At 49.8% G+C, this 70222-nt stretch overlaps 2 protein-coding genes and 2 pseudogenes across 2 annotated transcripts; 1 reads left to right on the top strand and 3 right to left on the bottom strand.

Moving 5' to 3' along the window:
- Positions 1-17161: 17161 nt before the first annotated feature.
- On the bottom strand, positions 17162-18600 carry LOC101769635 (annotated as a pseudogene).
- Positions 18601-25070: 6470 nt separating this feature from the next.
- On the bottom strand, positions 25071-28315 carry LOC101769231 (annotated as a pseudogene).
- Positions 28316-29985: 1670 nt separating this feature from the next.
- On the top strand, positions 29986-37327 carry LOC101768560 (zinc finger CCCH domain-containing protein 8). The gene is made up of 12 exons (XM_004969114.3): positions 29986-30477; positions 31687-31928; positions 34284-34337; positions 34409-34507; positions 34597-34656; positions 34741-34950; positions 35349-35386; positions 35495-35541; positions 36200-36333; positions 36466-36516; positions 36625-36768; positions 36916-37327. The coding sequence occupies exons 1-12, from the start codon at positions 30117-30119 to the stop codon at positions 37084-37086; spliced, it is 1611 nt and encodes a 536-aa protein (XP_004969171.1). The 5' UTR covers positions 29986-30116; the 3' UTR covers positions 37087-37327.
- Positions 37328-38538: 1211 nt separating this feature from the next.
- LOC101768151 (vacuolar protein sorting-associated protein 32 homolog 2) lies at positions 38539-42144 on the bottom strand. The gene is made up of 8 exons (XM_004969112.4): positions 41919-42144; positions 41461-41574; positions 41009-41108; positions 40408-40493; positions 40238-40329; positions 40038-40152; positions 39755-39947; positions 38539-38901 (listed from the first exon to the last, which is right to left on the bottom strand). The coding sequence occupies exons 2-7, from the start codon at positions 41542-41544 to the stop codon at positions 39759-39761; spliced, it is 666 nt and encodes a 221-aa protein (XP_004969169.1). The 5' UTR covers positions 41545-41574; positions 41919-42144; the 3' UTR covers positions 38539-38901; positions 39755-39758.
- Between the last annotated feature and the right edge of the window lie 28078 nt (positions 42145-70222).

Raw genomic sequence — 70222 nt, 5'->3', positions numbered from 1 at the left:
TGATCCCAAAAAAGGAGGGAGTTCGCCCTGCCGATGACTTCCGGCCTATTTCCCTGCAAAACTGCCCCCATGAAGCTCTTCTCCAAAGCTATGTCCAACCGCCTGCGCACGGCGATCCCCCTCCTTATTGATCACAACCAAACTTGTTTCATTCATGGGCGCACCATCGTTGAGAACTTCGTTTACGCTGCTGACCTTCTAAGCTGCTGCCACAAGAGAGGACTCCCCACTGCCGTGCTGGATTTCAAGAAAGCATTTGACTCTGTCGCCTGGGACAGTCTCGACTGCATTCTGGCTGCTCGGGGCTTCGACACTAGATGGAGGACATGGGTTTCAAACATCCTTTCCAGTGGGAAAACTGCTGTTATGCTCAATGGCGGTTGTCCTGGGAGATGGATCACCTGCCGTCGCGGGCTCCGCCAGGGCTTATCTATTCATCATTGTTCCTGATGTTCTCCAGCGACTCATCCAGAGAGAGGCGTCACATGGCCGGCTGGCACATCCTCTTGATCCCACCCTTCCTTGCCCTGTTCTCCAATGCGCGAACAACACCTTAATTCTTGTCCGAGGAGATCTCCAGTCTGTGACTAACCTAAAGAACATCCTTGACAACTTCTCACTCGCCACTGGCCTCCACATAAATTTTCACAAATCCACTTTCGTCCCTATGCACATCACTGATGACGTTGCTAACAGTATGGCCTCGGTTCTGGGATGCCCTTTAGCTTCCTTCCCTCAAACTTATCTTGGGCTCCTGCTCTCCCCTCACAAGCTTCGACCATATGATTACCAACCTCTGATTGATTCCTTTGACCGCTACCGAGTCTCGGGTTGGAAGGCGCGGCTACTCAGTACTGGAGGCAGAATCACCCTAGTCAATGCAGTTCTCAGTAGTCTGCCTTTTAACCTGCTAGCTAAAACTGTTAGAGAAATCCTTGATGCTAGACGCCGTTCCTTTCTTTGGACCGGAACCGACTCTAGCACTGGCTGTCAATGCCTCCTCGCTAGGCAACGCGTCTGCCGCTCGAAAGAGCAAGGCGGTCTGGGTGTGAAGAATATGGAAGAACAAAACCATTGTCTGCTCCTTAAACTCATCCACAAACTTCACGACGCCACCTCTCTCCCTTGGAAAAACCGGTACCTTTCTCACTCGTCCGGTGGCCTCAGCAACATCCTTGATGGATCTTTCCTTGATCGTCTCGTTCAGGTAGAACTCCCTCGGTACCGTGCCCTGACGAAAGTGATTGTTGGTGACGGACACCGTACTGCCATTTGGCTTGACCGCTGGATTTTCAATGATACTCTAGCGGAAACTTTTCTAGCTCTTTTCTCTCACTGTATCCGCCCTCACGCCACTGTCTCTACTGTTTTGAGCGCGCCCCTTGCTACCCAATTGCGCCCTCACCTCTCAACGGTCGCTGCTTCTGAACACCGCATTCTTTCTGATTGCCTCCTCGCGATCACCCTCCATGCCACTCCTGACTGCCGCCTTCTTTCCAATGATAAAGCTTTCTCTGGTAGTGGCGCCTACCAACTACTCCACCAAAACAACCCAGCGGCCCCTGATGCTTATCGCCTGTGGAAAACCAAGCTTCCCACGAAAGTCAAGTTCTTCGGTTGGCTACTTCACCTTGGTAGATTAAATACCAGAGCTCTCCTTCTCCACAAAAATATTAGGACATTGGAAGAATTGTACTGTGAACTTTGCCATGGTGTGCCTGAAACAGCTGAGCATATTTTCTCAGCTTGCCCTGTCGCGAATGAAGTATGGTGTAGGATCATCATCTTGGTCCACGCTGAGAACCTAGCAATTCCATGGGTTATGGGAGTGGAGCTTCCCCTCCCTGATCAGGTTCGCATGGATGTGATGGTGCTTCTTCTTCAGCAACTTTGAAAGGCTCGGAACACCCTCATCTTCAACCAGTAGACGTCAACTTCAGCCGATGTTATTAGAACTTGTTGTGATCTAGATTACTGGGCATGTCACTGCGGACACCTTGTTGGTGGTTACAAAATGCCCAAATAGTAGAGGGTGGCTATAGAACACGGCACTTGTCCAAAGAGCTTCTAGGGGACTGAGTGGCTAGAATGTTGTGTCTTAGACAAGCCTAGGGCTCGCCCATTTATAGCCTTGGGAAACCAAACCTTTTTGGGTAGAAAACTCTTCTACCCCCAGTACGGCCCCTCCCACCCATGGCACCCTTTTTTAGGGGCACTCTGGTCTTATACCTTTGCTCTCTGCGGTACGGAGGGTTTCCGTACCTAGGGTGGACGTGGTGGTCTTGTATGGGGACCTTCCGTACTGGAGGTGGGGTCGGTACAACAAACCCGCCCTTAGGGCTAACGCACGCCTAGCCCAACTGTACCCGTGAGCCTTGCGGAAGCTGATGGTGGGGTCTCGTCCACCTCGCCAATCGTTTCCGGGTAGGGGGACCTCCGACCCTCTCGGGAGTGCTCTGGCATCTTGCGTGTACCTTCCCTGTGTATGCGCCCTTGCCTGCTATCTGGGACTTTCGGGTAGAGAGAGATGGGAGGGGGGGGAGGGAGAGAGCCCCATCTGTCCGCATCCGGATGAGCCCTAGTAGATTCGGGATTCTTTCGGATCACACGGTCCCTTGGGCTTGTGACCCGTGGCGATTCCCCAACAACAGCCCTTTCCCGGTGAGCGCCGAGAGTTAGCTCGCGGTGGTCACCAGGACCTCTCCGGCCAGGCGTCTCCAGGCTGGATTCCTAGGCCACTGGGGAGGAAAGGTCCAAGGAAAAGAAAGGTATGGGAACGAGTCCTTGCTATCTCGAGACCTGTGATCTTGGGGTGCGGGTTTGGACCTTCACGGTGAGGTGGGAGAAACTTCTTAGGTCCAAGGCGGGCAACACGGACACCAAAGTGGGAGTCGAGGGGCTGCTCGTACTGCGAGCCCGAGGGGTCGTGGCGTGTGAGGCATTCATTGTGGCGTAGGGAGATGTATGTCCCCCTCTTGTTGGCTACTTGAGAACGTGGTCTGGCTCGGCTGCCTTGCGGGCCGCGCCCGTCCCACCCCGCCCTCTTAGCTATAAATTTGACCCTCCCCTTTTTCTTACCGGGTCCTTAGACTTTTGACCGCACTCGCATTTCCCTCTGTTGCCGCTAGTTTTCAGGACAGTCTCTGTAACACCTGGTGTTTTGATAATCAAAGATGACAAAGGAAGGTTGAGGGTGAAATGTGGAGAAAAGGAAAGAGATTGACTGGAAGTCAAATTCAAGTCGAATTTGACCAACAAATTGAATTTTGGAATTTAAATTTGGAAAAATTAGGCAAAAATATGAAATGGAGGCTTGAGAGTGTTTAGAACTTCAGGGATTAAAATTGGAGACTAATCCTAGGCCTAAACCCCTCAAGAAAAGCAATTGAAAAACAAAAATCAGGTAAGTAGTGTTCACTATCCGAAAATAGGAATTTCAGAAAAACAATGCAAGTATCCAACTTGGAAGTTGATTTCTGCCAAACTTTCCAAGTAAGTGGACAAAGGCAACTACACAGCAATAGAGTATGATCTTTGGACAAGTATGATAGGGTGTTGTTGATCAGTAATAGTGAAGGAATCAAATTCAAATTGAGGCTCAAAGTCAGCACTCTGGCAATATCGGCTTAACTACTGAAACTGCATTTTTCTCTAAGTCTGAAACAGCAGCAAGTGGCTATGTTTGGAGCAAGATTCAGAGAGATGTAGTGCGAGAGGTATAGGTGTTTATGAGCAAAATGGAACCCCTGTTAGTTGTAGAGCATGAATGGTTAGTGTTTGGGCTATGTGGAATGAGTTTAAGCCACTGAAAACGAATCAAAAGAAGGGCAAATGGCCATGAATAGGGCCTGTCGAACTGAATCAGAAGTTCAGAGCATTTTAGTTGCCCGAGAGAAAAATTCAAAATTGTCAACCTTGGGATGTTTATCTCGGGTAGAAGTTTATATATGAATTAAAGAACTCGAGTTTATCTCCAACTTTGCTTAAGAGGCCCTTGGACCATCCGATACAAAATCTACCGTGCTGGAGGACTGAAGTTCTGGAGTAATAGAAAGAAAGAGGGAAAGAAAAACAAAGCGGCAGAAACGTGTCACCGCCGGCAGCTTCGCCCGTCAGCCAGCTCAACGCCTAAGGCCACCTCCTCACAAGGCAAGCCTACGACTAGGCCATGGTGTCGTTCATGCGCACGGTGAAAACTTCATATATTTACTCCTCCCGCCGCCGCGCTCATCTGTTTCACTGCGCCGCCATTTTTACCGCAGCAAGCACGCTCCTGCCGCCAGGCGAAATTCCACCGCCACCCCGCCTCCCACGTCGATTCCTTTCGCCCACACCTCTGCTAACACCTTGCCAACAGCCGTGCCTACTTGTTGCCCCACTTCTCCGCCGGCGAGCTCCTAGCTATCGCCGTTTCCACCCGGCGCCGCCAAACCTCCTGCTCACGGTGAGCTTCTCCTTGCCACCTATCTTTCTTCGGGTGTTCTGTCCTAAGTAGGTTCGTAGGTCACTAGGAAGCTGTAGGGGTAGTTGGAGGACCGAGTTGTGCCGTTGCCGTGCTTGGCCACAGCCGGCCGTCGGTCAAGCCGCCCGCCGCCGTGGAGAGGGTAGCTCCGGCCGTCTCTTGAGAAGCCGCTGCCGCCTACGGGTGCGCTGTGGCTTGGGGATGCTTCCCCAGCCCGGCCCCGTTGCCGGTGGGGCACCGGCCGTCGAGCCGCGCCGCCCCCTGCCGCGCTCTTTTTTGGCGCAAGGAAAGAGAAGGTGCTGGTGCCAGGGGCCTCGCACGTCAGAGGTAGAGGGGGAAAAAGAAGGAGGGCGTGCGGCTGAGTTTGGGCCGTAGAGAGATCACGGGCCGAGGCGCAGCGGAAGCCCAGGGAAAGTTGGGCCGGTTCAACAAGCCGAGCGTCGGTGGGAGAAAAGAAAAAGAAAAAGTGGGCCGTTGGGCTGGCAGAAGAATAGGAGAGAAGGGAAGGGAGGTAGCGTCGGCCCAGTAGGCCGGTAGTGTTAGGAGTAGGCCGACGAGTAAGGAGAAAACGCGAGTGAGAGAGGGTAGAGTGGGAGCGAGTAAGAAAAGTTGGGCCGGGGGTTTTTGGATAAAATTTAGGTTTTCCTTTATTAGATTAATAGATTAAATTCGTGTATCACCATTTAAATCATAGAAATTTCTAGGAGTATCCAAAATTAGTGAAACCAATTTTGTTAGGATTGTTTTATTTTCCTTTATGCATTAAAATTCTTATACCTTAGGGAAAATAATAAAAACTTAGGTATTTTTTTAATGCCTTTTCATTAAGGTATTTAAATAAATACTTAACCTTTATGAAATGCATAAAATATGGAATAATGTTTTCATATTCAGAAATTATTATTAACCCATAGGAGTTAGGACTAGAAAATATTTATAATATTTTTTAAAAATAAAAGAAAAAGCCTAAGGTAGAATTAGTAAAGAAAATAAAAATGATGGGTTAATCTTTTCAGGTTTTTGTGTGTTGGCTTGCAACTTTATCATGATAAATTGTGTAGTCACTTGTTGGTTTGCAATTTTATCATGAAGGAAAGTTGTATAGTCTTGTATTCAAAAAGTTGCATCACTAACCCATGCATATGTTATATCGTAGACATCGAAGCACCTGAAGAGGAATTCTTGGATTTATCAGAAGGACCTTCGGAGTTTGAGGAGATCATTGAATTGATCCCCTGTGAAGCCAGCCCATCAGATAGTGCTAACATTTTTATAGATCAAGGCAAGCCCCGGTGCATTTATACCTATCTACTTTGGAGTTATTATTTCATGTGTCCAATTAATGGTTAGTTCCTATATGAATGCATTAAGCCTAGGAATTGATTGAAACCCATTCTTGTGCATGATCTTACCTTGTTTTAAGGACATCTTTTCCACTTGTTCAATAATTAGTAAGTAACCCAAGCTTAGCTATGCTTAGATGCTCAAAGTAACTTGGTTACCGAACCTTAAGGTAAAATGTTGGGTCATACATGCTAGATATGGAAAGATAGCTTGGAATCTTGAAAGTCGACAGAAGCTAGAGATGTTAGTTCTGTCTGCTAGATTAATTTGGTTAAGGCTCGATCGTTGTCTTAACCTTTGATCAAGTGATTGTCACCTGTTTGCTTACTGGGTATGGGACCAGTAAAGCCTGGTAGGTTAGTAGACTCTCTGATCGGGAATATTTCGTACCCGAGCTTGACGTGCTGGAGATTAGCAGGGGCGTAGCCTGAAACTCACATGGAGATCGGGCCAGACGTGGGGTCCCATGTGGGGGTGCATCCCTGGGTTCAGGTAGTCTTATTCCCAATCTTTGGGTATGCTAATCAAAAGGTCGTTATGTACGACCCGGACAGTTGTACATAGTTGGTAATCAGGGTGGTCTCCTGCAGGATGTAAATTGATCCGGATCGCCGCGATTCTCGGTTATGAATGCACTTGATCACTGTTGAGCATCGTAGTATAAATCTCATAAATGCAATATCTTTTCGATATAATTCGTTGTATGACTTAATTTTTCCTACTGTTTGCAAAAGTATCTCTTTGTCATCATCTAGATTGGTTAGGTAATAACTTAATTGAATTAAAAGATAAAGTTAAGGTCTCACTTTTAGTAAGCTCTTTTGACAAAAGGTGAGTCAGCCAGTACACTAAGCAGCTATCATGTAGTTGAGAAAAGCTATTATATTGGTTAGTCGGGTAAGCCTTGCTGAGTACCCCGTACTCAGGGTTATCCCTTGTTGCTGTTTCAGAGCCACAGCAGGAGTCCGCAGAGGAGGAAGCCCCGAAAAACTAGGGTATTGTTACGAGTCTCGTAATACCCTAGAAGTAAAACTTAAATGTTTATCTCTCACCTGGACTAGTTTATGTTTTAAACTCCTAGAACCCCTCTAACCTACACTGTTAAGTTTATTTCAAACTATGTTCTGTAATAATTTGTACCCTTGTATATATGTAAAAATGTAATATTTGTTGATGCTTTCCCATCGTGGAAGCGATCCTGGTATATGGCTATGAGACATGACGCGGATCTTTCGAGGAGTCCTAGGGACACTCGACGGACTACTGGGCTTATGCTGTTTTAAGTGCATTTCGGATAATTGCTGTTCCGACAGGGATTTGGCGCATTTAAACCAGTTTAAGTTGGACGGTTCCGCCACAGTCTCTTCCCCGTTTCCCGACATGACTCCCCCTTCAGAGGCTGAGGCTCCAAAGACGAAGAAAACGAAGACGGAGCGCCTGATGACCTAAGAGCTCCCTTGAAGCCTGGTTGACAACGATCTTCTCGATGTCATGGTGGAGCGGGGGCTCGTTTCGGACTGGAGGCTTGTTTGCCCTCTCGGATCAGAGAGGGTCCACACCCTGAAGCCTAATGAGATGGTGGTGTTCATTGAGAAGTACGAGTGCGGGTTTCGTTTCCCGTGTTCGGACATCTTCTCTTCCGTGCTGGCCCACTACAAACTTGAGATCCAGCACATCTCCCTCCACTCCTTGGTGCACCTCAGCATCTTCGAGTAGGCGTTCTGGGTGGAAGGCGCTATCCCCTCCACCCGTACCTTCACCCACCTTCACGCCGCCTTCGTCTGTCGGAAGTTCCACATCTTCAAAGGTGTGAAGAAAGAGGTGTGCTGTGGCCAGGTCTTCTTCCATCCCCGAGACCAAGCTGTAGCCCTGGTCAAGGCGTAAATGGACCGATGGAAGACCACTTGGTTGTCCTGATGGTTCTACTAGGAGGTCACGTCCTCTTCTCAAATGAGGTCCACCTGCCAGAAATCGAAGTTCGTGTCCCTTCCCTCCTTCACCATTGATGACAGCCTCCGCACTCGAATTGCGAGATGTTTCACGTTGCGGGACCTTGCCAAGGAATTTCTCGTGGGAGGGATTTGGCCCTTGGCCAGAGGATGGAAGTTTCCTGCGGTCGGCGATGGCCAAATTACCTTCGTAGTGGGCTGGGACCCGTAGGTGAATTCTTACTTTCGGAAGAGGTTTAAGTGGACCCTTCCTGGTGAGTGCCCGTCTTTTGTGCTCCAGGAGTTGCTGCAGCTCTACGTTGACCCCCAAGTGCTCATCCCTGCAGACCTGACTCTAGAGGAGGTGGAGGAAAAAGTGATTGAGATACTGGGCCCCTACCTACTTTTGGAGCACAACGCCTAGGCCTCGCTGGTGTTGGGCCCGCGGGTGAACCAGATCCTCACCATTAGGGGCATGGCGACTCCGGAGAAGCCTCTGAAGGGGCAGAGGGGTTGCCCGAGGTGCGAGCACAGTGTCGCACGATCAGGTTGGGGGCATGGTTCCTTCCTCTCACTGCACGGAAGAGGTGCGGGGCGAAGAGGGGGAGTCAGAAGAGGAGGCGCACGCCGAGGAGTCCTCCCGCGGCACTCCTTCTCCTAGACCTACGGGGATGGACCCCCGGCTCCAGGCTGCCCCCCTTCGCACCACTCCTCCGGTATCGCATGCAAGCGGATAGGGCTCCACCTCCCGTGAGCCCCATCCTTCGTTCCGAGTCCCGAGGCAAAGCCCCGAGTTTAGCAGTGATGATGAGGAGGAGGAGTTCTGTAAGCTGTTTGATTCCCCAATGCTGGCTATGCTGTCTCCGCTTCTTCAATGGATGGTTGAATGGGTACTCTCGCTGTCACCTGCAGGGGATGCTGATCCATCTGCCGTGGAGGAGGAGAGGGCAATCGGCTCCGACGAGGAGACGGGCGGTGACGATGGGGAGGGAAGAAGCCCCGTTCCTAAAGATGTTTCGGCCCCCTGCCCGGGCTGGGGGAAGGATCTGTTCTACGCTCCATCCACGGGGTAGGGCTGGTCATTTTGGAGGATCTGATGGGACACCCAGGTCCTCGAAAAGGGTTGGCCTCCATGGCATCGGGGCTTTGACTTCACACCCTCCAGGGACTGACCCGGGACCTCTCGGTCGAGGAGGTGCATGAGGTGTTGGCTGCCTTAGGCGTGCAGGTATGATCTTTTGCCACCTCTTCTCTCTTCAGTGCTCATCCCCCCTCTTTTCCTTACCTCCTCGGATACACGCTCCTTTCAGGTGTCCGTATTGGTGCAGGTGGCCTTCGCAGCCTCCTCTGCTTCCCAAGAGAGTGCCGTCGAGACCCGCGTGCGGGAGTTGGAGGTGACACTGGTAGAGGCCCATGAGGTGAAGAAAAAGGCCGCGGAGAAGGCTTCATTAGCTGAGGCGGCTCAAGGTGCGGCCCTCCAGGACTTAGTTGCAGACAAGTCCACTCGAGAGGAGGCGGACCGGAGAGCAGCGACGGTCTTGGAGCAACTCCGCCAGGGGGCTCTGGGGGCTTGGTCTGCTGTGAAGGGGATGAGCGAGGCTCTTCCCTCAATCGGCATCAACGTCGGTCCTCTATTGCACGACCGGGGGGATCTCGCGGAGAGCATTGGCTAGCTCTACCGCGCAATCAAGAGCATCGTCCCCGGAGCCACCGGTTTCACCAACATTTGCGCCCAGACCTCTTGGCGGGTGGCCGTCCTGGCGATTCACAAAGCCGGGTGCGAACATCTCCGAGCCGCGAAGGAGAGGATATGAGACCTGCCCGATGATGCGGTAGCCTTCCTCGAGCAGATCCGGGCCGTGAAGTCCCTACCAAAGGCCCTCGGGGAGTACTGGCTGAGCCGTGGGAGCGAACTAGCCCGCGTCCTAACCATGACGGAGGCCCAGGCCATTTCCATGGCCGTCGTAGGGGTGAGCCCCAGCCGATATGCGTGCATAGCAGGGAGTGAGGGCCTTCGGAGCGATCCCTCGGTTTGAACTCTTCCCTAGCCAGCCCCTTGGTGCCCGAGGCTCTCTCCGGGTGTTTATTTTTGTTGGCCTGGGCTTCTTTTGATGGTTTCCCTTAGCTTTTGTGCGAGCTCCCGCTTTGTAAAAAATTATCGGAAAACCCAGCCTCCGGCCCGGCACCCTTTCAGGGTTAATGAATGAAAGAAGGTTGGCATCTTCCTTACCATTATTCTTCATGATTTTGTTTTGTCCTTCCACCAAGGTGTTGTCAGAAGGTTCCTTCCATGAGGGGGCTTCCTCCCACCCCTGAGAAACACCACGCTCCAAGAAAGGATTCCCCAATCATTCAGAAATCCGGGCAGCAGCCATTCCGAATGTTTTCCCGGAGGCTTTCCTTCACCGCGGGGTGTTGGTTAGGGGCTCCTTCTTGTGGGATTGGTCGGAGTGGTTGGAGAGGCAGACGTTTCAACCTAATCGCAAGCATCACCCCGAAGAAGACTTTTCCAAATTTGTCAAAGAATGCGGCCACCTTTCAGACCAGTTGAAGCCTGACTGGCTTCCACGCTTATGGCCCCCTTTGGGGGGCCTGGATTCTTCCGGATCCATTGTTGGAGGTATGCCCTAGAGGCAATCATAGAGATGATGATATTCCATTTGTATCTATGATTTGTATATTGTGTTCATTGAATATCCATTAAAGGCTACTTGAATTGATTTGCAATTATGTGAATTGTATGTGAAACTCTTTACTTGTATGGTTATTCTAAAGTTATCCCTAGTCGGAGTTCATGTGAGGACACACATGAATATTAGACTAGCACATGTATTAGTTGATGACTATGTTTCACAAGTCATGGACATGGAGATGTTGAACTAATAATGTGGACACATGTGGAGACATGTGCTAGGACTGACCTAACACAAGAAGTAGTTCTCTCTTTAAACAACATATACGCTTTGTCCTTAGACCTGAGATTGTCGCATGTATTCTAGATGTGGATCGACCTACTTAGGGGCTATCAAACGCTACGCCGTAACAGGGTAGTTATAAAGGTAGCTTTCGAGTTTGTCAAGAAGCATGCTATGAGACATGGTCAATCAAGATGGGATTTGGCCCTCTCTAATTGAGAGTGATATCTCTGGGCCCCTCGAGTGATCGGATCCGAAAATGCATGACCATGCTACGTACGGTTAAAATTTAACCTACAAAGGGATTCCGAATCACAGGATCGAGAAAGAGCGGTCGGCTTGAAGCTAGACCAAATATCGTGAGGCAAAGGGAATAGCATGTATATTATGTTGTGATGGTTCGTCTGATATGATCTTCGTGTGCGTATAGGAGTTGGCACGTCTTGCTAGAGGCCGCTACCGACTATTGGGCCGAGTAGGAGTACTCGGGCCATGTCTATACGTATCCGAACCCATAGGGTGACACACTTAAGGGGCTGGAAGCCCAATTCAGATCTGATCCGAGTTGGATTAGGTTTAGAAGTACTAATGGGCCTCGGACCCAGAGGCCCGTTAGGAACCTCTATAAATAGAGGGGTGGGGGCGCCCTAGGGTTTACACCTTTTTGGCAAAACACACCTGCCGCGCCTCCCACGCCCTCGCCTGTTGCAACTCGCGGATCTAGCAGTCCGGCTTGCGACGCTTCCTCCCTACACGTGTGGATACCTTGGAGGTGTTGCGCCTGCAGCACTTGGACGAGCCGCCGACGAGCCACGACGAGCCGACGACGAGCCGCGGCACCGGGGGCGATCTTGCTGCACGTGGACGAGCTGCTGAGGAGCTGCTGAACGTTGACGTGATCGACTACGTTGATCGACTACGTACGACTACGTGATCGTCTTCACTGCACTGACGCATATCTACATCTTCCGCACCAGTAGTGCGTCGAGTGGTAATCCCGTGATCCTTATACGGCAGTTCTTCCTGATTTTACGCGGTAGAAATTTTGATTTGCGCTAGTGTAGCCTACCTCGTATCCCAACATCCATTCCCGCGGCTTCCCCGGTAGGAGATGTTAGATGGGGTGCGTCTGTTAGTGGGGGCCACGACGGGCCCTCCTCGTCCCCTTCGTTAAGAGCAGAGAGTCTTTCCGCCAGGGATTCTTCCGATCGGGAGGTGTAATTCTTTTCCCTTCTTACTGTGATCAGTAAAGAATAGCTATGTATATTTTCCACCTTGCAAAACTCTTCGGCTCCATTCCGAGTCTATGTTGTGTTCAGATGTGGAGCCCGGAGTAGGGGTGTGTCCTCCTAGTCCTCCCCCTCCCTTAGAGTCGGGAGGGAGCCGAAAAAAATGTATTTGCCCTTATACAACAGTTACCTTACAACTGCTGCTCCTGTCCAAGCTAGGTGTGGTTTCTCCATTTCGGAGGGGCACCGTGCGACTCAGCCCTCAGTCGCTCCGTGCGACTCATCAGAAAGCATCACTTCTGGAAATCGAGAGGGCATGCAGTGCTACACCGGCGCTCGAGGGCCTCAGCCCTTAGCTGCTCTGTCCGACTCGTTGGAATGCATCACTTCTAGAGAGGAACGGCGAGGATGAGCCAAAGGAAGTATTTCTGGTTCTTCGGATCAGCACACTGGAGCTGGTACATGTTGGGGGCTCCCGGCAGCCTAGCGGTGAGCCAAAAGACACCGCTAGTACACCGCGAGCGCCTCGGAGACGTAGTACACTAGGGCCATGCTCCTCCCTCCCATTACAGGAGACCTGTTCCACCATGACCGCGCTGTGTAGAGCAGGAGCGGGGCCTCTGGGGTGGGACTCGTGAGCATCTTCGGATGTTCCAGGTATACCTTGAGCTCGTGGAAGGCTTGCAGCTGCTCCTCTGTCCAGCGGAAAGGGTCAGAGCCTCTCAGCACCTTGAAGAAGGGGAGGCTCCTTTCTGCTGAGCTTGCGATGAAATGGCTCAGGGTCGCGAGCCATCCCGCCATGTGCTGTGCTTCTCACACATTGCTCAGGGGCACCATCTCCCCGGATGGCTCGAATCTTATGGGGTTCGCTTCAATCCTCCGTTGGGAGATGAGGTAGCCCATAAGCTTTCCGGAGCGCACCCCAAATGTGCACTTCTCCGGGTTGAGTCGGAGGCTCGTCCTTTGTAGGTTGGTGAAGGTCTCCCATAGGTCGGGGAGGTGGTCTTGCTCATTCTTGCTTTTGACGACGATGTCGTCAATGTAGGCCTCCAGATTCCTTCCTACCTGGGCATCGAACACCAGCTGCACCAGGCGCGCGAAGTTTGCCCTGGCATTCTGGAGACCGAAAGGCATCCGCACAAAAATAATATATCCCTAACAGGGTGATGCAGCCGATCCCAGGCTCATCGTCTTCCGCCATCCATACCTGATGGTAACCGAAGCAAACGTCTAGGAAACTGAGCCTCTCATTTCCAGAGGTGGAGTCCACGATTTGGTTGATGCGAGATAGTGGGAAATCATCCTTCGGGCACATCTTGTTGAGGTTGGTGTAAGTCCACACACATTTACCATTTGTCATTATTGTTCTTCACCAGAACCGGGTTGGCAAGCCATTCTATGTGGATGACTTCCAGGATCACGTTCGCATCGAGTAGCTTGTGCACCTTCACGCGTGCCGCCTCCTTCCACTCCATCGACATCTTTTGCGCCTTCTGTTTGCGGGGTTTCTTCTTCGGGTCAATGTTCAGGTGGTGCTCTATGAGATTCTGGTCGACGCCTTGGAGATCGGAGGGGGTCCAGGCGAACACGTCCTCATTCTCCCGGAGGAAAGGGAGGAGGGCGAACTCCATCTGCTCCGGGAGGTCAGCTGCCAGCTGCACCATCTTCTCCAGCTGTTCAGAGCGGAGCGCCACGGTCTTTGTTTTCCCCTCAGAGCAGGCCCTCAGGACGTAGCGGGTGGACGAGCCCCCCCCCCTCGCTATCTTCCGGTCGCGCCATGGCCAATTCATTAACCTCCCGCTGCCCTAGGGCACACCCGATCTAAATGAACTGGGCCAACTTTTGGTCTCCCAGCACTTTGATGGTCCCTCTTGGCCCAAGCATTTTCAAGCATAGGAAACCGTGATGTGGAACGGCGTAGGAGGCGTTGAGCAGGTGCCTCCCGAATATGGCGTTGTACTGGTATGGCACGTCCACCACGTCGAAAGAAATGTCCTCCGTGCGGGCGTAGTCACCATGGCCAAAGGACACCGGTAGCTGGATCTGGCCCAGGGCCTCGATCGCCTGTCCCCCGAAACCACACAGAGGGGTCCCAGCGCGAATGAGCTGGGTGTGGGAAAGCCCCATTTGATCGAAGGTCGAGGCGAAGAGGAGGTCTGCCGAACTCCGTCCATCGATGAGGATGCGTTGGACTTCCACCCCAATGATGTTGGCTGAGATGACGAAGGCGTATGCGTGAGGGTAAAATGGCGCATTGCAATCCTATCCTCCAAAGGTGATCAGGACAGTGGCGTAGTAGGGGAGGGGGGACGACGGCATTGAGGTCACGTGGTGGACCTCCCGGATGTACTCGCGCGCTCTGTCGCTTGGAGTCCAAGGAGAGGGTGGATCCCCCGGAGATTGGGAGGACCACGCGGTGAGATACCACCACGTGCTGTACGTCCCGCATTGGAGCCTCTTGCTTCGGGGCTGGTAGGGGGATCTGCGGCTGCCCCGGCGGCGGCGGCATCCCGTATGCCACTATGTGCGGCCATGATTGGGCGTGGTGTGGGATCATTGGAGAGGGCGCGCTGATCCAACCCATGGGCGGAGGTGGTGCCACGTGCATGACAGGCCTCCCCTGAGCGGAAGCCTTTCGGACAGATGCGGCTACCTTTGCTTTGGCAGCGTCAATGGAGGGACACTCCCGGATGGTGTGCCCCCCGTCCCCCAATGTTCATGGATGATGCAGTGTGGTTCCGACAAGTCCCCGTAACGAGTCTGGCCTAGTCCCATTCAGGGCTTGGCACCCCGGGAGCCGGTAGAGGGCTTCCGGGTGTTAGAAGCCCTCTCCCGCTTCCACTCTCCTTGGGGTTCTTCCCTTCCTCAGGAGGCCTCCACTGTCTGGACCTCCCGTTACGGGTGGCGGGGGTGGTTTCACCACTTGTGTTGTTCTTTCCTTTCCTGAGGGCGTTCCGAGAGGGGATCATGATGCCTCCTCTCCGGTTTCTTGGGATGGCCCTCCATTGGGGGCTTCCACTGTGCCTCATGGAGCTCGTCATCCTCCGCTCACGGGTATTACTCCATCTTGCGCATCAGCTCGGACACAGTCTGGGGAGGGTGCCGAGAGAAGCGTGACCTGAGGGAAACGTGCCGCAGCCCCTCCTGGGCGGCATCGATGATGGTTCTCTCACTCAGGCCATTGGTCTGGCACTTCACGTTGATGAAGCTTTGGAGCGTCTCCGTCCTCCCTTGCTTGACAGCGAAGAGGTGCCCCGACATGATGGGGTCGTCGTAGTTTCCCTGGAAGTTCTCAGCATAGCCTCCTGCAACTGCTCCAAGGAGATCTTTTCAGCTTCGAGAGTGGTGTACCAAGTATGGGCGATGCCCGTCACAGCCATCACAAAGCTCTTGGCCATAATGGCTTTGTCGCCTCCGACCGATTGGATTGCGGCCTCGAAACTCCTGACGAAAGCCTTGGGGTCAGTCTTTCCATCGTAGGGGGAAATCTGCGGCATCTTGAATCCCCATGGCTAGCTGATGGCCTGGAGGCCTGGGGACAGGGGGGACTTAGGGTCGTAAAGGGTACTCCTTCGGATGTGGCCGTCGGACACGACCCGGCTGGAGGGATGCTCCGGCTCGCCCACGCTCCCTTTTCCTGACGCGTCCTGGAAAGCTTTGGCTGCCTAGAAGGCTTCTAGCTCTTTCTGGAGCTCCCTAGCCCGTCGCATGGCATCAGCTCTCCTGCGCAAGTATTCTTCCTCCTTGGCCCGAGCCTCTTTGTTGATGGCCTCCCGGCTGGCTGTCTCCCTTTGCTCGCTCTCCCTTCGAGCCTGTTCCCAGCTGGGCCTGCAGGTCATCCGCCTCCGCTTCAGCTTCCCATGTCAATCGCTCCTCCCGGGAGCCGGCTCCTTCGAGACTGGAGGCATCTCCGGTCTCCTCTTCTCAGGCTGGCAGGTCCTCCCCAGCTTTCGGGTCGTCATCGTTGATGCCCGCCAGCTCCTCATCACCTCCAAGGTTGACCCCTTCGAGTCAGCCCCGGTGGCTGCCCCGCCCTCCGGACTGCTGTCTCGGAGGGGTCGTTGGTTGTCATGGGGAGGGGATCCACTAGAGGATCGGAGGCTCCCTTCCTCTTCCATCACTGCGGCGCCATGTGGCTTCTCAGTCACTTGATGTCCCCACGGATGGCGCCAATTGTTGGTGGTTACAAAATGCCCAAACAGTAGAGGGTGGCTCTAGAACACGGCACTTGTCCAAAGAGCTTCTAGGGGACTAAGTAGCTAGAATGTTGTGTCTTAGACGAGCCCAGGGCTTGCCAATTTATAGCCTTGGGAAATCGAACTTTGTTGGGTAGGAGACCCTTCTACCCTCGATACAGCCCCTCCCACCCTTGGCGCCCCCCTTTTAGGGGCACTCTGGTCTTATACCTTTGCCTTTTGTGGTACGGAGGGTTTTCGTAACTAGGGCGGATGTGGCGGCCTTGTACGGGGACCTTCCGTACTAAAGGTGGGGTCGGTACAACAAACCCACCTTAGGGCTGACGCACGCCTGGCCCAACCGTACTCGTGGGCCTTGCTGAAGTTGATGGTTGGGTCCCATCCATCTCGCCAATCGTTTCTGGGTCGGGGGATCTCCGGCCCTCTCGGGAGTCCTCCGGCATCCTGCGCGTACCTTCCCTGAGTATGCATCCTTCCATGCTATCTGGGACTTCCGGGTGAAGAGAGAGGGGGAGAGCCCCATCTGTTCGCGTCCGGATAGGCCCCGGTAGATTCGGGGTTCTTACGGATCGCACGGTCCCTTGAACCCGTAACCCATGGTCGATTCCCCAACACACCTAAAGCCTCGCGTTCATGTTTGGCGAGACTTCTCCTGTCGGTTTTGTAATTTTCTCTTTAGCCCGCCGCTTGGCTGAGCTCGCTGTAATCTCATCCTAGAATGCCAGGATCATCCATCGTATCAAATGCCACATTGCTTCGTCAATATAAGCAGTAGGTGGGATCTTCCCCCGATATTGGTCAAAAAAAAAGTTTATGGTGAAATTTGAAGATCAAGTCAAAATTTAAGGGGGTGATGTGGAGTTTTCCGTTGAGATTATGTCCATTTTATCGTTTGGCTGAAATTGGGAATAGTGGATGGCAGTTTGAAGCATTTCGCAATATTTGCTTATTATGATAAAGTTAACAATTTGGCAAAGTTTACTACTCGGAACGAAATTTTGCTCGAGGTACTCGATTCCAGGGCACAGAAACATCAGGTGCTCAACACAAGTGTCTGCTGGTCACTCCCAAAATTGCAGCGGGGCACTTCACAATTCGAAATTCTATAAGCACGAACATGCCAGCATCGGAATGCATCAATAGGACTATTCAGGAACAACGAAATCAAGCGTTTGATCGTATCGGTAAGATACGGCGCTGGAGGTGCTACTGAACGAGCAAAATTTTTCAGAACACCAAAGAGGATAAACAAGTAACTAAGACTCGAGTGGTTCTTGTAATCTGTCAATTCGCTTATTCGACTGATCTGCCTTTCTAAACCAAATTCGCCACCGGTTTTGGAGCCTCGCCAGTTACCACCAACGCTGCCACCAAGCAGCTCACGCCGCGGCCGTCGTCGGCACCGGCTGCTCGTCGGCGCCGTCTTCCTCGCCGTCATCCTCCTTGCCAGAGGCCGGCAGCCCGGCTGCCTCCTCGAGCTCCCTCCACGGCCCGTCGAACTGCTCGGGGAACTTCTTGCGAAGGCCGACCACCACCCTTCTCGCCGCGCGCCCTTTGCCGGCGCCCTTGAGCCCGAGCACCAGCAAGCGCACCGTGCCGAGGTCGATCACCTTCCGGCGCTTCACCCCCTCGTAGAACACGTCCTCCGCCTCCGACCACCGCTCCGCGCCGCACAGCGCGCCCACCACGCACGTGTACGTCGCGCAGTTCGGCGCCACGCCCTCCACCTCCCCGGCCTCCATGCCGCGGTACACCTCCACGGCCTCATCCACCCTCCTGTGCCGCGCCATCGCCCGCACCAGCGCATTGTAGGAGACGACGTCCGGCGCGAGCCCGGCCTCCTCGCGCATCACGCGGATCAGCTCCCTGACCTCGTCGACGGTGCCGTTGGCGGACTTGTAGGTGATCCGGGAGTTGTAGGCGGCGGCGTCGGGGGCGATGCCGTGGTCCTGCACCATAGCGCGCCACAGCTCCTCGGCACGGTGCGGGAGGCGCTGCTTGTAGAAGGAGTCGATGAGGGCGGTGAAGAGCTGGAGCGACGGCGGCGCCCCCGACGACGGCTCCCGGAGGAGGTGGAGCGCGGAGTCGGCGCCGGAGGTGAGGCAGAGGGACTTGGCGAGGATGCTGTCCGTGGAGGCGTCCCGCGGGACGGAGGCGTGCGCGGCGAGGATGGATGGCACGAGCCCCGCCAGCCGGCGGCGGCGGAGGAGCGGGCCGAGGACCGCGTTGAGGTGCGCGGCGGTGGGAGACGCCACGGTGCAGAGCAGCGCGGAGGCGCGGTCGGGGAGGCCGACGTATGAGTGGGCGGAGAGCGCGGCGACGGTGTGGGAGGGGAGCAGCGGCGCGAGGGGTCGCGTCGATATCGGCGAGGCGACCCGCGCGGCGAGCGGCGAAGCTGGGCGATAGGTACTGGAAGCTCGGTTTTCTCAGCGGCCGCGGCGGCGGTGGAGAGGAGCCGGCGGCGGGCGGCGGAGAAGGTTGCGGCGGCCATGGTTGCGGAAGTGCGGAACTGGAGAGAATCGATCGCTCCCTAGGGTTTAGAGGACTTATCTGCTAGTTTCCAGGCTTCTTTGCGGGTTGGGCCCTTAGGGAGAAAACGAATTTGGAGAGGTAGGCCCAAAAACTTCTTTTGCGGTTCTTTTGCGGGTTGGGCCCTTTGGGAGAAAACGAATTTGGAGAGGTAGGCCCAAATTTCTGCTGGGCCTACATTTACATGTAATTGCTTGGAACAACAGTACTGTAGCAAATCAATATACATGTTAGGATATGAACCGTAACTCTCAGAGAGAGGATGGCACTAGGAAGAGTTGGGGCAATTTTCTGGGTTTTCTTTCCACAATACCATGTCCAACCAAGGGTTGGGGATACATATTTATAGCTGGCCAACCAGCCAAGCATCAAGGCATATGCTAGTCTAAGATGCCTTTTTGATGTTATCCTATTTAGTCTAAGATGCCTAGGACTGTCCTACTCTAAAAGTAGTCAACAAAAGTGGTGCTGCAGCCCCACTGTCCTCCAGTCAACAAAACAGCTGCAGCCCCTCAAGGACAGCAGCACAAGGGCTAGCCAAGCAGCTGCGGCCCCACAAAGACCACAGGGACCAGCTGCAGCCCCACAAGGACTGCAGCCCCACAAGGACAACAAGGACCAGCAACAAGACTTTATCCAGCATCATTCTCCCCCTAAGTCTTGTGCGTCGTCTTGTGGGAAGGTTGGACCATCCCGGTCCTGGAACAGAGCTCAAGGAACTTGATCCTCCCAAGGGGCTTAGTGAGTAGGTCCGCAAGCTGATCCTTGGTGTTGATGTAGCTCGCCTTGATGCTTCCTTCCTCCAAGCAGCCTCGGATGAAGTGGTACTTCACCCGGATGTGCTTGCTCCGCTCATGGAAAACGGGGTTCTTTGCTAGGGCCAGAGCGGACTTGCTATCCACCCTGAGCTCCACCGCTCTAGTGTCTCTGTCAAGGAGATCACCGAGCAGTCGGGCAAGCCAAAGCGCCTGAGTCGAAGCAGTGGAGGCCGCTATGTACTCGGCCTCGCAGCTGGACAGCGCCACCACCTGCTGCTTGATCGACTGCCAGCTAACGAGGCACTTGCCGAGGAAGAAGAGAATCCCCCTCGTGCTTTTGCTGGTGTCGATGTCGCCAGCGTGGTTGCTGTCGCTGTACCCGACGAAGTGTGCCGTCCCGGGACACCTCGGGTAGAAGAGACCGTGGTCGAGGGTCCCCGCCATGTAGCGGACGATCCTCTTCACGGCCTGCTGGTGCTCCATCGTCGGTCGTTGTATGAACCGACTGACGTAGCCGACGGAGAATGCCAAGTCCAGCCGTGTGTGGGCGAGATAGCGAAGGTTCCCCACAAGATGCCGGTACTGCGTAGCGTCTACCTCCTCCGTCGTGCTGTCGCGGCTCAGCTTCAGCCTCTCCTCCATCGGAGTGAGAGCTGGGTTGCAGTCGGTGAGCTCGGCTAGCTCCACGACGCGCTTGGCGTAGGCGGTCTGTCGAAGCGTGATCCCGGAATCATCCTGGTGCACCTCGATCCCCAGGTAGAAGGAGAGAGGCCCCAGGTCACTCATTTGGAAGGTGGCCTTCATTTCTTCCTTGAACGCCACCACCTCCGCATCCTTGGTGCCGGTGATCACCAAGTCGTCGACATAGACACCCACCAGCAGGGCATTTTCTCCATTGCCCCGCTGGTAGATGGCCACCTCGTGCGGGCTTTGCTCGAAGCCCATCCCTTTGAGCGTGGAATCCAACTTGGCATTCCACGCCCTTAGAGCCTGCCGCAGGCCATAGAGGGCCTTGCGCAAGCGCAGCACCTTGCCCTCCTTGCCAGGGATCGCAAAACCTGGCGGCTGGTGTACGTAGACCTCCTCCTTCAAGTCGCCGTTAAGAAACGCCGACTTGACGTCCATGTGATGAACGCGCCAGCCTTCCTGGGCAACCAGCGCAAGGAGGAGTCGCACGGACTCCATCCGTGCCATGGGGGCGAAAGCATCGTCGAAGTTGATCCCCTCTTGCTGCACGAACCCGCGTGCCACCAAGCGAGCCTTGTGCTTGACGATGGCACCGGCTTCATCCCTCTTCAGCTTGAACACCCGCTTAAGGGTGATCGTGCGGTGACCACGAGGGAGGTCAGCAAGCTCCCAGGTGCGGTTGTTCTCAACCGCGTCCATCTCCGACTGCATCGCAGCGTGCCATGCCGCGTGTCTCTCAGCCTCCGCGAAAGACTGAGGTTCGCCATCGTCACATGCAAGGTGCAACTGTGCCTCCAGGTCACGAGGCACCAGTCCCAGCACCGGCTGGTCGCCGAGGAGGTCTTCCATCATACGGTATTGCAACTACTCGCCGTTGTGGTACGCGTCGATGCGCTCCTCGTCATGAGAGAGTGGAGTAGCGAACTCTATTGGGCTGTGCTCGACATGAGCTGGTGTCGGGGTAGACGTGCCCAGAGGAGTGGCCGTCGGTGCTGGAGTACTTGGCGTCGCCGGCTGTGGTGGTGCCGGCGAGAAGCTCGTCGCAGCCGAAGTCGCGACTGGAGAGCGTGGCGCTACCGGAGTAGCAGGCGTTGGAGTCGGTGGAGGTTCGGGGACCGGGGTAGGCACGCTCGATGAAGAAGAGCTGCCTACTCCCCCATCTCCCTCGAAGTGGACGTACTCGACAGTGAAGTCGTCGTACGTCGGAGTCGAACCGTTGTCCACGGCCTTGTCCCACGCCCATCCTCACCCTTCGTCGAACACAACATCACGCGCTGTGCGCACACGCTGTGTCTCCGGGTCGAGAATGCGGTAGGCCTTCGAACCCTCCGCGTAGCCAATGAACACTCCTGGAATGCTCCTGTTGTCAAGCTTGCCGATGTGGCCAAGCTCCTTGGCAAACGCGAGGCAGCCGAAGACTCGCAGGTGGGACACCGCCGGCTTGCGCCCATGCCAAGCCTCGTATGGCGTCCTACCGTCAAGCGCCTTGGTGGGCGAGCGGTTGAGGATATAGATAGCCGTTACCACCGCCTCTCCCCAGAGAACAGTCGGCATCCCCTCTGCTTAAGGAGGGCCCGAGTCATTCCCACAACCGTCTGGTTGTGCCGCTCGACGACACCGTTCTGCTGTGGGCTGTAAGGCGCGGAGTAGTGGCGCTGAATCCCCTCATCCACGCAGTACGACGCGAATTCAGCCGCCGTGAATTCGCCACCATTGTCGGTGCGCAGCACGCGCAGCTTGCGGCCGTACTCTGCCTCCGCAGCAGCCTGCGTGCGCCTGATGACGGCCGCAGCCTCCCCCTTGCTGCCGAGGACCATCACCCACATGTAGCGGGAGAGGTTCTCAACGAGCAACAAGAAGTAGCGTCGTCCTCTGGGTGTGGCCGGTGTCACCGGGCCACACAAGTCCCCGTGCACGAGCTCGAGCCGCTCCTTGGCTCGGAAGCTCGCCTGCTGGGGAAAGGGGAGCCGCCTCTGCTTTGTCAACACACAAACATCGCAGAAATGCTCCACATGATCGAGACATGGCAGGCCTCGCACCATCTCCTTGGCACTGAGCCGCTTCAGGGCCTCGAAATGAAGGTGCCCGAAGCGCTCGTGCCACTGCCACGCCTTGTCGTCCCGACGAGCAGCGAGGCAGAAGGGTTGTGCCACCTGCACATTGAGGATGTAGAGACCATTTGCGCCTCTGGTTACCTTGGCAAGAATTCGACGACGGCGGTCCCAAATCCTCATGACTCCGTCGTCGATCACCACGCGCGAACCGTTCTCTTCCAGCTGTCCCAGGCTGATGATAGAGTTCCTCAGCACGGGGATGTAGTACACTCCGGTGAGCAGCCTGTGCTCTCCAGACTCGACGGTGAAGATGACGGAGCCGACGCCCTTGATCTCGACGCCGGAGGCATCCCCAAACTTGACGGTGCCTCGGATGCTAGAGTCAAGCTCGGTGAAGAACTCTCGCCGACCAGTCATGTGTTGGGTAGCGCTAGTGTCGAGGCACCACCCCTCAGTCCTATCGTTGCTGGAGCCGTCGACGAGGAAGGCGTGTGCCCTCAGCTCGTCAAGGTGGAGGAGAACCGCTACAGCCGATGCCGCTGGAGTTAGCTCGATGCTTACATGTGCCAGGAGCAGAGCCGGCTCCTCCTCCTCCGCTAGTGCGACGTGAGCCTAGCCGCGTCTTGACTGTCGACAGTCCTTGGCCCAATGGCCAAGCCTACCACAGTTGCGGCACGTGTCGTCTCGTGGCGGCCTATGCTCGCCGGTGGCACCGCCCTGGGCGCCTCCTCGCGCGCCGCTAGCACCACCCTGGGCGCCTCCTCGCGCGCCGCCCTCGGCACCTCACCGCGCCTTGGGCACCTTGCGTGGCTTGCCGCGCCTGCGGCCGCCTGTCGAGGAAGAAGGCTCCCCCTTCTTCCGATCACCCTGGCAGGCCTCCCACTGCTCCTGAGTGAAATGGAGCTTCCCGCCAATGATGACAGGCCCTGAGGGAGGCTGTGACTCATCGCTGTCGACGACCTTGAGGCGACCTATCGCCTCCTCGATCGACATCCTGGAGAGGTCCAGCAGAGACTCGATCGAGCGAGCGATCTGCTTGTACTTCTCAGGTACGCAGCGGAGGAGCTTCTCGACAGCTCTCTCCTCGCCGTAGGTGTCATCGCCGTACTGCACCATCTTCTGCAACAGAGTGTTGAGACGGAGATCAAAGTCATCAACGTCCTTACCTGGCTTGAAGGCCAGGTTCTCCCACTCCTTGCGAAGTACCTGCAGTGTGGACTTGCGGGCGCGATCGCTGCCGATGCGTGTCGCAGCGACGGTGTCCCAAGCCTCCTTGGCAGTCCACTTCTAGGAAAGCGAGAACTGCATCTCGGGCGGGACTGTAGTGATGAGGGCGTCCAACGCCCGTCGATCCTTATCGTAGTCGACATCACCGTACCGGACTGCCTCCCACATGTGCCGCACCTAGAGCCTCACCCTCATCACCGCGGCCCACTCGACGTAGTTGGTCTTGGTGAGGGTAGGCCACCCACCACCGGGGCCGACTTCCCTGGCAACAGCATGGGCCCCGTGGCGACCATGACGGCGGTCCGGAGAGGGAGAGCCACGCTGCCTGTAAGGGCCGCACTCTCCGTCGCCCGGCCGCCGCGCCACCGATCGAACTCCATCTCCGCTTTCAGCTGGGCAGCCCTCTCCCGCAATCCCTGGACCTCTAGTGCGAGGTCGATGTGCGGGTCGCCCTGGAAGTCGTGGTCACCATGTCCGCCAGGAACACGATCGTCGCGCGCGCCCCCGCCTGGAGCGCCGCCGGCGCGTGCACGCCTGTCTGGGCTGCCGCCGCCGCGCCCGCGGGGGTGCTCGGCTGCCCACTGCGCCACCCGTTCCTGTGCCGCCTCCCTTGCTAGCACGAGCTCTACATCGGTACCGCCATCGGCAGAGGTAGCGCTGCTGATGCTACCGCCACGTAGAGTCTCGAGCTCCGCTGCCGCCGCACGTGCGGCATCTGCCGCGGCCGCCGCTTCCGCTTCCGCCCTTGCTGCAGCCAGCTCTGCCGCCGCCGCAACGGTCTCCGCCACCACTCGGGTACGCTCCTCTGCCGCAGCGAGCTCGGCCTCCTGCCGACGCCGTGCGCTCAAGGCGACCGAGTGCTGAGATTGTCCTGCGGACATAGCGCGCCACCGGGGGGCTGCGTGGGGAAGAGGCTGCTTCCGACGAGCTGCCGCTCGTCTGCGTAGAGGGAGAGGAGTGAGCAGGGACAGCCGGTGCTTCTCCTACCGGCTGGGGACGAAAGGTGGCTGGGGAGGGTTGTGAGTAGGAGATGTTCAAGCTACAGGATAGTACGACTCTGATACCAGTTGTTAGGATCTGAACTGTAACTCTCATCGAGAGGATGGCACTAGGAAGAGTTGGGGCAATTTTCTGGGTTTTCTTTCCACAGTACCATGTCCAACCAAGGGTTGGGGATACATATTTATAGCTGGCCAAGTAGCCAACCAGCCAAGCATCAAGGCATATGCTAGTCTAAGATGTCTTTTTGATGTTGTCCTATTTAGTCTAAGATGCCTAGGACTATCCTACCCTAAAAATAGTCAACAAAAGTGGTGCTGCAGCAAGCATATGTTGCAGCCCCACTGTCCTCCAGTCAACAAAACAGCTGTAGCCCCTCAAGGACAGCAGCACAAGGGCTAGCCAAGCAGCTGCAGCCCCACAAGGACTGCAGCCCCACAAAGACCAGCTGCAGCTCCACATGGACCACAAGGACCAACAACAAGACTTATCCAGCATCAATACACTCACAAGTCACAAGGTCGTTTAACTAGTGGCTAAGATAGTAACTCGGTAAGGTTCACATCATACATGTTGATAAGTATGACAAAAAAAAAAGGACAGCTTAAACAAGGAGTCCTGAGGCTGTCATCAACTCTTTATGATGCAACCAGATGAATAAATGATTGTGCTATGAAAAGAGTACGAACAAATTGGCGCTTGCCCAGATAATGAGGGCAAGCAGGAGAAACAGACCGAGTCAGACCGGTCAAACAAAACAAATTGATTGTATAAGAAAACCGTTGGTAAAACACACTGTCCTACAGTCAAGGTAACATGCAATATCTTGACAGGTTTCATGCAGATGAAACAAACAAATAGAACAAGGCTGGCTCAGCAAGCAAACCAGATCCTGAATTATCTCATGTAAGAGACATTATTGTTCTTTGGCAAATTCTAGCTGTTTCCAAGTGCAAAACGGTGAATGAAGGCAGACACTGCATTACAGAAACTAGCACTACGCTGTAGCACTAGTCTCTTCTTTCCTCTTGCGGGCCCACCTTGGGCTAACCTCGATGAGCCGATGTGGCATAAGCTGCCGCTCCTTTCTAGTTAGCTTCTTGTAGTTGCTCACCCTGAGTTTGGCAATCTTTCCCTCTTCCTCGGCTGTAGCTTCTCTAACCACCACTGTCAATCTACACCTTGGTCGCACCATAACACCACAGCTCCCCTTGGCATGGTAAGACAGCCTCTTCAGGTAAAGTCCCTTTTCCACAAAGGCCTACTCTGCAGTTTTGAAAGGTTACAGGAAAGTACTTAGTTTATAATAAATATAGGGGATGGCACATGCTTTGTTTAAAAACCTTACCAACAATAAGCTTATCAGGATCCAATCCGTGGTTGTGGGCTGCATTTGCACGAGCAGAATGGATCACCTGCAGTAATTAGTACGATATAATACTGATGAAAGACGACTTTGGTCATTCTGACACTACGTACCAAGGGAAGCAGTTGAGCAGTCAAACGTTCACTAAAGAGGACCTGGTAAACAGTTTTGGCAACCCTTTTTAACTGTCACTTGCAGCTGCAACAAGGCATCTTCCACACACATACCTCGGATCAGCTTTGCTACTAGATTCACCTTCTTTGGGCTCTAAAACAGCCAAAAAGCTTAAGAAAATCAGAGATAAAAACATCTCTTAATGATATAAATTACAGTAAAAGTAACATGCGGTGTATCAATTGATGAAATTTGTGCAACCTCCTTCTCTGTTACCATATATGCTTAGTACTATTGTCAAGTGTTTTTAGTAATTCAAATTGAACCGAAGTTAAGCCATTAGTGCAGCTTCTAGAAACAGACACTCAGCAACATAGAATCAGCAACTTGCATCCCTGTGACCATTGAAAGGCTCGGGACAAAATGTTTTTGTTGTTGATGATGACATAACCACTGATACCTCATGAAGCCATATTTAGCTATTTCAAAGAACACAAAGTCTAAATGCAGCAAATTTATGATATTTTCCACATTAATAGATATGCCATCAGCAATATACTCACATAGCCAATAAATAGTTTCATGGAAAGATATAACTAGTACTACAGTGTTGTTACCTATTTGATATCTTTTTTATGGCTTGGACCTTTAGTCGCTTAACCACATCCCCCTTTTTGTCAATTTCTTCAGCGTCACCCAGTTGAGGTGTCAAAGGAGAAGAAATAGGAACCATAGCATCATCTGCAAGCAGTTCCTTGTAGTTGATATTCCCTGCAACTAAATGCCAAGTCCATATAAATAGTTAGCTAGAAACTTAATACAAAATGACAATGTAATTTTTGCCCCATACATAGAACATGCAGGAGATGCAAGCGAAGTGATGGGAATACCAATATGACACCCACCACATAACTGAACAATGACAAAAGTATTTTGTTAAGCATTTTCTGCTGGTATCAAACGGAAATGATTGCAAAGTTCAAATTAATTCTTATATAAAAGACATCTGGCTGCACCAGAAAGAGAAACACACATCCTTTAGTATGGCTGTTCCTTTCTTATTATCCTTACAAAATATATAGTCATAACCATATAAAGCAACATGAGACAAGTGAATTACAGCATTGCGGATCAGCTGATGTAAGTTTACTGGAATACTCCTTGAGGCAAAGGCTTGTACCCTGAATAAATTTGCACATTGACCTGCACTAATGCAACATAGTTAAGATTAGCTAAAAAATATTTCTGAACAAAGACGCATACTAAGGCCCTGTTTGGCACGGCTCCACTCCTAAACTCCAGCAACTCTATCAAAAAATTCAGCCAAACACCCCAACTCCAAAACTCTATGGAGTTGCCAACTCCATGGAGCTGTAGTGCAAATGGAGGTGGAGTTTTGGAGCACCTCTTTTGCTGCTCCAGAAACCTCTCTGTTGAACCTTCTCGTGGAGTTGGTCGGTAATTACCCACCAATGCCACTGGTTACACAAAAAAACGTTTCATTCTATCCTCCCTTCTATTCTCCCGAGCCCCACTCGCCGCCAGAGCCTTGCCCGTCGCCGCCCCCGTGGCCGGCCGGCCCCGCCGCCTGTCGTCGCCCGTCGCCCGTCGCCGCCCGCCGCCGCGCCCGTCGCCGCCCGCCGCCGCCCGTCGCCGCGCCCGTTGCCCGTCGCCGCCCGCCGCCCGTCTTCGCCCGTCGCCACCCGCCGCCCGTCGTTGCCGGCCGCCCGTCGCCGCCCGCCGCCCGTCGTCGCCCGTCGCCACCCACCCCGCCGCCTGTCGTCGCCCGTCGCCACCCGCCGCCCCGTCGCTACCCACCCTGCCGCTCGTGGAGGGTCTCCCGTGTGCGGCACAGTGCAGTGGAAAAAGGGGAAGAAGAAGATGGGATAGAGAGGATGACAAGTGGGGCCTTAATTGGGGGGCAACAATGGCAATCCACACTGAAATCGATCTTTTTTTGGAGCTGAGAGCACCCATCTAGCCAAACACCTCATTTTTGTTCTGGAGTTTTGGAGCGGAGCTGGCTCCACGTGGAGTTCTGGAGTGGAGCAGCTCCACCCAGAGTTGGAGCCATGCCAAACAGAGCCTAAGAAACTGTGAAATAAGCCAGCACTAGTACTTGATGGATAGATTGGAATAACATTTCACTTCTCGTGGAGAGATCGGTACCATTTGAAGCTATAAGGGTCATAGCACCCATATCAAATGGTGAAATAAGGACAAAGTTTATTTCAAAGCATCAACAATCCGAACAACAACTGACTAAATAAACAGAATCCGAAGGGGGAAAGCCTGATCCTTTGATATAGTTATTATCAGCCCAAACAGACACTATTAGCATCTTCAAATTACAGCAAGCCTAAGTTGCCGAGGGTTCAGATCGAAGCTAGGGTGGTATGAATACAAGAACATCATGAAGCACTAGAGTTAGAGGGAAATCACGCGCGCACCAAAACCGGACGGAGCATTTTCGCTGCTGCTACAGATGGCTGTGAGTACACCGCCATCGCGCCTCCCCACCGTCTTCGACGCCGCGCTAAGCCGACGAAGAACGGCGCGAGCACCAGCCACCCGCCAGCCTGCCATGCCCGATGATCGCCACGGGCCTCCGCGCCGCCGCCGCCGCCGCCGCCGCCTATCGAGTGAGAAAGGGAGAAGGAAGGTCACAAGAGGATGAGGACGGGATCCCGGTTGAGTTGGGCCCGTTGGCCGTTGCTTGTGTAGTTCTGTGGCCGGGTGGGCTCCTGCGGTGGGCCGAGCAAAGTTGCATGGCCTAAAATCTTCGGTGTGACTGTGTTTTTCTTTCAGCAGCTTTATCAAAAAAAAAACCATGAAGCTTCGGCCGTATTAGTAAAATAAGTAGTGCATAATATTTCAAATACCATTCATATATCCTATCATAAATCATGGATCAACGATGTGAGACTGAACAGCACTAAAGTTCACTTTTGACTCTATATCTAAATAAGATCATACTAACAACACTAAAATGCACTTTTAACCAATATAACCAAATAACCAGTGGCACCTACAGCTACTCTAGCTTGATTTTGTTTCTTATACCCGATCTTACCAGTACGCGGGCATGATTTTGTACCCACACCTATACCCATCAGTGCGGAACCTCTTGGTGCATACAACCACGGATCCAATTGTCATCCTTTGTACTTGCATCCATTGTTGGTCAATCTTCCACCGAGAAATTTTCTTGAAGTTTTATATTAGCGCAAACTCAAGAATCCTAAAATCTTAATGACGTGGTTGGCAAGCAACGTGAAAAGATATTAAAAATTAAAGGTGCAGATGAGGGAATAGTCCAAATATCTTGTTTGGTTTCCGATGAAATTAAGATTGAGAGTTTAAAGGAGGATTCTAATCCTCTATTTAGTCGTGTGTTTGAGAATGGAAATTATACCATATAAGTTAGGATGAATGGTCATCTTTCACTTAAATCATGATACCCTTCCAATTACCACTTCAGTAAGTTATTAGTGGGAATTGTCACTCTAAACTTCCACTTGTTCTTTGTCCCACCAAACAAACGAATAGATTTCTAGGTTTGTATAAAACTTTAATCCTCTCTCAACAATTATCTTAGAGAGCATCTGGTAACCACTTGGAAAGAGAGGAGGGAAATTATGGATATTAGTTGATAGAGAGAATTAAGGTGAGACTTTGATTTTTTAGTCCCAAACTCTTATTTGTTTGTGAAGGGAATTAAAATTGGGAGTTTAAAGAAGCAATATATATCCAATATTTTGTGACGGTAGTAGGAGTTTTGGTGAGGGTTGGGAAGAAGGTGGGTATGAAAGTTCAGAGGGTCAACTACCACCCATCATTTCGTTGGAGAAATGATAATTGGTTGGGGAATGTGTTTTGAGTGAAAGATAAATGCATTTGCATTTGCATTGCTTATTATGATATACGCTATAATTTTCCGATTTATAAACAAACTCCCATCCCATTCTCCTACTTACCTCCAACCAAACAACATTAATCAAATGATTCTACTCAGTTGGAGCAGACGAAGTAAAAAATGCATTCACAAAATTTAATATGATAAAAAAAGTTAAGAAAATGTTTTATTTAGTGAAAACCGCAGTAAATTACCGAGGGACGCCGGAATGCCGGATTGGGGTGATTGTGAGAAGAGAAAAACGGAAAGGAGCAGAACAGTTTTCGTGTGAGTGCTGAGTGCGTCTGCGTGCCTGCGCAAGCGCGAGCCTGATAAAGGCTTTCCACTCTCAGGGGCAGAGCGGCGCCTCCCTCCCCACACCGCGGCGCGAGAGGAAACCCTAGCCGCCCGTGATGTCGGACCCCCTCTACCCGTACTCCCGCGGCGCCTTGCCGGGCGGCGACGGCGCGCTGCCGCCGCCGCGGTACTCAGACCTTGAGGTCGACCTCATCGCGGCCCGTTACACCGGCACCCCGCCGCCCTACCCCTCCTCCGCCGACGTCAGCGCCTTCGATTCGCACGTCGGCGCTTTCGACTATGGCGTCGGTGCCTTCGACTCGCACGTCGGCGCTTTCGACTCTGGCGTGGGCGCCTTCGACTCGCACGTTGGCGCCTTCGACTCGCACGTTGGCGCCTTCGACTCGCACATCGGCGCCTTCGACTCGCGCGTTGGTGCTTTCGATTCGCGCTTCGGTGCGAGGCGATCCGCGGAAGGTGAGAGCTGCCATCTCCCCTGTTTCGGTTGGTGTAAGGCGTTTCCCAGTGTGCTCATCGGACAATGCTGGCCGATGTACGGGAGGGGCGTGGGCGATTTGTTTCCTGGTCGTGGTTACCGTGGTGTATGAACGTATGGCTGCTTTGTTAATCTGAAACTTACTACTGTAGTACGAATGTACGATGATCCATTGACCATTGGCAGTGGCATTTGGAGCATATGTTGGTAGGCTGTATATAAGTTATGGATCCTATGAATTATCGGTCAGGTGTTGTTAGCGTTAATGTAGCTCGTACTGATCTACTAAATATATAAAGTAATTACCAACAGTATATTATGCTTCGTGGAATTGCGAGGGTACATGAAACTTACATTGAAACACAGCAGAGAATAGAGAACGGCAGTAACTGCACAATTTAGTATCAGCAGTGCCATTACCTTCGACTTATATATACTGCTTGTCTCATAGCCTTATAGCCTCTCAGGTGTTGGGTTGTTTGAAAGTATTTATGTAAATGTTGTGTAGATTGTAGTTTCATGGATCTAAAGGGTCCTTTGCGAATGATCTGAGCAATTAAGGACAAGAGGATCACCAGCCTAGTTCTCTGAAGGTGCTTGAGTCGCGAAGCTTCTAAAGGAGTTCCAAAGTAGGCTGAGATCAGTTTTGTTTGCATTGAACTTTGTTTTAGTTTTGTCCTTTTCAAACATCTGACTATCTGAGACCTTTGTGTATGGAATAAGCTTAGAACAACAATGGTAATAATATTCGAACAGGGAAGAGCCTTGGTAATGCTAGGTAGTAACTGTACCAGAAAACAGAATACTGCGAGTTCAGACCTTTGGTCATGTGATTTTGAATCTAGTTTAGACCTTTGGGCGTGTGATTTTGAATTTGAAAAAGCTATCACATTTTTTCTATTGAATAAATCCAGGCCAATTTTGAGGTTAGCTACCAGCTATAAACGTACTTGATTATTGCTATTCTACTGTAACGAAACATAACAAGTTACACTATTGGAGTACTTCTAAAGTGAGTGATACCAAGAGGTTCTCAGACATAGCATTAGATCTAGGATTTTCCCTTATACTAGTATTACTTTTACATTGGATAGCTATGCTTTCATTCATGTAAGTACTTTGTGATTATTTTCAGTATATGGTTGCCTAATACAGATGGCTTATAAAGTTCTTTTGTATATGTACTATAGCTCTCTATCATCAATCTTTTATGGGAAGTCATAGTACTGTTGCCCAGAATGAGGCTTTATATTCACCAAATACTATGGCTAAACGCCCTAGGCTCGAAAGCAGCCTTCCTATATATCCACAACGACCAAGGGAAAAGGACTGTGCCTTCTATATGAGGACCAGAACCTGTAAGTATGGAGAGGCCTGCAAATTTGACCATCCACAATGGGTTCCAGAGGGTGGGGTTCCAAACTGGAAAGAGGTGACTATCTGTCATTATTATTTGTAGCAATCTATATATTTTATTATTTCAAATGTTAATTCTGGTATGTTTTTTTCGTGGTGCGTATCTTTACGGCTCTATCGTTTGAGAAAAAAAAAATCTTTATGGCTTTATCCATGTTATTTGCAAAACCATGCTTGCATTACTGTTAGTTGGGAATTAGGTATGGCCACATGAATAGAAGGTTACACAGGTAGCTGGCCTCTATTTCTGCATTGAAGTGTTAAACAGATGCATTGCAACAACACATTTTTTTTATAAAACAAACTAGATCATCTAGCTGCACTTTGCAGGGTAGCCATTCAATCATGGTCGAGAGAGCTCACGAGGATTTTCAAGATATTTTTTTTATAAAACAAGATAGATCATCTAGCTGCACCTGGCAGGGTAGCCTCTCGATGGTCGAGAGGGCCCGCGTGGATTTTCAAGATTTATTTTCTCTTAGCAAAGAATTTTTCACATAGACTCATAGAGTTGTTACCAATCCCTTGTGAGTAGTAGTATGCAAAGTGGGAACATATGGTTGGTAAAATACTTGGTTTGGATTTTTATGCACAATCATGAAAGCTGCAAAAGTGACTAAAGTATCCCCAAGTCAGCATTTATAGAATAGCATTGAAGCACCGCTCTTTGACGCATGGTCCCCAACTCGTAGTTTTTTGAAATATTGTACAGTGTTTGTTACTGAATATATATACTCTATACATTGCTTATTTTCTACAGTAATCTAGGTTGAGATTGAAGTAATGCCTACGCCAATGCTATGCCACTAGCAAATGTTTACTAATCAACAATCTAAGGATGCATTTGGTGCTGTGCTTGTCTTTAAGTTAACTTCCATTTCACTTTTTTTTTGTATATTGAGCTATTCGCGTTCTCTCTCCCTCTCTAGTACTGTTGTTGGTGACCTGTACGGCGAAGAAGCCAAGTTCTTACCATAGTTCAGTCAAGCCTACTTCTGTGTAGGCTTGTCCATATTTTGATTTATAATGTTCTATTTTTAAAAAGGAAAAAAGAACTTTTGTCCCTCTATTCTCTTCGACAAAAGGAGATGTCTCTGTTTAATTCACGAATAAAAAGATTAATATAGTTTGTATCATGTTCTGAAATTCCTCACTTGAGTGTGTGGTGTGCCTGTGTATGATTGTGTGCGTGTGTATGTACTCTTCCTTGCGGAGGGGTACATATAATCTGTCCAATGCTCTCTTTCTTTAATACGGAGATATGCTGCTCTTCTGGATGTTCTAGAAAAATAAAATAAACTTGCCAAAAACAGTGAGAGTGGGCAGGGGTGGGAGGGAAGGAGAAGAGAGAAAGACCGGCCAGGAAATCTTTACTCAGCAGGGCCAATCGACCTATGTTTCCCCTGTCCCTGCCGGCTTCAGTGGTCGTCGATTTGGATGGGGCAGTGGCGATGCTTGATCTGGACAGGGACGGTGGCAGGAGTTGTTATAGGCATGGCAGATTTGCTACAGCTCCCTCTCTCTGTGTTCGATTGCTGCTGGCGACACGCTATAGCGTCGTTGCTGCTAGCAATTTGCCCAATTGGGATGGGTGGATCGCAAGGCTTGGATTATCTCTTTCTCAGAATAGGTGCATGAGTTAGGATTCTTAGAAAGGGTGGTGGGCTGGACTAGTTTAGGAAAGCCCAGTCTTCCCTCTATTTTCTATATTAATTTTCTTTTCTCTTGACAAGTGAGCATGTGTACCATCATGTATGGAATCTCCTTGCCTAAGCACCTTATTGCTGTAAGAGCCATGGTACACTACTCCTACCATGTGTATTCCTCCAACTCCATGTTGCTGTTTTATTTCCTTCTGAATTGCATGCCTTGGCTTTATTCCTCACCATTGTGCTGCAGAACATTGACTCAAAATCATTACATGCCATCCATTGTCTTTTTGTCACTTTTGGTTCAACATGACCTGGTTCCAGTCTATGCATTTATTCTAGCTTCATCATGCTGGACAAGTGACTCCTTGTGCATTTGCATCTGCACTACAAAGCTGCGTGCCTGTGCCTTGCTCTCACTACTACAATTCTTGCTGTCGCTTCCATTAAACAATGTTTAACTAATACTTAATCAGCTGAAGTGCTGATAAACATTGACAAAAGCAACTATTTATGTGGGGGCATGCCTAGTAGCTAAAAACAGTCGCACTTTCATGGGAATGCTGTTTCTGGAGTCACTTTTTGAAATTTCCTTGACTATTACTTGGTTTCCCTTTCCATATTTATTTGGTGCCTTCTGGAATAATCACCATAATTTTATGTAATTGTGCCTTCTGTCTTGTAATCCTCTGAATGATTTTTTTCCTGGATTACTTTTGCAGGTCCCAAACGTTGAAGATTATTATCCTGAGCGACCAGGGGAACCTGATTGTCCTGTAAGCAATTCATATTCTTGTTTTAGAATCTGTTTGATTTGATATTCATAATATTGTTCTTGACTTTGCAGTATCTCGTGAAGTCTAATACATGTAGATTTAAATCCAGATGCAAGTTCAACCATCCAAAGGAAAAGGTGAATGCACTAGAGGCTGGAACAGACAATGAAGTAAGTTAATTATTTTTGTTGACTAGCCTATTAGATTTTTTTAATCCTCCATGATGAAGTCTCAATGACTCTGCTTTCCTGAAATACAGCATTCTCTAATCGCCGATAGCGCCATCTTACCAGTGAGGCCTTCTGAGCCTGTTTGTTCCGTAAGATCTACCTTTGCATCTTTTATTATCATCAATTATCTTTATTGTTTTCATTGTGCAATGCTTAAGTGTCCTTCATTTCAGTTCTATGCAAAAACAGGCAAATGCAAATTTGGTGCAAATTGCAAGTTCAATCACCCAATGCCATCCGTGATTGCAAAGGAAACCATATATACAGCAACAACTGATGCAGCAGCACACATTGGTGCAGCTGATGATCTGGTTCCAGCAAAGATGCATGCACCAACTGCCCCATCTGAGGCACATAACCCAAAGGGGCTTCCTATAAGACCAGTATGTGTTTACCAAGTGGTGTTTTACTTTAGCTAGAGCAGTAAACTTTATTTCTGTACCTGTCTTATGGTGGCACTAGATACAGTAAGTTCCGGTTTTATTCATGTTTTTCATTTGGAAACCGTATCAATAAGTCTGTTGCAAAATATGCAGTAAAGTAACAAGGTAAAACATGCTCTATGCCTACTGGAGATTCTGTCGGTAATCCAGGCTCGGTTTAGAGGTTTTGATGAGTGCAAATTGTTATCTCTCTACAACTCTCCTTGTTCTTAGTTCTCTCAAAGTACCGTCTGCTAGAGTATCTTTTCACATGTCACTAAACTAAAGTTTAATACTACATTTTACATTGACTACCCAAGTAGCTTGTATTGCTTAATACCTCTTCTCCCATATTGCAGGGTGAAGTGGACTGCTCGTTTTATATGAAGACAGGCAGGTACCTTCTTCTCCAACAGGATCACTAATTCACCATCTTAGTTGCCTTTGCCTCTTCCGAATAAAAGTTTGGAGGGATCTGACTGTTTTTCCTGCTGTGCTTTTACAGCTGCAAATATGGTTCTATTTGTCGCTTCAACCATCCTTATCGGCCAGGTTCATTTTTTTCATAACTAATCATTTGCTCAAGTTAAGCTATGGGTCATTTTGTTCTGTTTTTGTTGTGTTACTGTCGGGAGGATAGAGAAAAACCATGAGGAGCTCACTCTAATCAATGTCATAACTTAGCCTGCAATGTATTGGCTTGACCCTGTTGAACAGAAGCCTTGCCATGTACAGATCATGCTGAAAGCAAAAGCTTGCACTGACATTAAGTTAGAGGTTCTAGAAAGTCTTAATAGTATAGAAAAGACAGAACCGGAACTTCTGATATTATATGTTCTGTTGTGAGGTTATGATAAAAACACATGAAGTTATGCTAGGAACACTTCAAAATTTTGCTTAAGTGTCTGTTACTCATTAGCTTAGGTTTTGTGGACACTGACAGTCTCTTGCGGTTGTGGCCATTTTCATCTAGCTGCTTTTGGTTGTCATGATAAAACATCTTGACCTTATACCACAAAATTTCAGACAGCGATTACAAGATAATTTTTCATTCCATTTTCGATGTTTAGACTGGTACTTATCAACTTCAATGTCACAGCAGCATTAGTGCTTCAATTGCATGGCATCCAATTTTGATGCAACTTTTTACACATCTGGAATCGTTGTTATACCCTTTTTTTTTTCTGATATTGTTTTGTGCCATGCACAGTTGTGGATATAGCATTGATAGCTCCACTGGTTCAAACTACTCTTCCTACTCCAGCACCCATTATCTCGGCGCCGATGTTAAACCCGGCTACAAATGTTCTGCAAAGCTTTGATTTTCATGTGACTCATGTGCCGGTAAGTGTAGACTAAGAATCTAAAAATGGCAAAGTGGTGCTGTATGTTCCATACAGGGCTACTGTATAGCCTATAAGAATCTAAAAATGACCTAGTGCAGACTAAGATATGCTTTCTTTTTGTAAAACACAGATTGAACCTGTGCCAATATATCCTCAGAGACCTGGAGAGACTGTTTGTGATGTATGTGGCATGACCATCTCCTTAAATGTCTAATTCAGTTCATCTATGTGCTTGATTTATTGTGCTTATTTGAGCTTTTTGTCCTTTTCTCATTTTGGTGTATTGCAGTTTTACATGAAGACAGGATTTTGCAAGTATTCTCAGAAATGCAAGTTTCACCATCCTATGAACCGCTCTGAACCTGGTGCCAACGGAAACTGGGATCCTGAGCAGCCTGTGACACTTACTCTTGCTGGCCTTCCAAGGAGAGAGGTAACGTTGCTAGACTATATTACAGCATCAATTGTTGTGACCTCTATGTTCATTCTCACCGGAAAGAAAGCTTTTGTGTTGTACGCTGGTTCTCAGCTGGGACTTCTAATGTTAACTCAAACTGACGCTTCACTGGTGCCTACGCAGGGCGCCGAGGCCTGTGCCTTCTACATGAGGTCTGGCACGTGCAGGTATGGCGCGCACTGCAAGTTCGACCACCCTCCCCCACAGGAGGCTATTGCCAAGCTGCAGGCAGCCGGAAAAGAAGATGAGGAGAAGAAAGAAGGTGAAGCAAAGGAAGGGAGCGTCGTCCCGTGATTGCCACCTGCCTCGGACTTGTAATACATAGCGAAACGCGCTGTCGGGTTGATGGTTGTCTGGGTCTTGATGGGCTTCTGAGCTGTGAAGTTTGAGTACCACCGGAAGAAGAGTCTATCGGAGCAGTGCTGGTGGTGCTAGCGAGTTACCTTCGTTTGTTGCCGTAGATAACAGTAACCTGGCACATAATGGTCATGTTGCCATATTGCAGCAACGCATTCTTTGGCTTTGCCACTACGCACCTGTGCTTCGTTGTACGCATTGCCCGGCCGTACGTAACTTCGCATTGAAGAGCATTCTTTGGCTCTGCCTGAGTATGAGGGCACTGTAGCTGCATTGCAGAGATGGTGAGGGCCGGACCTGGAGCTGCCAGAGGCCAGATCGATGCCATGCCGAGGTGCCCAGCGCACTCACACCGTGCTGCGCGTCTCGTACACGCGTAGGGCGGCCGTGTCCGGTTGGCTCCATGTGGCGCTCTGAAGGCTGCACGGCTGAGTAGGGTAATGGCCTGATGATGGGCAGGAGGCGGCTCAGAATGCGCTGCGGTCAAAATTAAATCGGCAGCAGCCCGCTGGGTTTTGCCTGATTGTCGCGTCCTCCGCTGGGTGTGGCGCCTGCTGTTGCCACTGTGTGCTTCGTCACATCTCGCTTGCTCAGGCTGGTCCTTGATCCTAAAGGCCACTGCATTTCTGCCAAAAGGATGCAGCAATACCCTCATCCATCTGAATCGAGAGCGTCTGTAATGCTTTGAATCAATCTCATTAACCTACAACTACAAAATTCAAGATCAGTTTCACATTAACTGCCTTTGGTTTCAAGTTTCCCAAATCGTGTATGTAGCAGTAGCATTTTTCTCAAGACATGATTCGTTCCGATATTAGGGGAGTGCTAACGGTAAATTCTTGTGTCCAAATATTAGGGGAGTGCAAGTGCAACTTAGGTGAAAACACATCATTTGAGAAGGGCGGAAACACATCGTTTGAGAAGGGTGGAAACGCCAAGAATACTGAAAAATTTTCAGATTAAATTAAACAAAAGTAATCTTTGAAAGGAAAAAAAGAATAAAGCATTGTTACAGCTGTATGCGGTGTCATGTTGTTTATCCGTGTGAAGTTTCAAAAGAAAACTGGATCCCACATGGGACATAAGAAAAAGAAGAGACAAATTCAAACTCATAAGAAAAAGAAGAGACAAATTCAAACTATAGCACTCAGACGGCATTGTTTACATCTTTAATAGCCTACATACTTCATCGAATATCTTTTAATTGGATCTTAATAGCCCACATGCTTCATCGAATATCTTTTAATTGGTGTTTTCGACCTGAGGTGCAACCTTCCAAATGATGGTTTGCATCGCTTACCGTTCTACTACTGACCAGTTCAGGTTTCAACGAAACGCACGAAGCAGTAACAAAGGCTACTGGTACATGGGGCACAAGAAAACACACGCTTGCTTTAAAAATTGAGAGCTGCTTATTGGCGCATCAAATGTGAACCCTGGGGATTTATAACATTTTTACATGGCTCCAGACAATATGGGTCAACGAAAAATACTGTATGACAACAATGCACGTTGATGTGGGAGGTTAGCATGGATGGAGCAAACCGAGCCACATTAAATGAAACCGTCTATTGAGAACAGACCCCAAAACCACTGAAACAAACATTGGCTGGAGCAGCCTTTTTTCTGCTTCGGTTGCCAAATACACCCCCAAGATTATACACACATGGGCAAATATATCATAGCCAGACTCGCTTGGACCTTCTTAGTGTAACGCCAATCATTTACACATTTCACCTCTTCATTGGGAACCTGCAGGTTTTCAGTTCAGTTAATAATGAACAAACAGTAACATAGACACATGCAAAACAGAAAGTCAGAAACCAAACGTCCAAATTTCTTCTCTATTCCATACACCATAAACATGAACAACTGAACTCTAAATTCCAAGCAAATTCTGCAAATAGTTGATTTTCCAAATTACAATAACCTTTGAGTAATAAACGGCCAAATGAAAATGGAGGCAAACTAATGTGGACTCAATAAGTTTTTTCATACACAGGACAACTTATATGAAACTAGGTTCCCAGCCCATTAGAACTTTCAAACTTTACAATCAACAATGGGTCAGACAAAATTGGCATTTCAATTCTAAGGAGCATTAGTAATATTGGACAACTGGATGGATATAATTTCTCCATTAAGCATATGCCTCTTTATTTGAGAAGTCCATCAAACAGAGAACTGTCATGCACATGTTTCCAGCATTCAACTTGCCTCATCAGAACTGCTGACCTCTCTTTCTCAGGCCAGTATCCTAACAGCATTATTTCAAAAACTATCCTAACAGCAACTGTAAAGTACTAGATGGTTTCATTGTACAGTACTCCAAGTGACAGAACATTCCTACCATCCTAATGCATTAGGATATCTTTGGAGCTACAACAGCAACTGAACAATCAAAGATTTATAAAATATTCAAGGAATAAACACAGCGTAAGTATATTTAACAACTAGCTACTTTATGCACATTTCGACATCAGACCATTAACAAAGTAGTACCATTGATCAATATACAACCGGTTGACCACTTTGCATAGCTAACAGGTAGTGGTGAAACAATCCCGTGAAAGCAACAAGAGGTAGAAATGGATCAAACACTAACCTGATCACAACGCCATTTCAGCTTGCAGTGCAGCAAGCTCATCATCTTCAGCTGTAGCTTTCTGTGGAGCAGGGCGAGCTGGTTGCTTGGTAGGGACATGCACTGGATGCACAGGAGGAGCTGCAACAGGCTCCAGAAGCTGAGATTCCAACTCTGCTCCCTCCAGTTCTTCAAGTTCCGCTTCCAGTTCATCCTGTAAGTTTTTTGGTGCAATAGGTGATAAGTACATCAGAGAAAACAATGTGATGCAATGTTGTAAAATTAAATGATTATAGTGAATTACCTCATCAAAATCAGCAGAAGCTCCAAGAGGAGCTGATAAAGCATCTTGAATTTGTTTCATGTTTTCTGTCTGTTCATTAATTTCATCCATAGTCTTGTCAACATCATCAATATTTCTGCAGGGGCATGGTAAATAATCATTTAGATACCTTCAACGATTATGTGGGAAAACCCTCAAATAGACTCAAAACTAATACTAACGTTGCTTTTTGCATTGCTTTCATAGCTGCAGCTCCAGTCCTCAATGCATCGACAGTCTCTGTTGTAGCTTTAGCTGCTTCTAACATGATCATCTGTATAAGGTGTTATATAGTTAGCACACATAATATATAGTAAACAAAAGTTCCAAATGTTTGAATAGGACTATTAACCTGATCATGGATTCTCAACTGGAAATTTCCAAGCTGCTCAATTTGTTGCTCATAAAGTTTTTTCCTCTTCAAGGACTGGATAGCAGCTGTTAAGAGCAAGAATTATTCGCATTAGCACAATCTTCTATAAATCTAGTTTTCATCGCATAAAAAAGGAAGTTAGTGACATTTTAATATAATCAATAATAGTTTAAATGAAAGCAAAATAATAAGAAGTAAAAGATACAGTGAATATAAGCTGTATTGGCTAATAATAAGATGCATATCATGAGGTCTGTGAATAAAAATGGTGAAGATTGATCCAGAAATAATGCTATATGCAAATTGCATACTATGTACCTCAAGTACAATGCAGGTACATACAAACCTAAATTTGATTTGATAGAACGCAATTCAACATGATGACACGATCATATTAACAACAATAAGCATAAAACTGTGTCCAAAGGAATACACACATTTGTTGATCCAATGTATATGCACCAAAAGAAATTTATTTTGATACTTTTTAAGTTTACAGCACAACACATGTACAGAGCAAATTTAGGTGCACTAACGAAAGTATATATTACAAATGGCAATACGATGATTTGACTCATACCTCTTTTATTCTTTGCTTTCGAGAATTCCTTGGCCCTCTCTAGCTCGGCAGCCGCTTTTTTCTCCAGCACCTTTTCTTTCTTCTCCAGCATATCGAGAGTCTGAATATAGATAAAGTCAGCTTTTAGAACCTCTAATTCACTATTGTATAGGCATTAAGATCTGCCATATTGTCAGTTAGTGCAATAGTTGGCTAAACATATAAAGACCTAAAGACCCCTATCCCTTCCTAAGAGGTAAATGTTAGAAGTTGTGTCGCAAATACATTGAAACAAAGAATGATCAACCTATCATGGAGTCGATCATATACAAAATGAACCTTAACAATTCAATACAAAATGAAGGATACTCTTAGGTTACAATCATATGTAGGCTACCGTAATTACGAAAAAAATGATCAATACACATATGAAAGCAATCGGATGTCATGGAATAGAAGGAAAAAAAGGTCACCTCATTTAACTTGTCCAGAGTGGCCAACGCATTAGAGTTGGCCTGCTCCTTGGGCTTCCCAAAGATCCTGTTGAACATGGACATGGCTGCGCTCGCAACCGAAACTCAAAACACCTGCGAGGCAAAGCAACAGCGGGCAACATGACATCATTCACAGGCCAATTCGAGAAACTCAGAAGTAGCAACAGCGAGCACCACCCGACTAAAGTGATAAAGCGTGAGCGCGCACCCGGGGGCCCCCGACACTATGCTACCCCGACGCGCGAAAACCCCTAGTGTGGAAGCGGGCGCGATCCGAGCAGAGAACGCGGACCAATCGATCGCGATGAACTAATCCAGATATAAGGGCGCGCGCGCGGATCGCCAGTCCACCCCTCTACTCTCAAATCGCGGGGCGGCAACGATCTGAGCGTGGTGGATCTAGCCGGAGAGGGAGGAGAGAGAGCGAGGAGGCTTACCGGATTCGACGCCGGCGGAAGCGGCGGCGGCGGCGGCCACTGGATTGGGCGGGCGCGACTCGAGAGGGGACAGGAGGAATCTGGTTGGAAGGCGGCTCTGGGTGGGGTGAGTTGGGATCGATGGGGAAGATTTGGTCTAGGTTTTTGATGATTGGGGGAGGGGAAGGAGGAGGAGACGAGTTGGAGTTGGATGGAGACGACCGCGTACGCACACAACCGCGGAAGGTGACCGGGCGAAGCAAACGGAAACACGGTTGCCGTTGGGATTTTTTTTTTCTGTTTTTCTTTTTCCGTCTCTGAGTCTGAGATGGATTTTGGATTGGGCGGGCCCGTTTTGGGCTGTAAATAGTCGTGTGTGTAGGTAGATTGAGCGATGGGCCCAAATTTTTTCTTCAAATGTAACTTCTGAAAAAGGTAGTGATGGAGTTTTTCTTGCTGTTGCAATTTTTTTTTAAAAAATATCAATCAAAGATTCGATCCTACGCTCGTCGCCACCTCGGTCCCCTCTTCCGTCCCTCCGGCGGCCTCGTCGGTAGGTTGATGAGTGGGGACCTATCTTCTTCACAGATCTAGTCTTATCTTTTTTTCTTTTAGGGTTGATTCTCTAGCAATATTGTCGAGGTGGTGGCGACGATGACGTTGTGGAATAAGGTCTCTCTGGCCTCTTCCTACCTCGACGATGTCCGATCCGATGAAGGGCCAGTGAGAGTTGGTTCTGCCAGATCTGTAGGTTCTCTCCAGATTTTTGCAGTTGGTGTGTCAATCAGGAGATGCAGTTGGTTGTCTTTTGTTATGGCGACTTCGACCTTTTATTTCGGTTTGTTTTGCGACAAGATCCGATTTCTTCAACCCTCTGTTTTGGTGGTGATGGATTGCAAGCATGCGTTGCTTGGGGTGTTCCCCCAACCGATGTTTTTTTTTCCAATGGTTTCAAGATCTCGTTGTTAGCAGCGAGTGGTTTTTTAGTCTTCAAAGCCTTGTGTGGCGATGGCGTTCGCAGGTGTCCCTTTCTCCTGTTGTCTTTCCAGTGCATTTTTCAAGCTCCGATGGACGACAAACAATCGAAGGAAGAAGACAATCAGAAAGCTCTTCAATGTAATTTTATTTTTCAGAGGTCGTTTTGTGTCAAGTTGTCCTTCATTTGCGTCACCTTTTGTCACCTTTTGTTTTCCATGATATAAATCAGATATGAGGCACCGTTACGGTGTCTTTCGAAAAAAAATCATGTTGTTTAGACTTTAAGTAGCCTTTATTATCCTATATAAAGGTGTCCCATAGGCGCAGAACATACATTTGTTCACGGGATTGTCTAGCTAACAAGGTTGGTTTCGTTTCAATTCAGTCAAAATTTTCATATCGTTTTTGCGTGAGGAGGAAATTAAAGGGTGAAAACATTTGTTTTCAAACAGTTTTTCAAGAGAAAAGGATGACTAAAAATACAAAGCTGCTCTCCTCGCAACTACTATGCATTGGTCAACTGCTCAATCAAATTTCTAGTGGTCAATCTCTCTTGCGTAACAATTGGAGATTGATTCTGCAAAGAGAAGAAGAGAAAAAGAAACACATATTGTGTTGTTGTTGCAGGCCAACACCAGCGATGAAGTGGATTGCCAGCTAGGTTAGAGAGGAGAGATTTTGGGTTCTAGCGGCTTTTTCATTTCTCATATCTGAATTTCACGGTGGGTGACAACCTCTATGGAAGGTAGTGGTCGAAGCAAGGTGGCAAGGTGCTGCTAGCGACGAGCTTGGTTGGGATAGGGGTGGCGAGGCAAGAGGGCACCTCATAACATGGAGGCAGGGGCAATGGATAGGTGAGAGATTGAACGAGGGTCCAACTTAGATGTGCCTTTGTCATATCTAAGAAAGAAGTCAGTAGATTTTGATATAACGTTTAACCATCGTATACAGTCCTCTTCATTTTTGCCTATGTAGACTATCAAAGATGTGTCTTTTATTACCTTAAAAAAAGATGTGTCTTTTATTAACCAGTTAATAATACTTTCCCAACTTAAGTTATTGTTGTCTTTGTTTAACGTGGCTGATTCGGTTTGTTTCTCTTAAGAAATGGCATTCAATTTAATTGCCATGCTAAGTTTATGTGCACAAGCGCTTTTGAGGATTCACTCTCAAAATATTTTGATCTTTTATTTTCGTTGTCTTTTTGAATAAACCGGCCTCGTTGCATACTTGCACAACTTTGCTCAGCAAGGGGAATCTCTTCATCATGAACCAATTGAACAAGGAAATACATACTGTCGTATGCTAGCTTTTGAAATCTGAACAGATAGAAAGAAAGTAAATATTCTACTAGTCGAAAGGGGCGACAAAACATACTCCACAATATCTACGGAATCACCCACAATGACATTAGCAAAAAGAAAAAACAAACATGCAACTTAGCACCAAAAGTGCAACAGAACGAACAATAATGATTCATTCAGCTCACAACGACACAGGCTAAGTGGGGTAAAAAAGAATAAGATCGCAAATCCTAGAGTAGGAATGTAGTATCCAGAAATGACTCGCCAATGCAACAAAAGGAAAATGTAGCCTTAGTTCAAGAAAAATTAGCCGTTAACAGTAGAAAATTCGTTTCCAAAAGGCACTTGTATGATACCGTGTGACTACCTTCGACAGCAACAGTCTTTACCAGAAAACACTTGCGTATCAAAAAATAGCAGGTGGCCCACGCAAATAGCGCGGGTAACTTGCTTTTCTATATCAATATTAGGCGTTTTATTTCAAAATAAAAGAATGTAAGTAGTTGTGTTTAGTCGTCTTATTGTTTGACAAACTTGAATTCAAAAGAAAAAGGAATACTTTATTAAGAGATGTTTTTTATCTGCTGAAGCAATAAAAAATTTATATGCTTTTAACATAATATATTTTTATATTCTTTATGGCAATGTACATTTTTGTTCGTGAGTGTTTGTTACAATTGTAGATTATTCTTATATATTTTTTGGATGAATGGTTCAATTTATACCACCAAAAGTAATAATTAGAATTTAATTTTGTGTTTGAATGTAAACACTAATGAGATATGGATGTATTCTCGTTAGTTCTTATCATATCCAAATATCCTCTCTTTTCTTTGTTCACTAATCACATGTTTCTATAGCCCATACATAAATGATTCCATATGGTCTTATAACTGCTACACCTTTTCACACATGAACTTTGCCTTCAAGTCAACAAATTTTTTGTTGTAGCTAGCCAAGTATAGCCTTATCATTTGTGCTCATCCCTCTCTTTCCTACTTCCGCTCCTATGGAGCTTTGCCATGGGAAAACCCATCCAAATGGGCTCATAGTGCTCTGCCTCTCTTCTATTCTATATTTTGCTTGCACACTTGTTCTTCGGATGCTGATACGCTAACTCCTTCATGACAATCCACTCGGGATGTCACCTATGTTGATCTTAATTTTCTTCTCTTTATTTCTTTTGATCATAATTATTCCAGTATGTGTTAAGCTGTGTTTCTCCATGGTGTCCCCACCATGCAGTTGTTATGTCTTCTTCTGCATCATAGCAGCTCTATGTTCTTTTTAAATAAGGATTTTTCTTAAAGTTACTCATATCTCTAAATGCCATCATCGTTGGTACCTCAAATCGCAGTAACTCATCAGATGGCTGACGTACACCCATCGCTCTACCTCTACCACATTTGTTAATGTATGAACAGACGCTCCACTTTTTGTTTCCACCGGTGACAACACAATCTTCCTTATGTGTTGTGCAAGAAGGTTGGGTTCTACTTCATCTGCCGATCACCTAATAACGTGTTGCTTAGCTTCAATAATGTTAGAAGAATAGCCTAGAATTTCTATTTCTCCATGGTGGTGACCAACCCTTAGCTTCCACATTTTTCTCTATGCTTGTTTCTCCCAGTACACTTTGGGGCTATGTGGAATTTCTACTCTCGTTACCAAATATAGGCATCTAGCTATATCTATCTATGTTTCTCATCTTGGCATCCATGCATGTGGATGTGATTGCATATTAACTCTCCAATTTCTCATCTCCACGATACCATCAGCTTCCACATCTTGTCTCGCTTGTACATGATGACACCTCCTAAGCCCTACCACACATTAGCCCTCTCGCTCTCGCTGCCCTCCATCTCCTCTCCAATCTTCGAACCGCCACCTTGCAGCTAGTGCTATCGCCTCAAGTTGCTCCACCAGCAAATCAACAACGCTATTGTTAGATCCAACTCATGCGCTCTCTGTGTCCCATTGTCACACTATCCCCCAATTATTAGCAATAATTATGATCACTCTGTGGGTTTTTATGACCACTAGGCCTACGCGGGTGCAAATTTTCCCTTCATAGTTTGGCTCTAACTAGTAGGCCTACTCGCCAATGGCCAACTGAAAGTGCATCTAGGCCCCTAAGTGGGTTTTGGTGAATTGAATGACAAAACGATTAAAGGACTAACTTGTTGCCTAAGATTGTGAGCAGGTTTATATTATTATACTCATGTTGTAATATTAACTCATCAAGTGAATGGGTATCATATGGTCACAATGAAGGTAGCAAGCAAGTATGTGATCCCTTGAAGACAAATAAAAGAACAACAACAAGCAAGAGTTGAATGAAGCTTGGGGATGAGTTTCATAGGTTGATCTATAACTCTCCAAGCAACTTGATGGCTTGTCTTACCAAGAGAAAAGGGGTCATCAAGAAAAGTATGAAATATTCATAAGAAGGAAATTGCAAGACTTCACGAGGACATGCTAAAAGACACGAGCATATGATCTATTCATTGGTCTTATTAGTGGATGCTTGCAAGTCATGAGAGATTCTTCATCAACTTAGATCAAGCATTTGAAGAGAATTTCAAATGAGATTTCATTTGTTGATGTCAAAAGCAATGCTAAACTTAATGTGGCAAGAATGGGTAAAGAAATCAAATGAGGTACTAGAGACGAGGGACTAAGCAAGCTTTGGATAAGTGATGGCTTGTGCCATGTGCATATTGCTAGGGTGAAGTAGCTAGTATCCGGGGGATTTCGAGGTATCATTTCTAGGCCTTACCGAGGGAAGCAATGCAACGCATCTAATCTACCATGATTGATGAAATGGAGTGACTTAAGATTCCGAGCACACTTTATCATGGACAAAGGAGAGTCTCAAGTCACTAGATCAAGTTGGATGTGCTCAAGTTGAAGGTTAGGTTGAAAGCCCTCAAGTATCTAAAGATCAAAGTTGTGGCGGAACCACCTCGGATTAGCTTGATTAAGCAAGGTTAAGCCGCCTAACATGCGACACTCCTGCCTAAACCGAGCTAACACGAAGCGCCGTCGGATTTCATCCGATTTAACCACTTAAACAGGATCGAGTCTAGCAAACCCACACGAAGGTGAGTGGTTACAGAGAATACAACAAGTCCACTGAGTTAAACAAGTTTTAACCATTTTAGTTCAACCATAAAGTCCAACATCAGAGTTTTACAAAATTCCAAAGAACAACAGAGAAAACACTAGCGGAAGACTTCGTCGGGGTCGGATGTCCTGGGTGAGGCCAGCCAGAACATCACTGAGTCCTCTCCTCGCCGTCCGAGGAGGGGTCCCACTCGACCGTCCAGCCTGGCGGGAGCTGGGGCGGCCAAGCACCAACCAGAGAGGGGTCGGACGCAGCAACTTCACCTGAAAACAGAAGCCACAACAAGGCTGAGCTACTAAGCTCAACAAGACTTAACCGATAGGAGTAAGGACTACTCCTCCTTCTAGACATGCAAGGCTTCTTGGCTGAGGGGTTTATTTGCCAAAAGCACTAAGTAACCCTATTTCAGTTTTTAGCTCAGGTTCTATGTTCATTTACCAGTCTAGGTTGTGCGGCCTATTCTAAGCATTCATAGAGCCAAACAAGATGTGTAGATATAACAACAACATTACCATCATCAGATTCCTCATTTACTCAGGGTGACATAGCGATCAAGCAATCTCAAACTGTGAGAGGCAGACGAATCGATTCGAGTTCTTTAACCATGCATGGTGAACCTAGCCTCACGGCATCCGCGCACCCGGAGGTCGCTTCCTGTGTCGGCCTTCCCCATCAATCCCCTAACCCGTGTCGGGCCCATTTCCTTTGGTGCAAGGTTCCACAGACCCGGCCTCTGCCGTCCTGTGACCACACATTGCCACCACGTGCGACAACCAGCAGGGGAAACTCCGTTCCAAGAACAATGGGGCGACCGCTCACGTCTAGGTTCAATCCGGTACTAGGCTTCCTCATCCCATACTAAGTATGAGGCTAGTACTTTCAAACACTTGATCACGAACACCACCACTGTCGGGCCTTAGCAAGATTTCATAGACAGACGGGGCAACCATCCGACCACCAAAGAGTTACCCAAAACCCTACCCCGTCCATCGTCCTTATAGTTATAACAGGAGAGTAAACATGCAACTCCTATAACTCGCGAGTGACAGGAAATCACTCGGCTTTTACCGTTTTCCTAGTTAAGCAATGCAGCTACTCGGTCCAACAGCTAGTGCTCAGATCACTGGGATGACTACGCTATGCATCTAGGGTTTCACACAACTCCTATACGTAAAATGCACAAGCATGATACAGAAGGCATGCGCAAGTCTGGTAAAACACATAGGACTTTCATGCAACCGGGGCTTGCCTTCAAGCAAGGAGGACGGGAACTGCTCGACTTCGGGGCTAACTTCGGCTTCGGAGGGTAGGAGCTCGGCTACAGCTTCTTCTTTTGGCGCCGGGTGAAGCTCGTAGAAACCGTCGGCGAGGTGCAGCTCTACACGAATGCAATGCAAGGGTTAGCTTAGACGGTTAGTTCAACAGCAACACTGGCTCGCCTGAGCCCAAAAACTTGCGACAAGGAGCAGGAGGTGATGGTGGTTCGAGAGCTGATGATGATCAAAAGGTAAGGGTAGGAAGGAACTAGTGGTCTGATCCTTGAACTAGAGGATGTGACAAACTAGGGGTCCTTAGACGCAAGCGCTGAAGGGTTCCCAAGTTTTACATGCACCCTCGAGTTGAAGAAAAAGATCACAGCCAAGCCCTCGGGCGAGGCGGATAAGGATTGGCAGAACAGACAGGGTCAGACGAGACAGAACTGGGGTCGGGCGGATAGGAGGGGTCGGGCGAGGCGGACTGGGGGTCGGCAACTCACCTTCTTCCTGAAAGGAAAATGTAGGGTCGGGAAGGAGCAGACTTGGGCGGAGGGACTAAAGCTTTGAGCAAGGGCTAAGACTGGCGATGCTCCGGCGGCGGCACTGCTTCTTGCGGATCACAAGAGAGCTCTTACGCAGCACGGAGGAGCAAGCTGCTGGGTGACTTGGAGGAACTGAGAGGGAACTGGGAGAAGAACTTTTCAAGAACTGGGTGGGTGGCGCTAGGAGCTTGAGCAGGGAGCTAGAGAAAGCTTAAGGCAACAGAGGCGGAGGGAACACTGGCGACGGGGGCATTCCTTTTATAGCTGCTGGAGCAGAGGAACGGAAACGGTGCGGAGAGAGAGAAGGGGAGCGGCGCGAAGGCCGGGGAGAAGCAATGGAGTGCTCTGCCGTGGCGGCGATTGAGCAAACAGGGTGGTGCTGCAGAACTCCGGGGGTGACGCCAGCGATCATTGCGTTCTGCCGTCAGGGCGGCGTAGGAGCGGGTAGACTGGTGGTTGGGATTTGGCGGAAAGCGGGCGTCGTCGTGCGGAAGAGGTGATAGAAGCGACCGGTTTAACGGCGCTAGAATCGAGGGCGCACAGGTGAGAAGACAGGCGGACGCGGGTGCGGGGGAGAGCGCGGAACAACAGATTGTCGGGCGGCGTCTGACAGAGCGGGGAAAGGAACTGTCGCGGCCGCGGTCGGGGTTGGCGATGGAGGAATCGTCGTGTAGCAATGACCGGGCGGCGCAACTGTGGCTGAAAGGGACGGAAAAGACGGGCGACATCGGGCTCTGGGGTCGGGATCTGGTGGCGTGATGATGGGCGCGGGAGGCGAGGCTCTGCAGAAATGGGTGCAGAGGGCTTCCGCTGCTATTGGGGAAAAGGGGCGCGGGAACCCACTCTGTTGCTTACCAGAGACAAAACTGAGCGGCAGGCGTCGGAGAAGACGAGCCACGCGGCAGGAAGACTCTGGGGCGGCCATGGAACTCGAGTGCGGCTGGCGCGGGGGATCTGGAAAAGATCTCGCGGGTCCACCGGTGGATAGATCGGACGGTTGAGAAAGATCAGCAGAATCCGACGGTGGGCTGAGCTCGCCGGGGTCGGAAAAGGAGCGAGGCGGGAAGGGGTCGGATCCAGGGGTCGGGACCGGTGGAAAAACTGAGCACTCAGGCACGGTTAAGCAAGACAGATAACTAAGGTCAAGGGCTCTGATCAAGATTAACTGGGAAGGTTTAGGGGTCGGTCGTTACAGCCTACCCCTCTTAAAAAGAATCTCGTCCCGAGATTCAAAGATCAAGGGGTGTGCTGTTCTTACCTCCTTGGTGGGACAGAAACCCTGGGAAACGCTTGTCCAGATATTCGTCCGTTTCCCATGTTGCTTCATCTTTGGTGTGGTTTCTCCAAAGGATCTTGTACATCTTTACCACTTGGCGTCGGGTGTGCCTTTCCTTTTGGTCAAGAACTCGATCTGGGTACTCGGCGTAGGTCAGGTCGTGCTCTACTTGAAGTTGTTCTTGCTCTAAGATCTCTGTTGGAACTCGGACATATTTCTTCAGTTGAGACACATGGAATACATCATGTATGGCTGATAGCTGTTCTGGGAGTTGGATCCGGTAAGCAACGGGTCCACATCTCTCCACAATCTCATAGGGGCCAACATAGCGGGGTGCTAACTTGCCTTTTATTCCAAACCGCTGCACTCGTTTGGTTGGGGAAACTCGAAGGTACACGTGATCACCAAGGTCAAACTGCAGGGGTGTTCTCCGTCGGTCGGAGTAACTCTTTTGTCGAGATTGGGCAGCCTTGAGATTTGCTTGAATTACCTTCACTTGCTCTTCAGCTTCTGCCACTAAGTCAGGGCCATAAGCCTGTCTCTCTCCTGGTTGGGACCAGTTCAAGGGTGTCCTGCATCTCCGGCCATATAGGGACTCAAACGGTGCCATCTTCGAACTGGCCTGGTAACTGTTATTGTAGGAGAATTCTGCTAAGGGCAGGCACTTGTCCCAGCTTTTATTATAGTGGATAACACAGGCTCTTAGCATGTCTTCAAGGATCTGGTTGACTCTCTCGGTTTGGCCATCGGTTTGAGGATGATACGTTGAGCTTCGGATGAGCTTGGTGCCCATAGATGCTTGTAATTGCTCCCAAAAACGGGCCACAAACTGAACTCCTCGATCAGAGATGATGGTCTTGGGTACACCATGTAGGGAAACGATACGATCGAGGTACAACTCTACATATTGCTTGACTGTGTAGGTGGTATGAACAGGAAGGAAATGTGCCGTCTTGGTCAGACGATCCACTATAACCCAGATGGAATCATACCGTTGAGTTGTAAGGGGTAATCCAACTATGAAATCCATGCTGATGTCTTCCCATTTCCAAGAGGGAATAGGTAGCGGCTGCAAGGTTCCTGCTACCTTCAAATGACTGGCCTTGACACGTTGACAGGTGTCACATTCTGAAACATAACGAGCTATCTCTGGTTTCATTCCACTCCACCAAAAGGTTTGACGAAGATCATGGTACATCTTATTGCTGCCAGGATGGATCGAGAACTTGGAGAGATGAGCTTCATCTAGGATTTGCTTCCTCAACTCGGGGTCGGCGGGCACTACTAGTCGGTTTCCATAATACACACCTCCCGTTTCGTCCTGACGGAATTGCTTATATCCTTCATCCTTTACTGAGATCTTACTGATGATCCGTTTTATTTCTTTATCCTCAACTTGTGCGGACCGAATTTGGTCCTCCAAAACTGAGTCAAGGATGATGTGACCAAGGGTTCCATGAGGAATAATCTCCAAACTTAGTTTTCCCATCTCGTGACACAGGGTTTTGGTGAAGGCTGTTGACAACAAGCAGTTGCAATGGGATTTGCGGCTGAGGGCATCGGCTACTACATTGGCCTTGCCAGGATGGTAGTGCACTTCCAACTCATAATCCCTTATCAACTCCAGCCATCTTCTCTGACGCATGTTGAGGTCGGCTTGAGTGAAGATGTACTTGAGGCTCTTGTGGTCGGTGTAGATGTTGCAGTGAGCTCCCATTAGGTAGTGCGTCCATATCTTCAAGGCATGTATCACTGCTGCCAACTCAAGGTCATGGGTCGGGTAGTTTAGCTCATGAGGTCGTAACGCACGTGAGGCATAGGCAATGACTCGGCTGTCTTGCATAAGAACACATCCGAGTCCAGTGCCAGAGGCGTCACAGTATACGTCATACGGCCTAGAGGGGTCGGGTTGAGCCAAAACTGGGGCGGTGGTCAGCAAGTGCTTCAGGGTCTTGAAGGCCTCTTCACACTTGGTGTCCCACACAAATTTGACCTCCTTCTTCAGCAACTCGGTCATCGGCTTAGCTATCTTGGAGAAATCCGGTATGAAACGCCGATAGTAACCTGCAAGTCCATGGAAACTCCTGATCTGGTGTACTGAGGTAGGAGACTTCCATTCCATGACTTTTTGTACCTTGCTGGGATCCACGGCGATACCGTCTTTGGAGATAGTGTGTCCCAGAAACTTGACGCTATCTAACCAAAACTCACACTTGGAGAACTTAGCATAGAGCTGGTGATCTCTCAGCCGTTGGAGAACTATATGAAGATGGTTGGCATGCTCTTCCTCGTTCTTCGAGTACACTAGGATATCATCAATGAACACCACGACAAACTTGTCCAGCTCGGGCATAAACACCGAGTTCATAAGGTACATGAAATAGGCGGGTGCATTGGTGAGTCCAAAGGATATGACTAGGTACTCGTACAGTCCATATCTGGTAGAGAAGGCTGTCTTGGGTATGTCGCAAGGTTGAATCTTTATTTGGTGATAACCCGAACGAAGATCGATCTTGGAGAACACTTTTGCTCCGGCTAACTGATCGAACAAGACATCAATGCGTGGCAGTGGGTACTTGTTCTTGACTGTTACCGCATTGAGGGGTCGGTAATCCACACACATCCGTAAACTGCCGTCTTTCTTCTTCACAAACAGGGCGGGGCAACCCCAAGACGATGTACTGGGTCGAATGAAGCCCTTTTCCAACAGATCATGCAACTGGGTCTTCAACACGGCTAACTCAGCGGGTGGCATCCGATAGGGTCTCTTAGATATCAGGGCTGTGCCAGGAATCAACTCTATGGAAAACTCCACTTCTCTATCAAGGGGCATACCCGGCAAATCTTCTGGAAACACATCAGGGTACTCGCAGATAACAGGGAGGTCTTCTAGACGGGCTCCCAAGAGAGGGTAAGCACAAGGAGTCGAAGACTCAGGATGGGTCAAAGATAGGGTAGAACTGCCATGGAAGGGTGAGCTGATGTAAAGAGATCGGGCTGATGTATCTAGAACAACATGATGTCGGGCCATCCAATCCATGCCAAGGATGACATCTAGGCCTTCTAGGTCAAGGATGATAAGGTTTTCCTTGAAGAGGGTGGGACCTAGCTGGAGAGGTATAAGAATAACGACCTGATCCGACGTTATCCTTCCTCCAGGAGTGGCGATCACATAGGGTTCCTTAGTGTGACCGACACTTAGCCCACATCTTTCCCTTGCCTTACTCCCGATAAAGCTATGAGAGGCTCCCGAATCAAACAACACAACAACAGCTTGATTTAAAACAAGGAAAGTACCCGTCATTACTGGCGCACCTTCGGGGAGTTCGGTCAAGCTGGTGTAGTTGAGTCGGCCTTGTCGGACTTGTACCTTGGGCCTCCTTCCTCTGGCTGCCATGGGGTTCTGACCTTGCTGCTGATTCTTGTTCCTGGGGCAGTCCTTTGCAAAATGTCCTTCATTGCCACAGGTAAAACACCGATTACTGGCTGCCGGGCGAGGTGGCGTCGGCAGGGTCGGCCGGGGCACTTGCGGCTGGAAGCCTGGAAAACGAGACGTTGTTGCCGGTGGGGGTCGGGTGATCCATTTCCCTGACTGCTGGGGTCGGTCAGGGGCTTGTGGAGGGATCATCCGGAACCTTCGAGTCGGCGGGCTCGGAAATGCCACAGAGGCTTTCCTCTTCTGGTCGGCCTTGAGAGCTTGCATGCAGTCCTCCTAAGAGATGGCCAGGTTGACCAACTCGTTATAGGTGTCCACCCTGATGGGGTTCAGCCTTTCCCTGAGCTCCAAGCTCAGTCCTCGGCGGAACCTGTCCCGCTTCTTCTCGTCGGTGTCCGCATGATAGCCAGCATAACGGCATAGGTCATTGAACGCTTGGGCGTAATGCAGCACATCCCGAGTTCCTTGGGTGAGGGCCAGAAACTCGTTGAGCTTGCGCTCCAGGAGACCTTCGGGAATGTGATGCGCCTTAAACGCCGTCTTGAACTCGTTCCAGCTGACCACGTGGCCAGCAGGCAGCATGGCATGGTAGTGGTCCCACCAAAGCCGTGCGGATCCACGCAGCTGCTGAGCTGCAAACCGCGCCTTGTTGTTGTCGGGGCATGGAGCGGTGAGGAGCTCGAACTTGGATTCGATCGTACGAACCCATGCATCAGCGTCGAGCGGTTCTTGTGTCTTTTGGAACAGCGGGGGCTGTGTCCCCAGAAAGTCCTCATACCGCGCGATATGCGGCTGCTGCTGTGCTCTTCCACCCTGTGGCTGTTACTGTTGTCCCTGCACCAGATGCCTTAGCAGCTCGGTTTGAGTTGCTAGGATTGCCTCCAATGGCGATAGGGGCGGGGGCGGGGGAAGATCCTGTCGCTGATTACTACCACTGGGCACAGATCCAGACCTAGTGCGGTGCGCCATCTACAAGAGTTAACGCCCCATTAAATTCATAACCTTAGGTGTACTCCAGCAAATGGAACGTATGAATTAAATCCCTTAATGCGACTCTTGCCAATGGTGCATCACACGTCCTCATAGAGGAAGCACATTCCTCCCATTCTCAGCATAGATAACCTCTACTTGACCTGGTACTCCACTTCAGGCAACACATGCCACATACAGACTCCTAGGATCTGATCCACTCAAACCAAGGGGTCGGACACGGTCCGTACTTGAAAAAGGGTCGGACGAGGCGGAGACTGCCTCAAAGGTCGGCGCACTCTGGCTCGCGAACTAGGGTCGGCCAACTGAACAGGCTCCCCGAAAACAGCATAGGGTTACGGCGCAACTTACTCAACCCTAGCATCCACACCATACGAGAGGAGAAAACTATGCACCGGGGTTAACTTTATACACAACGATGTTTCAACACAGGGGGTACTCAACTCAAGGCTAACCTATTACAGCTTTTCCAAAATCTAGGCTGCCAAGGAGTACAGCAAAAAGAAAGAAGGTTCCCTGAGAACCCTTAAGCTACCAATGGACACTATGAGTTGGAGAAGGGGCGCCATCTTCTTCTATGTCCATGCTGGACGCTCCCTCATCTTCCTCAGGGTCCTCCTGAGCTTCGAGCTGCATGTTGAGGGCATGCATATCCTCGAGCTCGGCTTGGTGCTCCTCCAGGTGGGCATTGGCGACTGCTAGCTCCATTTCCACCTCCATCTTTTCCTCCGAGAGCTCTATCATGCCGTCCACGAGGTCGGCGACTTCTCCTTCTAGCTCAGAGCTCCGATCTTGCATATCGTGGATCTGGATACCACGCTGGATCAGCTGGTAGGTTTGGCCTACCATGTCTCTTCTTGCTGCCTGGAGGTAACCGTGGGTATCTGCAGCCGTACAGGCGAAGAGGGTCATGGCTCTTCCTTGAAGCTCTATCAACCTGTAGAGGGCGGCCATGCACCGGATGTTGGTGGAGATGGTGACCATAGCACAGGTGGTGGCCAACACCTCGATGTTTCCAACGCGGTCAAGCCAGGCTGGGTCCAGCCGACTCCTGACGGGGAAAAGACCGATCGGGTCCAGCGTGATCTCCACGGGGTGCAACTGACAGAACTGGGTGAGCAACTGAAGGGCGGCGGATTCCCATGTGTCTTCCGGAGCGAGACCATAGGCTATTATGCCAAGAGAGGGCCAGTCAGGCCGTGCAAGGGGAGGTGGTACCAACGCTTGCACCTGGCACGTCTGAATGCCCTGTTCCATATATAACCGCCCGGCATACAAGGGCGGGGACTGATACCCAAACCACTTCAGCGTATCCCACAAAATCCCGGGAAACCCCTCGAAATGCAGGCACATTGACTGGAAGGTACCGTCCGCTCCAAAAACAACATGTCCAGGAACAGCCATCTGGAACCAAGAAAACCGAAAACCACGTGAGATAGATCCAAGGATCAGGGGTCGGATAGAAAAGCAGACGGGTTTCACCGAGAGCAACTAAGAGAAACTAGAAATCCTTAGATCAAAAGAACTCTTTCGGACAGGGTTGCTGCTGAGAAAAGGGACCGTACAACCTTTTTTAGATATGACGCATGCACAGCCTACCGTACTCTTAACCAAAAACAACGGCCTGAACTTTGGGTCTTACGCGGTCAGCGCCGGTGACAAGGCAACCATACGTCTCTCCCTATAATATCTAGTCGGTTCTAGCAACGTCTCCTAACGAACGCGATTAGCAACCTGCAGAAAAACACCACACACGAACCTTTCGGGCCAGCACCCACGAAAGCGTTCCCAATCATTACCGCTTACTATAGAAACGGCACCCATGCGTTTAAGGCTGCATGGACAGCACTCAACCGTGGAAATAGGCTCCCTTTGAATGGATCCGTATAACCCTTCGCATACTCGCGATGCGGGATCGGCACACGTATGACAAACGTGGCGAAACAACCGTGCCGATAGGTTCGTTGGAATCGAACCGTACCAACCTTCGTATGGAACACATACAGAACCTGCGCACGTGTAATAGACGTGGGCGAAAACAACCGCGAAGATAGGGTCCTTTGAATGGAGCTCCCTATCAACCCTCGCATACTCGTGATGCGGAACCCGGCACACGTATGATAGACGTGGCGAAGTGCTGGAAGAGTTAGCAACATAACCAAGTACTTATTAGTCACCTAAAACAACCCCAAAATCCCCTAGGGCCTCTCGCACTAAGTCATCCTTAACGATCGTACGAGGTTTTCAAAAGTTTCCTGCAACTTTTATCCTTTTCAAAGAAGTGTTTAGGGCTCATTGGGTTCTCTGAATGCTAAACCCGGCTCTGATACCAGCTGTGGTGGAACCACCTCGGATTAGCTTGATTAAGCAAGGTTAAGCCGCCTAACATGCAACACTCCTGCCTAAACCGAGCTAACACGAAGCGCCGTCGGATTTCATCCGATTTAACCACTTAAACAGGATCGAGTCTAGCAAACCCACACGAAGGTGAGTGGTTACAGAGAATACAACAAGTCCACTGAGTTAAACAAGTTTTAACCATTTTAGTTCAACCATAAAGTCCAACATCAGAGTTTTACAAAATTCCAAAGAACAACAGAGAAAACACTAGCGGAAGACTTCGTCGGGGTCGGATGTCCTGGGTGAGGCCAGCCAGAACATCACTGAGTCCTCTCCTCGCCGTCCGAGGAGGGGTCCCACTCGACCGTCCAGCCTGGCGGGAGCTGGGGCGGCCAAGCACCAACCAGAGAGGGGTCGGACGCAGCAACTTCACCTGAAAACAGAAGCCACAACAAGGCTGAGCTACTAAGCTCAACAAGACTTAACCGATAGGAGTAAGGACTACTCCTCCTTCTAGACATGCAAGGCTTCTTGGCTGAGGGGTTTATTTGCCAAAAGCACTAAGTAACCCTATTTCAGTTTTTAGCTCAGGTTCTATGTTCATTTACCAGTCTAGGTTGTGCGGCCTATTCTAAGCATTCATAGAGCCAAACAAGATGTGTAGATATAACAACAACATTACCATCATCAGATTCCTCATTTACTCAGGGTGACATAGCGATCAAGCAATCTCAAACTGTGAGAGGCAGACGAATCGATTCGAGTTCTTTAACCATGCATGGTGAACCTAGCCTCACGGCATCCGCGCACCCGGAGGTCGCTTCCTGTGTCGGCCTTCCCCATCAATCCCCTAACCCGTGTCGGGCCCATTTCCTTTGGTGCAAGGTTCCACAGACCCGGCCTCTGCCGTCCTGTGACCACACATTGCCACCACGTGCGACAACCAGCAGGGGAAACTCCGTTCCAAGAACAATGGGGCGACCGCTCACGTCTAGGTTCAATCCGGTACTAGGCTTCCTCATCCCATACTAAGTATGAGGCTAGTACTTTCAAACACTTGATCACGAACACCACCACTGTCGGGCCTTAGCAAGATTTCATAGACAGACGGGGCAACCATCCGACCACCAAAGAGTTACCCAAAACCCTGCCCCGTCCATCGTCCTTATAGTTATAACAAGAGAGTAAACATGCAACTCCTATAACTCGCGAGTGACAGGAAATCACTCGGCTTTTACCATTTTCCTAGTTAAGCAATGTAGCTACTCGGTCCAACAGCTAGTGCTCAGATCACTGGGATGACTACGCTATGCATCTAGGGTTTCACACAACTCCTATACGTAAAATGCACAAGCATGATACAGAAGGCATGCGCAAGTCTGGTAAAACACATAGGACTTTCATGCAACCGGGGCTTGCCTTCAAGCAAGGAGGACGAGAACTGCTCGACTTCGGGGCTAACTTCGGCTTCGGAGGGTAGGAGCTCGGCTACAGCTTCTTCTTTTGGCGCCGGGTGAAGCTCGTAGAAACCGTCGGCGAGGTGCAGCTCTACACGAATGCAATGCAAGGGTTAGCTTAGACGGTTAGTTCAACAGCAACACTGGCTCGCCTGAGCCCAGAAACTTGCGACAAGGAGCAGGAGGTGATGGTGGTTCGAGAGCTGATGATGATCAAAAGGTAAGGGTAGGAAGGAACTAGTGGTCTGATCCTTGAACTAGAGGATGTGAGAAACTAGGGGTCCTTAGACGCAAGCGCTGAAGGGTTCCCAAGTTTTACATGCACCCTCGAGTTGAAGAAAAAGATCACAGCCAAGCCCTCGGGCGAGGCGGATAAGGATCGGCAGAACAGACAGGGTCAGACGAGACGGAACTGGGGTCGGGCGGATAGGAGGGGTCGGGCGAGGCGGACTGGGGTCGGCAACTCACCTTCTTCCTGAAAGGAAAATGTAGGGTCGGGAAGGAGCAGACTTGGGCGGAGGGACTAAAGCTTTGAGCAAGGGCTAAGACTGGCGATGCTCCGGCGGCGGCGCTGCTTCTTGCGGATCACAAGAGAGCTCTTACGCAGCACGGAGGAGCAAGCTGCTGGGTGACTTGGAGGAATTGAGAGGGAACTGGGAGAAGAACTTTTCAAGAACTGGGTGGGTGGCGCTAGGAGCTTGAGCAGGGAGCTAGAGAAAGCTTAAGGCAACAGAGGCGGAGGGAACACCGGCGACGGGGGCATTCCTTTTATAGCTGCTGGAGCAGAGGAACGGAAACGATGCGGAGAGAGAGAAGGGGAGCGGCACGAAGGCCGGGGAGAAGCAATGGAGTGCTCTGCCGTGGCGGCGATTGAGCAAACAGGGTGGTGCTGCAGAACTCCGGGGGTGACGCCAGCGATCATTGCGTTCTGCCGTCAGGGCGGCGTAGGAGCGGGTAGACTGGTGGTTGGGATTTGGCGGAAAGCGGGCGTCGTCGTGCGGAAGAGGTGATAGAAGCGACCGGTTTAACGGCGCTAGAATCGAGGGCGCACAGGTGAGAAGACAGGCGGACGCGGGTGCGGGGGAGAGCGCGGAACAACAGATTGTCGGGCGGCGTCTGACAGAGCGGGGAAAGGAACTGTCGCGGCCGCGGTCGGGGTTGGCGATGGAGGAATCGTCGTGTAGCAATGACCGGGCGGCGCAACTGTGGCTGAAAGGGACGGAAAAGACGGGCGACATCGGGCTCTGGGGCCGGGATCTGGTGGCGTGATGATGGGCGCGGGAGGCGAGGCTCTGCAGAAATGGGTGCAGAGGGCTTCCGCTGCTATTGGGGAAAAGGGGCGCGGGAACCCACTTTGTTGCTTACCAGAGACAAAACTGAGCGGCAGGCGTCGGAGAAGACGAGCCACGCGGCAGGAAGACTCTGGGGCGGCCATGGAACTCGAGTGCGGCTGGCGCGGGGGATCTGGAAAAGATCTCGCGGGTCCACCGGTGGATAGATCGGACGGTTGAGAAAGATCAGCAGAATCCGACGGTGGGCTGAGCTCGCCGGGGTCGGAAAAGGAGCGAGGCGGGAAGGGGTCGGATCCAGGGGTCGGGACCGGCGGAAAAACTGAGCACTCAGGCACGGTTAAGCAAGACAGATAACTAAGGTCAAGGGCTCTGATCAAGATTAACTGGGAAGGTTTAGGGGTCGGTCGTTACAAAAGTATGGCAAGAATAAAGACTTAGAAGCTCAAGTGGATGTTATGGTATTTATATTTACCCTTGAGTATAGGTATGCCGTACTATCAAGAGGGATGCAACATTAGCTAATTGACAACACCAAAAGTGCTCTTAATTGACCTATGTGAGTTTTACCCTGAGAGATATCCCTGAGTGAATTAAAAGATTCCAAATTTTCCTTTTAAGGGATGGCTTTTGATCCGTAGACCAGGAAGTAGGCAATTGCCCTATAGGCTTACACGGCTGGGTGCGAAGCCTCTAAAGGGCATTGGGTAGTTCCTTGAGCCACTTGCCCCCTTTGGTGTTTCCAATGTCGTGTAATCTTTTCTTGAGAGTCTCCAGTAACATCTTGTTGGCATGCTTAACCTGGCCGGTTGCCTGCAGACGAGCAAAAGAGACATACTGGACGTCGATCCCGCTACTCTCGCAATATTTCTAGAACTCGTGATTGTTGAAATTGGAGCCCAGGTCTAGGATAATGCGGTTCGGGAAGTCGTATCAATGGACAATTTCATTGAGGAAGTCGAGTACCCTATCTGCCTTGGGGCAGGTCACTGGTTTTACCTCGATCCACTTGGTAAACTTGTCGATCGCCACCAGTACTCAGTTAAATCCTCCAGGCGCTGTAGGCAGTGGGGCAATCATGTCTAGCCCCCAGCATGCGAAGGGCCAAGAGGGTGGTATTGTGATCAGCTTGTAGGCAGGGACGTGTTGTTGCTTGGCGAAGAATTAACACCCTTGGCATTAGCGAACTAGTTCCTCGGCGTCAACGAGAGCTATAGGCCAATAGGATCCTGCTCTGAAAGTTTTACCCATGATCGTTCGTGAGGATGCGTGATTGCTGCAGATGCCCTTGTGGATTTCCTCCAGAATGTCCTTGCCATCTTGTTATGAGACGCACTTCATGAGTACTCCAGATGACACGCCTCTTCTGTAGAGCTTGTCTCTGACTAGAATATAATTCTTGCCACGCATGAGACTTGCTCTGCTTCTGATTTGTCTGGAGGTAACTTGTGCTCTTTGATGTAGTCGATGAAGGGTGTCCTCCAGTCTACATCGATCATCATAACCTCTCGGTCTGGTGCATCTTGACCTCGATCAATGGTGTATACATGACCTGGTTCTGGTTTTTCAACCACAATCGCCGTGCTGACGACATTAGTAGTAGCAGTGATGTAGAGCATCAAGTCTTCATTGAGATTTGGCGCCGTGAGGACTGGTAGCTTTGATAAGAACTCCTTTAACTGTTGCAAGACTTGATCTATCTCCTCGGTCCACTAGAATTTGTATTGCCGCTTGAGTAGTTTGAAGAAGGGTAGTCCCTGTTCTCCAAGCCTTGAGATTACATCGGTGACTAATGAAGCGTGCAAAATGGTGATGGCGGAGATTTTCTCGGGGTTACCTTCAATCCCTCGATGACTGATGATGAACTTGAGTAGTTTTCTGAAGGGTACACTAAAAACGCACTTTGTTGGGCTTAATTTGCACCAGAAATCTCGCAAGCTTGCGAAGGTTTCTTCTAAATCCGCAATCAAGTCGTTGAGATTTCTGGTATTTACGACCACATCATTCACGTACACCTCTACATTGCGGTGTTGTTATTTTTTAAAGCACTCCTGGATTGCCCGTTGATAGGTAGCGCATGCGTTCTTCAACTTGAAGGATATTGTTGTGTAGCAAAAGGCTTCCTATGGGTTGATGACCGCGGTCTTGATTTGATCTTCTTTCTTAAGAACTATCTGGTGATACCCCGAGTAGAAATCGAGAAAACAGAGTAGGGCGTATCTAGCTATCGAGTCGATGACTTGATCAATCCTAGGGAGCCCGAAGGGATCCTTTAGACAGTGCTTGTTGAGATCTGTGTAGTTGACACACATCTTTCACTCGTTGTTATTTTTCTTTCGCACCAAGACAGGATTGGCTAGCCACTCTGGATGATAGACTTCCTTTATGAAGCCCATCGCGAATAGTTTGGCCAACTTCTTTTTTATTGCTTCTCTTTTGTCTTGGGCTAATTGACGTAGTCGTTGTCGTTTTGCTATAACTTTAGGATCCACATTCAGTGAGTGCTCGATCAACTCCTTGGGTACCCCCGGCATATCTGATGGCTTCCACATGAAGATGTCTTGGTTGGCCCAGAGGAAGCTGACAAGAACGGCTACCTATTTAGGATCCAGACCTGAGCCAATCACGGTTGTCTTGGAGCTGTCGCAAGTCTCAAGGTCAATGGCTTTGATGTCGACTTCACTTCCCGGCTTGACCTTGGTTGCCTCTGACTTCTTTTGTGGGATCTCGAGTTCTGATGGAGATAGCTTCTTGGAAGCGGCGAAGATTTGCATCATGGAATTTGGCACTTGAGTAGTCGCTACTAGCTCCACAACTTCTGTGTCACAATCGTATGATCTCTTCAAGTCTTTGCATAGAGAGAGTACTCACTTGGGTCCCAGCATTTTGAGTACTAGGTACATGTAATGTGAGATGGCTATGAATTTGGCCAATGCAGGTCTTCTGAGGATAGCATGATAGGATGTTTCAAAATTTGCCACCTCGAAATGGATGTACTCTGTCCGGTAGTGTTCTTTGGTTCCGAAGGTAACTGCCAAAACCACCTGACCAAGGGGTACAACCATGTTGCCTGAGACAATCCCGTAAAATGTTGAGACCCATCTTCCTCAATGTCTTGGTGAAGAGTACGTTGACACCGCTACCGCGATCGATGAGTACTTTGGTGAGTCTAGAACCTACGACTACTGGGTCCAGGACGAGAGGGTACCATCCTGGGTCTGAGAAACTAGTCCACTGGTCTTTCCTGAAGAAGGTGATTGGCACCTCGGACTATTTAAGGAATGTAGGTGTCGCTGATTCGATGCACATGATCTCTCGGAGCGCTAGTTTCTAAGACCGCTTAGTAGCAATACCCGGTGTGCCGCCGAAGATGACATTGACGGTGTTGGACGGGTTCTGGAATTTGCCGTTGTCGTCATTGTCTTCGTCTTCCTTGGCCTTACCCTTGTCCTTTGTTTCAGAAGGTTTCGGAAGATCTTTTGTGACTCTGCGCAGACTGTAGCAATCCATCGCAGAGTGCTCATGATACGGGTGCCATGGGCACTGCTTCTTCAGGAGCTCGCTGAACGGAGTCCTTTCTTGATTCCTGCTGCCTTTCTTGAATAACTGGGACATTGCCACGATAGTATTGTCTGGCTTTCTCTTGCGATTCTGACCTCCCGAGTAGTTATTACGGTTGTCATTGTTGGGATGATCATTGCGGTTCTTATCATTGCGTTGGCCATTACTTTGATTGTTGTTGTTCTGGCTCTTGTTGTGACTAAACTCAAACCTCTCGATCTTCTTGTCTTCTTCATCTTCCCACGCTTGTATCATGATCTTAAGAGATTTGATATCTTTGAGGCATCTCCTACCAAAATCTTGGAACATCCGGCAGTCATAGAGACCATTCTGGAAGCAATCTATGGCATCGCGCTCTGTGATGTCCATGATTGTGGCCTTCTTGTCGAAGAATCAATGTAGGTAACTGCGTAGGGTCTCGCCTTGTTGCTGTTTGACTTGAGACAAGTCGATCCTATTACCAACACGCTGCATTACCTCTGCGAAGTTGTTGGTGAACGCCACCTTGAGATCCTTCCACGTGTCGATGGAGTTCTTGTCTAATGACTCGAGCCACGTGAGTGGCGCTGCCTCCATGCAGATGGAAAAATAGATGACCTTGGTGTCATCGTTTCCTCCAACTGCTTGTACTGACAATGAGTAGCACCGCAGCCATTGGACTGGGATCTGCTTGCCATCATACTTGGTGATACCCGGAGGTTTCAATTTTTCGGAGAGAACTATCCTCCTTACTCCTCTCGAGAAGGTGGGAAACCCGTTAGAATCCTCTCCCGGGTACTCGACTTCTTCTTCACGCTCACGGTGGCACCCGTCAATAACTGTACGAGCGTCACGAGTGGCATTGATCTTTTAACGGAGATCCCGTACAGGGCCTTCAGGCTCTGGGTTGAGCCCACGGTGGCTACGGCCTCCCGAGGGTTCCGCCCGACTACCCTCTGCTCCAGCTTGACTTGGTCTAGCGCCTCCAATTTGACTTGGTTTGGATGGAGCGCGTCTATGGCTACTGATATGCTAGGATGGGGTGTGAGGAACTGAATGTATTGGATTTTCCTGATCGAGTTTTTCGTATGCGCGCTCCGCCAGTTCAGCCAGTTGTCTTGTGTACTTGTTGTCATTGTCAAGATTTGCGGATCAAGACTTAGACTAGTAAATTTGTTTTATGCGCGTAAGGCTTCGGATGGTGGCGTGGGAGACACGGGGTTAGACTGGTTCGGGCGAAGGAACACCCTACGTCCAGTATCGAGAGCTGCTCGTGTTACCCACGCGGGGTTCTGTAGTAGGGGTTACAGGAATGCGAGAGAGGGAGCTGACCCCCGGTCTCTTGAGAGTGCGTTGGTGCTCTAAGTGGGTGCGAGTGTCTTCTGCTTGCTTGAGATAGAGTCCCCCGTCTCAGGACCCCCGGTCCCCCTTTTATAGCGCAAGGAGGAGCTCGAAGTTACAGATGAGCCAGGCATAAGGAGAAGTAAAAAGAGATAAGCTAAGTAAAATATGACATAAGGAGAGGGACCCAGGGCCGCTGCTCCTCGCTCCGGCCTCCGATCTTTGTCAGCGCGGCTGTCGAGGGGAGGTGATTTCTTCCAGATCCTGTCGTCGATCTCCCCGGTCACCGTTGCTGCTGAGCACGATGATGATGTTCAGCCTTGGCATCTGTGTCCGCTGGAGAGGATGGCCGATTCCGTTACCCCGCTGATCACCCGTTAGACGCGGACGTCGCATCCCTGTCATCGGAAGCGCGGGACGCGAGAACGAGCGGAACGCCCTCCTGTGCTGTTCGGCGCGGGCCATGAGTATCCTATGACAAATCAGAGTGAGCCGCGGCCACTGCAGCTCGCGCCGCACGGTCGCGCATGGATATTAATGACAAGTTACACTAGGGGCGCCACCCCCTTTCTGCATGCCAGGGCCGCGGCGCATTTATGGTGAGGCCGATAGGGGGACCCACGAGATCAGCACCCTGATCCTCCGATCTGCGCCTGCGGCGGATATTCGTCTTGTGGACCCAAATGAATTCGACCCCCGCACCCTGGGTCGGGCGAGGCGGAGTTTTGTGGCGGGGGCCGGGCGCTCCTGACCTCGGTCCCCTGGGTCAGGCGAGGCGGAGTTTAGTCTCCAAGGGGTCGGGAACGTCCGACCCCGAGACTCCGGGTCGGGCGAGGCGGAACGTGGTCTCTCCTTCCCATATTGGGCCGACGGCAATCTTGCCATCTTAGGTGGGCCTGGGCCTTTACGTTTCGTTGATTCCATGGGCTAGAGGAGATCGTTAATATTTCCCCTCAACACTTGTCCAGCGGCATTGCCCGGGTCATAAGATCAATGGATGCGACGGTGGCGAGAGGAGTACAGTGTTGACGCGATTGAACTGCTTCAAATGCATGATCATGGTTCATAATTGGCAAGTTGGCTGCAAGGCAGCAGTGACACTCTACTCTTGCAACGTTCCTTGCTCGTCGTCGAGTTCTTTGAGCTTCAGTTTCTTCTCCGACTATGTTGGCTGTGAGTTCATCCTGCAAGACATCATCTGGACGGCGTTCATGCTGCAGATTTCTCTCTGGTTGCTCTTCATCCTCGCCTTCTCGCGCAGCGACAAGGGAGAAGAGTTCCCACTCCAGAGAATAGCTTCCCGAACTTGACGTGATGACCTCTATGGAGCCGTCTTCTTCATAGATACGTGACAGAGGAGTTCCCTCCTAGTAGGGGGTATCAAGGTAGGCGACAAGGCGTGACTCGTCATCCTTGGCAAGAGCAAGTGGCTTCATGTCAGGCCAGTAGACGGATCTACCTTGAGGAGTTGAGATAATCACCAAGCCTTGTTATGGACCTGATAATGGAGTCTCCTTGTCTGGATCCGAGTAGTAGTCGAGGTTCTTGATCAAATCCGAGTTGAATTATGATCTGGACAGAGTAGCTTGGTAGGCAGCACCCATGTTTCAGAGTCCGAACGGGAATCGACTTGGGTTGAAGTCCGATTTGCACGATGGCTTAAATGCCAACTCGTGAGAACCAGTCCGACTAGTGGGAGAAGTCAAGTTGTACTCAGACTCATCCCCCAGCCTTTGTGTCGTTGTCAAGAATTACGAGTCAAGACAACGGCGAGTGAATTTATTTTTATGCGCGTAAGGCTCGAATGGTTTGCACGAGAGGACACGGGGTTAGACTAGTTCGGGCAGGAATAGCCCTACGTCCAGTATAAGAGGCAGCTCGTGTTACTCGTGCAGAGTTTGTAGTAGGGGTTACAAACGGGCGAGAGGGGGAAGCTGGTCCCAAGTCTCTTGGGTGTGCACTGATGCTCGTCTGGAGGGATGGTGAGTTGGGCGTTTTGGGTTGCTCGAGAGCGGTCCCTGTCTCGGGCTTCCTGGTCCTCCTTTTATAGCGCAAGGAAGACACAGGAGTTACAATTGAGCCAGGAGTCAGGAGGAGTAAAAGAGATAACCAAGTAAAGTAAAGTAAAGCACAGGGAGAAGGACCGAGTCCTCGGGGTCGCCGCCTTCGCCAACTGTCTTTGTCTCCTATCAGCATGACCGCCGGAGGGGGATGGTTGTCGTTGAGCCCTGTAGACGACCCTCCGGTTGGCCGCTGTAGTCGAGCGTGCGAGGTATACGCGGCGTTCGACTGCTGTAGCCATGCATGATGATGATGATGACCGGCCGCTGCAGCTGTGCACGTCGTGGGGGACGGTCGGCCTCTATAGCCTCGCGTGCTGACCGGGAGGCGCGGCTACACGCCTCTGCCGTTAGGCCGAGCGGGAGACCGGGCGGCGCTCCTTCGTTTGTTAGGCAGCATGGGCAATGAGTGCCCTATGGCGAACGTCACAGTGGAAAGTTAGGACGTTGCAGCTGTAGCCCCATGCGGTCGTGGCTACAGTGTACCACCCAAAAACTATGGTGGGTCACGTCGAGGAGCGCGGGCGCCTTTCTGCGCGTCAGAGCCGCGCTTCGGGTAGGCGCCCCACGGGTCGCATTTATGGCGAGATCGGTGGGGGCTCACGAGATCTGCACCCTCATCTGCTGGTCCGCACCCACCCTCGAGCGAGGCGAAGTGGGCCCAGATGTGTCCGACCCCTAGCGCCTGTGTAATAAGTGCCATTTGAGGTATTAAAGTAACTGTGAGAATTTAGAAAGAAATCTAAAATAAAAAGAAAAGAAATTGGCAAAAAGATCAAATTCGGCCAAATTTTGACCGAAATTTGAATTTCAAATTTGAAATTCAGAAAAATTTGTCCAACATGTGGAATACAAGTGTGAGATTATTTGGAAGTAAGGAATCAAAAATTTGGAGCTAAATTGGTGCCAAATATCACAAAAGAATCAGAGAAAGAAAAAGAAAAAGAGAAATGCTGTTTACTGTTCACCGTCCGAAAACAGCAATCCAGAAAAAAACAGCAGCAGAGTCTGTTTTCAAAATTAATTTCTAGAGAATTTTTCAACTAAGTGCACCAGGACAACTATACCATATTGAAGTGTGAACTTTGGGCTACAAGATTTGGGTGTTGTTGGCCAGGATCAGTAACAGGAAGGAAGTCAAATTCCAGCCCAAAGTCAGCACAAAACCACAAGTTAACTGAAACTCTGAATTTTGACTAAGTCTGAATAGCAGCAAGGCATCAACTTGGAGCTCGAATTCAGAGCAATGTAGCTAAAGGGAGGTACTTGTTCATGAGCAAAATGGAACATTGGGACATAGTAGGACATGTTTAGGAAGAAGTTGGATTGGAAAAACAAGGTTTAGGCCACTGAATTGGGTTAACAATTGAGATCGACACCACTGTCGATAGCTGACGAACTGAATCTCTGATTCAGTCAAATTCAGAATCAATTCGAGCAACATCTCCAAAATTCCACTGGTTTGATGATTATCTCGGGATGGAGCTAAAATAAAAGATGGAGGATTTGAGTTTATCTGTAACTTTCTTTAAGCATCTGCGCGCCGTCGGATCAAAGATCAACCACGACACGGTTCTGAAGGTCACGGGCGGTGACAGGGCTCCAGATGTGTCGCCGCCGCCGTCGTCGGTCGACCGCCAGGGCAACTAGCTAGGCCACCTCCTCACCACGCAAGCCTACGGGTAGGCCACGGTGTCGTCCATGCGCGGGGTTAAACGCTTGAATGTTTACTGCTCCCGCGCCACCGTTTCACTGCCTCCCCTTTTTACCGCCGCCCGCTCTCCTCTGTCAAGCATCATCGCCGAGCAAAATTCCGCCGCCACCTCTCGTCTCCCGTCGATTCCTCTCGCCCACTCCTCCACAGACACCCTAGCTACACCCTGGGCCAGTCGTTGTCCCACATCCTTGCCAGAGTAGCCGTGCTCGCCGCCGCTTCTGTCCGCCGCCATCGCGCCGCCCGCTCACGGTGAGAACCATCTTGCGCTACTTCTCTTCTGTCTTGAGTAGTCATAGTCGAATCTCTAGTGTCCTAGGATGGAGTAGAGGTAGTTGTTTGAGTCGGATAAGCTGTTGTCGTAAGAAGCCACGGCCGGCCGAAGGAGTCGCCGCCTGTCGCCGTGGAGGGGATGGCTCCGGCCATCTTCTGGGGAGCTGTTGCCGCGCACGGAGTCGTGTAGGTGTAGAGATGGTGTCGTCACCTAGTCCCGCCGTCGGGAGGGCGCCGGCCGGCAAGCCGCGCCGCCCCCTGTCACGAACGCGTCTTGGCGGGAGGTAGAAGAAAGCGCTAGGCGCTCGGGCCCGCGCGTCAGAGTCGACGGAGGGAGGAAGCAGGCAGGCCGAGCGCGCGGTCGGTGGCAGGCCGGCGCGTCGGAGGCCCAGGAGACAACGCGCGGTCGGTTGCTGGGCCGCGACCTGAAGGCCCAGCAGCGCGCGCGAATAAATGGAAAAAAAGAAAAGGGCCGAAGGCCCAGTGAAGCAGGCCGAAGTCACGAAATAAAAGAGGAAAAAGGAAAAAGGGCCGTGGGCCGGTACTGGGCTGCCGAAGGAAAAGAAAAAGAAAAATCAGCCCGCGGGGCCCATCGGGGAGGGGGAGATAAGGTCGGCGGGTAGATTGAATAGGGAAAGGTGGGGTCCGCGCCGTGGGGCCCAGAGTGCGTGAGAGAGGGTAGAGAGTGGGTTAGTAAGAAAAGTTTTCCGGGCGATTTTCGGGAAAAATTAGATTTCCTTTAGCAATTTTAATTCGTTTAAATTCGTTCTACACCATTTTAATCACAGAAAATTGTAGGAGTGTCCAAAATTAGTGAAACCAATTTTGTTAGGCTTATTTTATTTTCCTTTATGCATTAAAATTTTTACACCCTAGGAAAATAATAAAAATTCGGGTATTTATTTAATGCCTTCCTTTTAAGGTAATTAAATAAATACTTAATATTTATAAAATATATAAAATATGAATAATACTTTATCAATCACAAATAATTCTTAACCCATAGGAAATTAGATTTTCAAGTTAGAAAATATTTACCACTTTTTCTAAAATTAAAAGAAAAGCTATAGGAAGGGTTAAATAAGAAAAATAAAAGTATAGGTTAATCTTTTTAGATTTTTGTGTGTTGGCTTGCAACTTTATCATGATAAGTCGTATAGTCCTTGTTGGCTTGCAACTTTATCATGAAGGAAAGTTGTATAGTCTGTTATTCAAAAAGTTTGCATTCTAACCCCCTGCATGTATATGTGCCGTAGATCCAGAAGCACCGGAAGAAGATTACTGGGAATTTTCAGAAGGACCTTGGGAGTCCGACGAGGTGTTTGAGTTTGTTCCCTGTGAAGCAAATCCGTCGGCTTCTACTAATCTTTTTAGCGAACAAGGCAAGCCCCGGTGCATTTAT

Source organism: Setaria italica, chromosome V, assembly GCF_000263155.2.
Source record: "Setaria italica strain Yugu1 chromosome V, Setaria_italica_v2.0, whole genome shotgun sequence".
Classification (NCBI taxonomy): domain Eukaryota; kingdom Viridiplantae; phylum Streptophyta; class Magnoliopsida; order Poales; family Poaceae; genus Setaria; species Setaria italica.
Note: the sequence above shows the minus strand (reverse complement) of the source record. Positions and strands in the feature narration are given on the sequence as shown.

Bases quoted from the DNA above. Each gene is read 5' to 3' on its own strand.
- LOC101768560 (XM_004969114.3), top strand. From the start codon at position 30,117: ATGTCGGACCCCCTCTACCCGTACTCCCGCGGCGCCTTGCCGGGCGGC. The intron at 31,929-34,283 runs GTGACTATCTGT...TTACTTTTGCAG, and splicing joins GGGTTCCAAACTGGAAAGAG to GTCCCAAACGTTGAAGATTA. The intron at 34,951-35,348 runs GTATGTGTTTAC...CCCATATTGCAG, and splicing joins AGGGGCTTCCTATAAGACCA to GGTGAAGTGGACTGCTCGTT.
- LOC101768151 (XM_004969112.4), bottom strand. From the start codon at position 41,544: ATGTCCATGTTCAACAGGATCTTTGGGAAGCCCAAGGAGCAGGCCAAC. The intron at 40,330-40,407 runs GTTAATAGTCCT...CACCTTATACAG, and splicing joins AGTTGAGAATCCATGATCAG to ATGATCATGTTAGAAGCAGC. The intron at 39,948-40,037 runs GTAATTCACTAT...AAAAACTTACAG, and splicing joins CTTCTGCTGATTTTGATGAG to GATGAACTGGAAGCGGAACT.